At 33.8% G+C, this 72,089-nt stretch overlaps 1 protein-coding gene across 1 annotated transcript; it reads right to left on the bottom strand.

Annotated features, from left to right (window-relative positions):
* Positions 1-38,420: 38,420 nt before the first annotated feature.
* LOC118187952 (meiosis-specific protein MEI4-like) lies at positions 38,421-62,629 on the bottom strand. The gene is made up of 4 exons (XM_035358258.2): positions 62,548-62,629; positions 50,475-50,807; positions 43,639-44,042; positions 38,421-39,836 (listed from the first exon to the last, which is right to left on the bottom strand). The coding sequence occupies exons 2-4, from the start codon at positions 50,797-50,799 to the stop codon at positions 39,441-39,443; spliced, it is 1,125 nt and encodes a 374-aa protein (XP_035214149.1). The 5' UTR covers positions 50,800-50,807; positions 62,548-62,629; the 3' UTR covers positions 38,421-39,440.
* Between the last annotated feature and the right edge of the window lie 9,460 nt (positions 62,630-72,089).

Here is a 72,089-nt window from a genome sequence, read left to right as displayed (position 1 = left end):
TCGAGAAAAGCAACGTAGCAGAAATATACTTTATTGTATAATCTGTATCAACATATAAACATTTTTTCCAATTTTACAACTTAATTTCTTTGCAATGAAGTAAATTTTCATAATCTCTTCTATGAAAATTTTACGAATTATTTAAAATTTCAAAGATTAATTTGTTAAAACTATATTTGTACCAAATGTTTTCTTGCCATCATACAAATCTTCTCAAACAAGGATGATAAGCTTTTAGTAATTTTTTTTTTTTTTTTTTTTTTTTTTTTTTTGCAATAATCAATAGACATACGCGGAAATACGAAAACATCTTGCACAACTGAGCCCATGCAAAACATTGTGGATATGCCATTTATTCTTGGCATTGGCTCAGTTATCAAGACACATACTGAGTGATGAGAGTCTGTGGAAATTTCTAAAGCTATTTACAGTCTCAGAATAGCATTTTGGTTTTAAATTATTTGCGCTATTTTCTATATGATCTTATAGTTACATCTAATGAGATGGGCCGATCAATGCATTTCAGAATTAAGGACGAAATGTGGATTTTCACATACCACGGCTTAGAAATTTAGAAGTTATGACTACAAAATGATACTGCATGCACATGAACAACCATTGACTAATAAAATTATTTCGGGCATTAGGCATAAAATATTGTTGAAAATGAAATCGGAATTCAGTGCAGAGGCCTTAGTAGACATCAACATGAGGAATGTAGATTTTTTCTTCCATTGTGTGGGCTAAAGTTCCGATGTTCAATAGAAGCATTCCTTATGAATTCATGACGCACAGCATTGCAAATCATCTGAGCTCGGCAAATTGGTCACTAGGCTTGGCGACTGAAAACGAGGAGCCTGATCCGACGAGCCGTTTTTCAGTTGCTTTGGACAGGTGGAAAGATTTGTATATAGTAAATACTCCATCATAATATCATAATGCTATGGATCGTAAATCTGAATATGAGACTTCACAGACTTTTGTAAGTTAATAATAATAAAGTCTCTATAATAATCTAGCTGGCATTCAATAAAATTTCCATAACATCCATAGAGCTTCTAATAAGTGAATACTGCTGCGCATCAAAATGAGTTACCTTCATTCATATCTAACTGCTATAGATTTGATATCTTCTATCCGAATCGTGTGCAGGTCGGTGTGTACACAAAATTATGCTTAGTAAAACATTGATCTAAATTAGGAGTCTTGCAATAGCCATAAACCATAATAAATATATGCTGTCGTTGTTGTTACTTATCTCGTTTGTCTGAATCAGAGTAAGCCCAAGAAATCATCGTGGCAAGGATTCAAGATTGCGCCTATCGTTGGCAAGAGCCTTGGACACCACACAGGTGACAGTACGACTTTGGTCAGCCCCCCCCCCATTATATTGAAGGAAAACACCCCTGAAGGACGGGTCCGAGACTATCCAGATAACTTTCGGCTCAGCGCATATTTCGATAGCCCCCATGCCGCGCAGACGCTATATATTTACCAACATTCATGCCTTCTCTGATATTCGAATCGAGGCCCTTCGGTACGGTAATCAGAGTTACTTACCACTATCTCGGTCAAACGGCTTATAATTATGTAATATTTATGAATCATAATACAGAAATTATATCTTAAAAATATCACCTGTATCAGCAATACTATCCAATTTATTATGTCTGTAGGAATTATATTTATTTTAACTAACATTTATTTTAAGTTTAAACTACCTTTACTGTCAAGCCTTACTTTCCCCTGGAACTGCCAATGCCAGAGTATGTAAATTTTAGTAGAACGCGCAAGGATTCAAATCATCAGCGGAATTATTCTTAGTTAAATAGAAAGGAAACGAGTTCGAGGTGCGCTGTTCTTACTTCACGAGCGCGGAGGTAGTTAGCCAGAAATTGAAGAACCCCGCGTTTCGGCCTGTGTGCTTCCCTTGGAGAATTGTTAATCGTTCAACGAGAGCTTCAAAGTTTGCTGAATTAGCAGCGGTATTGTAAAACGCGGTGAGGTTAGTTACTTTTAGAGAGCCTCGTAGTTAGAGTCTTGTTATTAGTTTCTTTTTCAGGTTCTTATTTTTATTTTACCGCCGAGTTGGCGTAGTTTGTGAGCGTCAAGAGCACGCACTTGTAATTTATTACGTTGAATAAAAAGGGACTTAAACCCTTAACAAGACTCTGTCTTTTATCCAGTTTCAACAGTCACCTCTTGGTTGCGTGAAAGTTGGAGGCGAGCAACGCTACATTGGCGCCCGAACACTTATCGAACTGAAATGGCCGAAAATTGGATCGAAGCCGCTGGACAACACCAAGAAATGACAAGCCAATTGGAAGGATTTGGATACCTGGTCCAGACTTTGAGAGCGTCAATCAAGCCAAACGTCAATTTCGACGGAAAAAATTCGGTGGCGATATTTCTAGAAGGCCTAGAAAATCACTTTCAGCTCTACCCTGTGCCTGAAAGACAAAAAGTTGCCATCGCCACATCCGCACTAAGAGGACAGGCCGCGCTATGGTGGAAAAATATAGGCAAATTTTTATTAGGGGAATTTGGAAGCCAGACATATACATTTGAAAATTTCAAAAAATCGTTAGTAAAGGCCTTCCCCATAGTGAAAGATCGACCAAGGCTGGAAGCCGAACTATATAGTTTCTATCAAAGAGATATAGAAGAGTTGACGGACTTTATTCTACGAAAAATTAAGCTGACGGATATGCTGTATGGGAAGAAACCCGATGCGGAGATTATTGAAATAATCTTACCAAGATTGTTACCCGCTGTTCAAGACTACTTCGAAATTAGAAACCCAAGCACATTGCAGGAGCTCTTCGAATTGGAGGTGAAGTTTCAAAATCGCAGAATAGCGGAAAAAGCTAGAGGGGCAACGTATTTTCAAAGTATCCGAAGGAAATCTTCAAATGAGGAAACCAGAAATGGAAATCGCTCTTATGGGGGAAAGAGCTATCAAGCTAACTCATCGAAACTCGAAGGTCAAGGCCCAAAAAGAAAATTAGAAAATAAACATCCGCGTACCCAGAAGGCACAGATTGAAAGGAAAGCTTTAAACGAGTAGAGGGGCCTGTGAAAGGGAGGGTCCAGACCCCGGAAGTTTTAAAAAAACCCTCAAAAAGACATTTAAATACGGTCATCGTAAAAAACTCACATCTACCAAATATACAAGTCCTGGTTGGCGATGTACCAGTAGAAGCCCTCATCGATACAGGAGCAGAAGGGAATTTTATGAGCGAAAATTTCTTCAAAAAGAATTTTTATAGGGTACGATTATTTAAAACCAAAAATACGGAAATTATAGCTGCGCAAGGAAAAACATGTCACTGCATCGGGAAATTATCATTAAACATTAAAGTATTATTTTGATACTTTGAACGTTTGAGGCCTCAAAGTATTAATTTTTGTAGTGAAGAATCTGCAAAATCCTCTTATTTTAGGTATGGAGTTTTTAAGGGCCGCGAGGGCCAAATTGAATTTTCAAGACAGTTCCGTGGTGCTGGAGATGGACCAGAGGGTGGTGGAAACTGTGGAGAAACCGCAAGTGGACCTTAGCCATCTGAATGACCATGAAAGACAAGCAATACAGCAAGTGGTGAGTAATTTTTCTAACTTGTTTTCAGAAAAGCCGGGAAAATGTCAAATAGTTACGCATAAGATACAATTAAGTGCCGAAAAACCTTGTAGGACTAAACCTTATCGGTACGACAAACAAAAAGATTTAATCATCGAAGAACATATTCAGGAGATGTTAAAGAATAAAATAATAACGCCCATAAATAGTGAGTACGCGAGTCCAGTCGTACTATGTAGGAAAAAGAACGAGTTTCCTCCTTCGGATAAAAGGGCTTGGAGGTTTGCTATCGATTACAGAAAACTAAATAGTATTACTAAATTTCCAGTTTACCCTTTGCCGGTTATAGAGGAAATTGTTAGACAGATCAAATCGACAAGATACATGTCTACTTTGGACTTAACGTCTGGCTACTATCAAATAGCTATGAGACCCGAAGACATACATAAAACCGCGTTTATAACAAAATCGGGCACTTATGCATTTTTACGCATGCCTTTTGGGTTGTGTGGGGCCCCATCAACATTCCAGAGAGCAATGGACATTGTTCTAAAGCCTGTCCTAGGAAAATCAACTTTAATTTATCTAGATAATATAATTATAACGAGTAGTACGTTGGAGCAACACATTAATGATCTAGAACAAGTTTTTAAATTATTAAAAGAGGCCGGTCTTACAATTAACGCCTCAAAATGCAAGTTCGCAACTAAAGAATTTAAATATCTCGGTTATAAAATTTCGCAAAAGGGTATAGAAACGCAAGATTCAAAAATAAAAGCTATCAAGAATTTCCCACCGCCCAACACCGCCAAGAAACTTTCTTCTTTCCTTGGGTTATGTTCTTACTATCGGTCTTTCATAAAAGATTTCGCTAATATTGTTGAACCACTCTTAGTAATCAAAAGAAAGAGAGGTAAATTTACGTGGACAGCGGAAGCAAATACAGCTTTTGAAAGATTAAAAGAAGCGCTCATCAATGCCCCTGTTTTAAAATTCCCGGAGGGGGACGAAAACCTGGAAATTGCAGCAGATGCGTCAGACTATGCGGTGGGTGCGGTTCTTATGCAAAATAGCCATCCTCTGGCATTTTTTAGTAAAACATTGAATCAGACACAAAGGAATTATACAGCTACAGAAAGAGAAACATTAGCCGTATTAATGGCTGTACACAAATTTCGAGTTTATTTCGGCAAAGCGCCAGTAACAGTCTTTTCGGATCATGCGGCTGTTGGTAGACTTTACTCGGGGAAAAACCTAACGCCCAGGTTAATAAGATGGGCTTCTATATGATCTTATAGTTACATCTAATGAGATGGGCCGATCAATGCATTTGAGAATTAAGGACGAAATGTGGATTTTCACATACCACGGCTTAGAAATTTAGAAGTTATGACTACAAAATGATACTGCATGCACATGAACAACCATTGACTAATAAAATTATTTCGGGCATTAGGCATAAAATATTGTTGAAAATGAAATCGGAATTCAGTGCAGAGGCCTTAGTAGACATCAACATGAGGAATGTAGATTTTTTCTTCCATTGTGTGGGCTAAAGTTCCGATGTTCAATAGAAGCATTCCTTATGAATTCATGACGCACAGCATTGCAAATCATCTGAGCTCGGCAAATTGGTCACTAGGCTTGGCGACTGAAAACGAGGAGCCTGATCCGACGAGCCGTTTTTCAGTTGCTTTGGACAGGTGGAAAGATTTGTATATAGTAAATACTCCATCATAATATCATAATGCTATGGATCGTAAATCTGAATATGAGACTTCACAGACTTTTGTAAGTTAATAATAATAAAGTCTCTATAATAATCTAGCTGGCATTCAATAAAATTTCCATAACATCCATAGAGCTTCTAATAAGTGAATACTGCTGCGCATCAAAATGAGTTACCTTCATTCATATCTAACTGCTATAGGTTTGATATCTTCTATCAGAATCGTGTGCAGGTCGGTGTGTACACAAAATTATGCTTGGTAAAACATTGATCTAAATTAGGAGTTTTGCAATAGCCATAAACCATAATAAATATATGCTGTCGTTGTTGTTACTTATCTCGTTTGTCTGAATCAGAGTAAGCCCAAGAAATCATCGTGGCAAGGACCCAAGATTGCGCCTATCGTTGGCAAGAGCCTTGGACACCACACAGGTGACAGTACGACTTTCGTCAGCCCCCCCCCATTATATTGAAGGAAAACACCCCTGAAGGACGGGTCCGAGACTATCCAGATAACTTTCGGCTCAGCGCATATTTCGATAGCCCCCATGCCGCGCAGACGCTATATATTTACCAACATTCATGCCTTCTCTGATATTCGAATCGAGGCCCTTCGGTACGGTAATCAGAGTTACTTACCACTATCTCGGTCAAACGGCTTATAATTATGTAATATTTATGAATCATAATACAGAAATTATATCTTAAAAATATCACCTGTATCAGCAATACTATCCAATTTATTATGTCTGTAGGAATTATATTTATTTTAACTAACATTTATTTTAAGTTTAAACTACCTTTACTGTCAAGCCTTACTTTCCCCTGGAACTGCCAATGCCAGAGTATGTAAATTTTAGTAGAACGCGCAAGGATTCAAATCATCAGCGGAAGTATTCTGAGTTAAATAGAAAGGAAACGAGTTCGAGGTGTGCTGTTCTTCACGAGCGCGGAGGTAGTTAGCCAGAAATTGAAGAACCCCGCGTTTCGGCCTGTGTGCTTGCGTGGAAGTATTGTTAATCGTTCAACGTGATCTTCAAGTTTGCTGAATTAGCAGCGGTATTGTAAAATGCGGTGAGGGTAGTTACTTTTAGAGAGCCTCGTAGTTAGAGTCTTGTCTTTAGTTTCTTTTCAGGTTATTATTTTTATTTGACCGCCGAGTTGGCGTAGTTTGTGAGCGTCAAGAGCACGCACTTGTAATTTATTACGTTGAATAAAAAGGGACTTAAACCCTTAACAAGACTCTGTCTTTTATCCAGTTTCAACAGTCACCTCTTGGTTGCGTGCAAGTTGGAGGCGCGCAACGCTACATGTTAAATAAGTAAACATCTTGTTATGCAACAAAATTTTGGTTTGTTGTTTATACTGCTTACGAAACATTCCAGCACAGTTGCAATTTACATATTTCTGCATTTTCGCTTCTCATGAAATACCTATTAAGTATTTTATAGCTGTATCAGTTTGTATGAGCACTTCAGGTACTTGGATATTTTTCATAAATAGATGTCAAGGAGTGTCATTTCCCAATTGCTCATTCGACTGGATCCCAAACAGTGTGTCATTGCCGCTCACGCCACCGCGTGTAACGTGAGATTCGAAATATTTCTACAGTTTCACAGAAATAATAATTAATGCATTATTTCAGAATCGGTCCTTCGATGTATTGGCTCTGTGATAGGAAGAATATCTAAGAGATACTATATAAACGGGTATTTTTCAAAAACATGACTTAGCTAATCAATTGATTGCATATCGATTTGAAGGAGGTAAATGTCGACAAATTTCCATGAGTTCAAGACCATTTGAGAGCCAAAGTTTAATCTGTAGTTATGATTATATTTATAGACGGAAGATTACTCATATCTTGAGACAATGGTTATAGGCGAAAACATCGCGACAGAACATTGTGGAGAAAACAATGCAAGGCGAAAATGTCATGGAACAGCGTGGGAGAAGAGAAACCAAGGAGACAACAACGCAGTCCTAAAAACATCGTAGTCTAAAATAAAATCGTTAAAAGACATCGTTGTTTTAAAACATCGTAGAAAAAATATCGTAGTAAAAAATAAAGCAACTACAAATTATTGCATGAGCATAATATCGCAGACATGAGTTTTCAGACTTTAAATGTTGCAAAAGTATATTCATATAATGATCTATAAGAGCAAGAAGAATGAGGAATATTTTTTAATAAACTGTTACATTTTTGCTGAAGAATTAAGGAAAAAAACTTAAGCATTCAGAAACTGAACATGAGTAGAAAATTAATTTTACTTAGTTCACAGAGTTTTGTAATTTAATAATTAATTAAACACTTTTAATAGAGGTAACCACATACAATTACATTTTCATTCTTCTAATCATTCTAGACTATATTTTTCATAAAACACTTACTAATAAAACTTTGTAAAGGAGATTAAGTAATAACATTTATTAGTTAACTATATAATTTAAACTTCTATTAACTTCTATACCTAGGAATTCTACTCATTTTCAATTTTTAAATGATTAAATTTCCTTTTAAATTTTTCAGCAAAAATTTATTAGTTAATTTACGAATATGACATATAAAAGTAAAAATATCCCTTCCTCCTTCTCTATTCACAGATCATTATTTGAATATGCGAATTTTTAAAGCCTGAAAGCGTGTGTCTCTGATGCGTAACTTAATGCAATGATTTGTAGTTGCTTTATTTCTTACCAAGATGATTTCGACGACAATGATTTTAATCTGCGGAAACTTTCGAACTGCTTTATTTTCGATCACGATGTTTTATGCCATGACGTTTTAGAATACGATGTTTTCTCCTTGCTTTCTTTTTTTCCCACGATGTTTTGTACAACGACGTTTTCGCCTTGCGTTATTTTCTTGGCCACGTTTTCGTGCGCGTTGTATTTGCCCCCGTGTTTTCAGAGGACACCGCGACGATATTCAGAAGCCAAAGCTTGGTAGCTGGGAACTAATTACATTTAGGCTGATATAAGAAATTGAATAGCCTATGTGCCTTTGTATAAAGCTAAGTATTCGGCTCGCTGTGATAAAAACCAAATGCCATCAGAAAAATTAATATGAAGTCAGAAATGAAATGGTTATGCCGAATTGATTCGTCACTTTCAGAAATATGTAATGAGTGGGAAGAGACGTTACCTAATTGTAATTAATTTGTTTAAAGAGAGATTGTGTAAATTATGTACTTTTCACTTACATTTTGCATAAAAATGTTCTCAATTTGTCTTATTGTTTTCATTTTAACAATAAATGAAAACATAACTGAAGGCGCTTCATTTATTTTTTAATTTATCCTACCTAACTGAATCAACTAGCACTACGACTAGTGGTAACTATACAGTCTGACTTTGAACAGCGGGAAAGGTTTCTGATGCACCATGGTTGTCGAGAAATGAAAAGGTTTGGAATGAACGTCGAAAATAAACGCTATATTTTGTATTTAGCCTTATCTGATTTTCATTACACAGTGACTAGTGTAAAATTCTCTCTTAAATAAGATATAAATTCAAACCTTTCTTACTTGTCTTCATCAAGGTGCTCTCTACGTAGGGAGGTCAGTGAGGTACTACATTTTCCTTATAATATCATGCTAATTGTGTGGTTTGTAGAAATAGAACTGAAAAGCGAGGGGCAGCAGATTGCTCTTAAATACTTATTGTAATGAGCAGGTATTTAATCTAGTTTAATAGTCATGTCATTTAAATCTAAACACAGAAAAATTTATAATTTACTGAAACGTAGCATCCTAAATTATTGAATTTTTATTTAAGAAACCTATTTAACGAAGATGCATTGATAATCAGAATAAAAACAAATAAAAATCGACGTAAGGAACTCAGTTTTAACATCAGTTTGATGAAAAATATAGACTGTTTTCGGAAAGGCATTGTACAGCATATTATATATTGCAGTCTTCAGTGGCTTTAAGTGCCTTTTCAGGCAGATAACATTCTGAAACCCATAATCTCTTCGAATGGATAATGATATCGATAGAAACATTTTGTGGATATATATATATATATATATATATATATAAGATGGAAACCATGATATAAACTTGACTGAACGTACTATGGGTGCACAGCATGTGATATCTTCATAGATTCTAATTCAGAAGTCAAACAACAAAAATCAGCGCTATATTTTCAAAGTTTTCAAAGTTCGAACCACCATCCTCAGCTGCAAAACTGCATCCTCAGCTGCAAAACCATGGTTCGGTAAAACCATCGAAACTAGTCCTGTGAAAATTTTGAAAATATAGCGCTGATTTTTGTTGTTTGACTTCTGAATTAGTATTTGTTCGGCGTGTTATTGTGCCTTAATCTTCATAGATTCTTTTCAGACTGGAAACTGACTTAAGACATTTCGGTGAGAAAATATAAACTATTCAAAAAACTTTTTGTCAATGTATCAGTGGTTTCCACATTGATGCACAATGATATCAGGAATTCGAAGAGCATTCTGTTCTACTTCAGATAACTTGCCAACGTCAAGAGATCCATTTTCAAGTATAAAAATGTATATTACTTTATAACATATTTTATAAAATTGTCTAATAGTTTTTATCTGATTACTTCATTACATAACCACTGATTGCTGTAAAAACAATATTAACATTATTAAATAACATTTACTTTTCCTTACAGCACTTATTGCTGCTTTAATACTTTTAGCTGTAAACAGAAGAAAATTATTCCAAGCGATGTACCTTAATTTAGTATATTTAGCGCAGCAAAATGAATGCCCTTAATCAAAGTCAATCGAAGGCTGAACTTGCTTAAATTGGATCTTAATTATTGTAAGGAAATTGGGAAGCCTTGTAACGTTCTAGAATGAAACATATAGAAAAATTACATCATTTAGACCTTTTCCACCCTTTTAATTTTAAGAATAATTAATTATACTTGAAATACATCAGTATTATTTCAACTATTTAGATTACCTCTGAGACGAAATCTTAAAGTAATACGGATTTTCAAACGGAGTAGATTTTTAAAAATTCGTAATTATAATATTTAGCGAGTTAAAATCTGAAATAGTCTATATTTGCTTTTTGGAAAATAATGATACAATGCTCACTCGCTGAGCGATTGATTTGAAAATCCTTTTTCTAATAAAGGACGAAACTGTAATCTGTTGCGAAGAAAAATTTATAATAAAGATCAGACAGTGGATTAAACAACCTCGTAAGGTACTTTCTCCCTCTTTCCAGGAGAATTTAGCAAATAGCTACTTCCTCCTCACGTCCTCATTTAAGACTGGCCATTCTTAAGACCATAATGGGGTCCACAAGGTCTTTCCACAGATCATGATTAAAATAGATTTGCGCCCGAGACACAAAGCCTCATCCGAAAATGTTTCGCTTGGTGACTCCATTAACGGAGATTGAACGGTATACCCCGCAGAGCCTATGAAAGTCAAATACCTGCCGTATGCGACTTCATTTTTGATTCAGCGGAGTATAAGATATAACGTGAATTGTTTTCTTTAATTAAATAACATAGCTGTGCATTATCATCAGAAAAATATTAAGGCTGATATTTATATAGCGGCGGACTGAAACGATAAGAATGTTGATTACTATAAAAGCAGAATGCTTGAGCGGTGTTTTGAAATCGTGATTTTCCTAAATTAAACTATCGTTTAATTGCTATGCTTTATTTGCTATGCTTCTAGAGTGTGGGGAACAGCTTTAGAAAAGAAGATTAATTCCCGTATACTTCGCAGAATTCAAAGAAGAATTTTACTAAGAGTTGTGCGTGGCTACAGAACAATTAGCTATGAAGCCTGTTTCGCAATTTCAGGATTTCCTCCGATTGACCTTCATGTTTTGAATGACAAAAAGTTTAAAGATACCATCAGCAAATTTATGTTCGATGCCAAGGTGTTGTTTGAAGATCTTCCTCATCCTGCCAATCGTTTGCCAATTCAAACTATCATTTATGACAATTCTGTTGGTGATAATTTCCCTGTTGTGTGTTATACAGATGGCAGTAAAATTAATAATCGAGTTGGATTAGCTTATGTCGTTTTCCGTAATGGTTCTGAACTGGAATACAAACTCTTTAGAATTCCCAATGAATGCAGTGTTTTCCAAGCCGAATTACTGTGCATTAGTGAGTCAATTAAGTGGATATCTAACAACTGTTCGCTAAGTGCTAAATTTCTTATTCGCACTGATTCTCTTTCATCCTTATTTTCTCTTAGGAATATCTTCTCATATAATAAATTAATTGTGACTTCCCATGCTCTTCTTAAAGACCTTAATAATAAGGGTGTTGATGTTATCTTTTCTCATGTACGTGGCCACACTGGCAATCTAGGAAATGAACGGGCTGATTGGTTGGCAAAACAAGCTACACATCTTCAAGTAATTACTCCAATGATACTTCCTAAGTCATTTTACAAGAAAAAAAGTACGGATGATACAATACTCGAGTGGAATGAACTATACAGGAATTCTACTACTGCCTCTTTGACTAAACTATATTTTCCTTCCATTCCTCACAGACTGAATAATAAACACTTTTTCTGCAATTTTGAAGTTACTCAATTTCTAACTGGACATGGTAAATTCAATTCATATCTGAAGAGATTTAGATTATCTAGTACAGACTTGTGTTCATGCAGTTTCGGGGGAGTGCAAAATGTCGAACATTTGTTGTTCTATTGTTCAAAGCTCAAGGAAGGACGAAAGAAACTCATTTCTAAGTTAAACTCTGTGAATATTTCATTTCCTCCCCCTCTTCATGTTTTTTTTCAACATAAAATGGCTTTCTCTTTTTTCTGTAAATTTATCTCTTACGTATCATCTGTGAATTTGTAAGTTTATTTTATTTTGTGTTGTGTTGTTGTATTTGTTTGTTTTTTTTTACTTACCTCTGTAAGCCTTGTGTAATACTATGTGGTGCACAAGGATTTAAAATTTTCAATAAAAAAAAAAAAAAAAAAAAAAAAAAAACTATCGTTTTCAAGCCTTTCATTTTTCAGCAGTTTTTAAAATTTCCTTGCGTTAACAATCCAAGTCAGAAGCAAATGAATTTCAAAATAAATGGAATGTTAATTTCAATGTTATTACAGATTCAGTGAAATAAGTTTTTAGTTTGGTATAAAATTATTAATTTTATTTACAATATGCTATCGATGTTGCTTATACCTTTCTTAAATTGGAAATTTTTCTTGTATTTTTTAAATGTATCTTCGAAACAATGTTGCAAATCTCCGAGAATATTTTGGAGCTTCATAAATTAAATATTTCCTTCGCTTTATGAAACTAAAGCGTTCTTATCGAGTCTTTCGTAAGCCAAATAGGGTTAAGCGAAGAATAGCTGTTTTAATTCATACGGGAAAATCTTTTAAGGTTTCCAAACTTTCAAATGTTTACGAAATTATGCCAAATGCAATACCTTGCCGCTAAAAAGGTGAAATGTAATCAATATTACACAAATTTTAATTAGAAATAACCTACGTACACTGAGTTTCAGATTCCAAAATTCGAATAATAGCAAGTACTTTGTACAATTTAGAGGTTGTTATTGTGACAATAGAGTGTTAAAACGATCAATCGTACATCTAGTAGAAGGATGTATGTTTACAAGATAGACGAAGATCATTTATTATCTTTGACGCTGAACAATATTTTCAATTTTCGGCGAGAGGAAAAAATACGATTTATTTTATTGGTTGTAACACATACTGTTATAGGTAGGCTTGCCATAATACGTTTTGCTAAAATCACAACAATATTGAGACAATGGTGGTGTGGTGTATTTAATTATGGCAAAGCACACGAGGGCTATCTGCCTAAGGGGAGGGATGCCTTTCGTGGAGGACTTTCTAAGGGAAACTGGCTCGTATACACGTTACACATGGGGAAAACCACGAAAACGCCCATGCAGCCAGCCCGTTCGCGGGATTCGAACCTCGGACCGAACTACCAGTGTTCAGCGACTTTACCGCTCGGCCGCTGGTGGGCCATATTGAGACAATGCAACAGCAAATAAAGCCTACTAGAATACGTGCATGCGATTAAAATGTTAAATAAAGAAGTAGTTAACAAAAGGCAAATATGAATTTTTAATAACTCAGTTCAACATACCTTAGTGTCAAGAGGTTATTATTCTTTACTACTAGTGTTATTTCTCTTTAATATTCTTTGCTATTTTATTAACGACATAAAAAATGCGCTGTAATTATTCACTTTAAATTTTGGAGCTTAGTAAATTTTTACAACTGACTCAGCTATTCTACCTCTTACTTCAGAACATATGATATTCGTTACTGAAAATACTTTTTCGGCTGGTGTCGATGTGCCTGGCATTCCGAAAATGTATTCCGTCATTTGAAAAAAACTGGGAAATTGAATGTTCTGTTTCTTTGAAGTGACTGAAAAATTGTAATTATTTTTTTTCACAATTTCTATTTTTCAAATTTCACAATTAGTTGCGGAAACTAGTTTTGCAATCAATACTTCATCCAAAATTTGATCGATATTTATTGCTTTATTTGCGGCAGTTTGTTTAATTTTTTTCATCTGAAGCTTCAATCTCAGGCCATGTTATTTCACTATTGCTTATCGAAGTCAAAGCATTTGTTTCACCAAAATTCTGTTCCCATAATTCAGTGTAAGAAACTTATTTCTCAAGAATGTTCTGTAGTATAGTACAGCCATTAATATTTCAATTACTTTTTAGTATTCTACAACTCTTTTTTTTTACTTTTTGAAATATAAATTCATTATCACATCTTTCGTCAAGATTTGTTTTAAATTTTCCTATTTTTACTAATAATATCAGTCGCAATCGCTTTTTTACTTTTCGTAATCAAGAGAGCTTTGCTAAAGAATTTGTGCTGTACTTGCACAAATTACAGATACATTTCACCGCAAACATTACCAAAAAACCATTTACCATTACTGCACAGTATTCTAGTAAAATAAAGTAAGATTTCAGCCCTACATAGCTTTCAAATATGCTGTCACTAGCTAGAAATAGGAAAAGAAAATGAGCGTTGTCAGGGAAAAAAAATTAGTGTTGTCATGCTGAAGAACCTTTTATATTCTACATCTATAAATTCACAGAAATCCTGTAGTTTAATTACTTGAACCATATAAATGGGAAAAATTGAACCCTAAAAGCTTTTTCTCAATAGGTAAAGTATCAGTTGCAGTTAGAGGGAAATTATATATAACAACTAATGCCAAACAATACATACAATATTTCTTTCTAGTCCAAACTTCAACATATTGTAAATATTGCTTTCCCCTCTCCATTTAACATCCCCAAATTAAGCATTGCCATTATCTCCACAAAGTCCAATAATTTCTTCTGTTGTTTCTATAATTGAGTTTCTATAATTGACATAAAACGCTAATTCAAAAGTCAAACAACAAAAATCAGAGTTATATTTTCAAATTTTCACAGGACTAGTTTCGATAGTTTTAAAGAACCACCATCCTCAGCTGCAAAAGCGCAGCCATTTGCGCTTTTGCATCTAAGGATTGTGGTTCGGTAAAACGATCGAAATTAGTTCCTGTGAAAATTTGAAAATATAACGCTGATTTTACTTGTTTGAGTTCTGAATTAGTATTTGTTCGGCGTGTTATTGTGTCTTAATGACATAAAACGGTTTGTCAGCATTTCTGTAGTTTCACCAGAAAATGCTTAAAAACCTAAAAGTTGAACATTTGTGACACAATCTGGCATAAAACAGGGCACAACAGGTGGCTGAGGTTTTGATTTCTTTTCTGTTAGAAGAATCTATTAATACCCTCAGAAAATTTATTTTGTTTAAATCTTCACAATGGCACTGAAAAAGCACTGATTCAATCAAATTAACAGTGATATCTTAGACTATGTTTCAAAAAGCTTCGAAATCAGTTTAGAAAAACAATCGGCGGACATAAAAATGAGAGTGCGTAACGACATGAAATGTAAAAAACGGCTTCTGTAGCTTCTATTAAAAATTCTTTCTCACTGAAATCTGTATCTTTAAAACATGATAATAGATTTATAGAAATTCCATCCGCTACTCCTATGCTTGCCTTATGTTTCGCAAATTTAAAATGAACTGCAGTGGCCGAAACAATAAAATATAATCGGAAATACCTACTCGCAGTTTCAACACAACTAAGGTAGGACATGGGGAACAATGACGGGGTCAGTGTAATGTCTAGTGTTACCAATTGTAATTGAAACAAAATAGCTGAAAAATGAAACAAAAAATGTTTATGGAAAAGAATCGTTTTAAATTAGATCAAATTTAAACTTCATAAAATTCGCAAGCTAAAGCGTACTGTGTTGTAATAAAACAAAAAAAAATATATTCTTCGCTAAAACGATTTCCCATCATTCCTAAATGTTAAAAAATCTATGCATCGCTTTTTTGCGAATAAAATTGTGTATTAAATAGCAGGGAAGTAAACAATATTTCGATTTAAATGCACAGAAAAATCACTGTTTTTATATAAGGCATCGAGTCACGAAGGTTCCTTCAAGGACACATAAACTTGTGTAAGTTAAATAAACTGAACTTAAACCTCCGCTTCTTGCAGATGATCGAAGCTTAAAAATTGAAACGATTTTTAGTATTTTACTTCCTGTCTCTTAGAAATTCATGCACTGAGACAGGACTTTCTTTTTATACAGTGGAACGATGTCCTGATTCAAAGACAATCGCAGTACGGAACTAACTAAAAGAAAAACTCAATGTAAATTTTTTTATGCTGTATAAACACTTTCCAAAAAGTCGCTTCACAGAGAGTAAGAAAACGAAATACAAAAAGAAAATTCGCATCGCTCCAAGGCAAGAGGAAAAGGAATGACAATGCAATTACTGTAAACTGGGGAATTGAAAAATAAATGGACAAATTCGAATCGAATAAGAATTCGAGCATAAAGTGAGAGTATAAAGAATAAAGAAAATCGGAATAAGAAAAGGGGCAAAAAATGTCTAAGTAAGTAAGAAAGAAATTGCCGCTACCACTAGAATAGAGAAATTCGATTTTAAAAGACTAAGCAGACAGCTAGTAGTAGAAAGACAGAAGTTATCGCATGGGTAAAGCTATTTGTGATTCACAGCATGAGCTGGATTTTATTTCCTGAGAAGTTAAAGGCAATTAAAAGAATCAGAGAGAACAGAAAAAATTTCTTTAGAAAATTAGAAAAGAATTAAAAAACATGCTTTCCTTGAAAAGTTTGTATGGTATGCTTTACGATCAGAAAAGTCCCGTATTATTGTATGGGTAATTAATGTTACATTGTTACATGCTCTGTAAGTGCTCTAGAATTATCTTTACTTTAAAAAGGCAAATGAAGCAACTGTTTTGTATTCCGCTGCTTTAATTACCAGTTTTCAAGCATACCGTCAATCTCTCAAGCATACCAGTTCCGAAAACGGAGGTTTAAAAGAGTATGGAATTTAATTTGCATTTGATAAGATTTACAGCTTTGCTAATACTGAAGTTTAAAATGTGGATATATAAAATGCTAATAGATATGAGATTTTAATTGACATTGTAAAACTTTTGAAAATGACTGATTTAATAAATACGTTAAAATTATGCAAATAACAACATTTGCTATCTCAGAAAGAAAGATAACAAAGCAAACATCTTTCTTGACGTCACAAATACACCATAAAACGCAGAAATCATCCAGAAATGTGTGAAGTTTCATGTATTCTCATGAATATATAGAAATTTTGCTTGCTAATAAAAGTATTATTAGTTTAAAGTATCTTAGCCATCTGATACTATAAGGTATTTTACCCTTCTTTCAGCATGCCTTCGTGACGTAACGGTTACCACAATTGGCGCATTTTCGAGAAGTCTGGGGCTCGAGTCTCGTAACGCGTAAAAAATTTGATCCCGTACACATCTCCCGTAAACAAAAAATCCCAATGAGTGCACAGTGGCGCTCGAGCTAAAAGGTGGTGGATGATGATTCTTCACCACCAGGATTTGGCGATTGGGTCACCGAATCTCCAGTCGCCCTTTAAAAGAGAAAGTGTATAAGGCATTTTCTCTCTATTTCCAGCATGCTTTCGTGGTGTAACTGTTAGCCCATTCGGCGCTTCGAGCGTACAGGGTTCGAGCCTCGGCGAAAGCATTGCTCATTTATCCGGTATCTCGCAATCAGAAATACTTATGACTCTACAATATATATAATCTATTAATCATTCATTCTTAGTATAGTGTTTCCGAATCTCACTGCGTTGACAAAGTGCGGTGCTATGTCAGTGCCTGAAATAAGGTTTAGTTGATTGCATCCGCGATTTGTTCTAGACATTTAGCCTCAAAATGAGAAGGAAAAAAGTATTTTATCTTAGCAAAAATAGCTATCACTGTTACCATCGGTTTGCATAAACTTTTCTGACCTGCTAGGAATTAAGATTTAAATTTATAGACAATAAAATTCTGGTTTTTCATTTTATGCAAGATGCAATAATCTTTCTATTTCATTTTCAGTATCATAATAAAAGAACTAGAATTTGTCGTAATGGAAATATACAAATCTAAATTGTGAAGTAAGTGGATCTAGTTTGAACTTGATTTATAAGTTAGTCAATCAATCATGGAATCACATCTGTAGGTTTGGAAATATGAGAAATATAGCAACTATGGACAGCACCAAGTAATATAATGCATTTATAAGAAGAATGTCGACAAAAATGGAAAGCACTATAAATTTCAAACCTTTGCTGAGCGAATATTGCTTTTAGAGTCTCATCAATAAGTAAAGGCAGAGAATCCCAAAATGGGCCTCTTTCAAAAATGGTAAGAACTCTTACACTGATCGGCATTGTCATTTGACGAAAGAAATATCATATTTTGCGGATAGAACTTCGTGATTTATATAGACAATATCGTAACGCATTGTAACTCTGTTTAATATAGTATTCGAACTTACGTTTTTTCCCTACCTTTAATGGTAGGGAAATACCTGTATTTCTAATGAGTTCTTTAAGAGCGGGAAAATATATATCGCGTTTCTTAATTTCATTTTTGTTAGTAAAGATATAAATATTTGTTTTATTTTATAAAGCTGGTAGTACTCTTTCTCAAAATCTCTTGCAATTTCTTCTTGTAAGTATTCGATGTTGCTGGAAATATTTTTTATTCTAAGAAGTTGAGTATGTATGGTGTTAAGTATTACTCTTTTAAAGATAGATACTGGAGTGCCAATGGATGAGCTAATGAAAAAGAAGAGATTTTGCTTTTTCTACTATAAAACTCATCCATTGGTATTCCAATATCTCTAAAAGAGTAATACTTAATACCGTACATACTCAACTCCTTAGAATAAAAAAATATTTGCAACAATATTGAATACAATACTTACAAGAAGAAATCACTAACGTTATCAGGACTACTATTTCGTCTAATTGCTTTGGCAAGCATGTTGGTGTTCTAAGTAGAACAGTGAGTTAACTTTAAACTATGGTTCGTTGAAATTGTAGAAGATATGACACAGATGGCAAGGTTTTAATTACCTATTCTTTATAATGTACGGCTGTTCCCGCACTTCGGGATACAAAGACCAGTACTTGTCGTCTGAACGTAAAAAATAAGAACTACAAACTAACTAAATTAAGTAGGAACTAAACTCAAATACATTGATCGTTGCAAATGCATTGATGATTGAACAAAGATTATTAACGCGAAGATTGGCCTTTTAATTTTTACTTAAGTAGTACGCAGAATGCGTGAAAAATACAAGTCTTCAATATCGAGAGGACTAAATTTCTGGTCTTAAAGGAGGATAGCAACTGACTGAAAAGCGCGTGAGATAAAAGTAGCAAGAAGTTTCTCTCTCTAACTCCTTCTTGGCTAAAAGCTGCAACTTAAATACTTAACAGTTTGCAAGCTCAATTTGCATACTAAAACTAACCGTGTTTATTCTGGCCAGAAGTGGAAAATAAGAGGGGACAATAAAGTTTTAAAATAAACGTTAGTAAAACTACTTAAAATCCTTATAACTTTGTCAAAATTCTCTTAGAGAATAAAACACTTCTATTCAAAACTTCTATAACTCTAAAGAAAGCTTTTATTAACTAAATTTTTTAAAAATTTCACGTCTAAAGTGATATGATAATTATTACTCAAACCTTAATCGGAGGTAATAGTGGGATGACTACGATAAAAAATGTAATGTAAATATGTACAAAGATTTGTTTTTCTTCCGTATCAATTATTTATTCTCACTTTCTACTAGTTTTTAAATTTAATAACTGGCAAATCGTCTAGCTTTTATTAATATAAATATGTACAAAGATTTGTTTCTCTTCGCTTTCAATTACTTATACCATTTTTTACTATTTTGTGAATTTAATAACTGGCAAATCTTCTAGCTTTTATTAAGAAAATGGGCCTCCTAGTTTCAAAGACGTATTGTACCCGATTACATGAAGACTTTTATCTTTTTTATAACATACATTTTCCTTTTTCTCAACTTTGAGCCAGTACTGCGTTTAAAGTTTGGCGTTTTAAGATTTTACAAAAGACAGTATCTTTTAGAAGTTTCTTAAGCTGCCATTTTGGAATCGACGATCAACCTCCTCGTAGTAAAAAATTTTTACAGACCACACCTCAACGTTTTGCACCCCCGCACACAAAATTTAACAGCACAGGACATTTTGAACACATATTTAAGTACTTAGTTTTACTCTTGAACACTTTGAACCTGATCACATACTTTTTCAAAGGTGTACAAATTTTTGATTCCGCAGAGCTTCTCCTTTGAATTCTACAAGGAACACAGTTTGGTAGTCTAAAAGTTCAGTCAATTTTCATTTCAAAGATTGTCCTAAGTTTTCAGTAAGTTTCCGTTTTTTATTATTATTATTATTATTATTATTATTATTATTATTATTATTATTTTATTTATTTTTTTTACTTTTATTTTTCAATTTTTAGTTCTAATAGATTTTTAGTTTTTAGCTGATTGAGACTCAGACTTGATTTCATTATCTAAGGAAATTTCTTTGAAAGGTTTTTCGTTTCCTTTGTATCAAAAGTTTAGTTTAGCTTAATTGGGGACCACCCAGTTTTTTAGGATTCTTTAAATGACAATTTGGTTTAAAGTTTATTTGTACTGCTCTTTATTTGTATTTGCGTTTGAATTTTGGATTTGCATATAATAAGTTTTGACCAATTTAGCTTTCATGAATGGACATTTTAAATAATGCAAAGTTTTATGGTTATTTTGAGTAGTCAATTTGACACAATGATATGCTTTATTTCTTTTTTCCAAATGTTTCGAAGGCGTGTAAGGGAAATCCTGGTATATTTGAGATTCGGTTTTACGGTTTCATAGGAATTTTCATGTCTTAAATGAAACTTTAATTGATTATTTTTTCGAGTTTTGATCTCAAATGAATCAGGATCTCAAATCACGTTGACGAGACATATTAATCAACTATTATGAAAGTTTAGTTCATTTTCCTCTGACGTGCTCTGAATTGGAGTTTCCGTAAAAGGAGGTTAATTTTATATTTTATTTTCTTGCATATTTTTCCCATCTGCATTTTTATTTATCAAATTTATACTATTATGAATTCTTATTTTAATTTTGATTTCTTTAGGTTGTAGGGTTTATATTTATTTTAACTAACATTTATTTTAAGTTTAAACTATCTTTCCTGTCAAGCCTTACTTTCCCCTGGAACTGCCAATGCCAGAGTATGTAAATTTTAGTAGAACGCGCAAGGATTCAAATTATCAGCGGAAGTATTCTGAGTTAAATAGAAAGGAAACGAGTTCGAGGTGTGCTGTTCGTACTTCACGAGCGCGGAGGTAGTTAGCCAGAAATTGAAGAACCCCGCGTTTCGGCCTGTGTGCTTGACTCGGAGAATTGTTAATTGTTCAACGTGATATTCAAAGTTTGCTGAATTAGCAGCGGTATTGTAAAACGCGGTGAGATTAGTTACTTTAGAGAGCCTCGTAGTTAGAGTCTTGTTATTATTTTCTTTTCAGGTTCTTAATTTTATTTTTCCGCCGGGTCGGCGTAGTTTGTGAGCGTCAAGAGCACGCAATTGTAATTTCTTAAAGTTGAATAAAAAGGGACTTAAACCCTTAGCAAGACTCTGTATGTTTTCCAGTTTCAACAGTCACCTCTTGGTTGCGTGCAAGTTGGAGGCGTGCAACTCTACAAGGTATTGTGTTAAACGTCTTATTTACGGTTGCAATTATTAATATTGTTGAGGAATTGCCTTGCTTTGACTCGAATTTACTTTAAATGCTTTAAGTTTATAGTGGTATATATATATGTAAGATAAAAAATATGAAAGCAAACTTCTAAATTTAATTCGCTATAACCTCTTATTTTCTGTTTCATTTGGGAACTTCATCTATATGTCCTAAAAATAACGCTGTAAGTCTAACTGCGTCATTCAAATAATTCATACGATCTTACCATCTTACCTCTTAACCATCTGACTGGTCAATTTGTGGACCGAAATCGCTTCAAAAATTGTGTAATTTTTTTTTACAAGTTTTATATCTGTATATATTGGAGAGTTGAAAAATGCATTTTTTCTTTCTAGAAAATATCTTTTATATAGATTTTTATCATGAGAAACTAAGTTGCCAGAAATACCAATTTTTAAATGTTATCACCAAAAAAAATTTTTTTAAATACACTTCAGTCGAATTACAGTTAATTTCTATTTATTGCATAATATAAAAGATAGAATTTTAAAATTTAAGAAAATATAAAGCACTGAGGGGGGAAAATACATTAAAAATGCAGTTTAGTATGATAGAGTTAAAAACGGGGTTCAAGGCAAAGTGCAACTTCACAGTTTTTGCACGAGTTTCAATAAATCTAATTAATAATCAATTTAATTATTAATCTAATCAAAAATCGAATTAATAATTCAATAATTTAATTAAATAATCAAGATAATGTTTTCGAGCGGCCATTTCTGTAAGAAAAAAGCGGCAAAATGTCGTGTTTGAGCGGTAATTCCACGTGCCTTCAAAGGCCCCAATTTAGCGGACAACTAACGATATTTGTTGTCCAAAACGTAAACTAAACGTCTAATACAGTATATAATTTATTTCAGCGGTCAAATGGGGAAAAAACGGGATGCGCTCATCAATAAAGGAAGAAAAACACATACCCGCGGAAATCGCGGGATGAGCATATTTTGCTACATTTGACTTACCCGTGGAAATCTCGGGATAAGCAGTCAGAGGGTTAATGCAGATGCCTCTTGACCACAAATTGCAAACCAAAACGTTTCTCTTCGCGTGCTTCCATTTTTCATAACCACGCACTTCAGCTTTGCTCTCTACTCTGCTAAGGCGTAATTTCGCTGGCTTGCTTTCTATCTCAACAATATCAAAAATGTAAATCTTCTGTGGAAAGGCACGACTAGAGTACCAAGTGATTGTGGCCACAAGTATCAATTGCAAATAAAAATGAATTAAAATCGCCTGGACTGTCAAGTTCTTTAGATATTACCAAGTTAGCATTATTAGCATACTACGCAATCAAAATGCTTCTTCAATATGGATCTAAGCAGGCATAGACATTGTTCCGACGTTTCCTTGTGCTTTTACCATTACACACACACACACACACATATATATATAATTGAAGAAAGGAGAACAAACTAAAAAAGACCTGTGTAGTCAAGAACTTTGCGCACTGAGCTGCAAAATTAGAAAACAAGGTAAAAAGGAAACGCTTCATGCTATTGCTTGAAAGCAAATGTGATACTGTGATTCCCGTATATTATTTTTTAACACTATGTAAAAATAAATTGCAATTACAAAAAGTTTAAGTACAAGAAATATGAAATTCTTAACAAGAAAGCTGACAAATTAAAAGTGAATGTAAAACTCAAATCAAATTTGAATGTTAAAAATGTTGACTAAAGTTTATACAATCCTAAAACATTTTTAAATAAACACAAAAATTATTTAAAACACCAGCAAAATTACTAAGAAGCGGTAAATGGTAAATTAGCCTAATTCGAATCTCATTACGCACTTTTTAAGGGAAATGCACAATGAGCTGCGAATCCAGCTAATTCCATAACGCGTTTCGTCAAAACATAAAAAATTTACACTGAACACGAAATAATATATACCCACTATCTTACCACCTGGCTCGATGAGCTCTGCGCTTGTATTCTTACAATGTTGGTAAATTGTACATTTTTTGCTTTAAGCGTGATTGAATTGCGTTGTTCCGATATTCCGGTTACGGTTTTTATTCCTTTAGAAAATCTGCGTGGAATAGTTATAGAATTACCAACAGTTTAAAAGTTTTAGTGGCTCAAGGCCTTATGTGGTTCCCATTTGCTTACATTGGAAACTTTTATTAGAATAGTAAATTATGTCTGTGTTGGTAAACCAACTTCACAGTACGTTTGCCCAGTGGGTCGAAATTTAAATTTTATTTTTGTTCATCGAAATTTTGTCATTTTGTCCTTTGGCTGAATTCCCTTGTTTGAGCAGAAACCCTAATTTTAATAGTAAAAAAATCTGTTTTTAACTGTATTTGATGTTTTTATCTGTATTTTGCAATTTTTTATGAAGATGTTTTGAATTTTTATATGTTTGGCCTTTCCACTGAGTGAGAACTGAAATGAATGAATGAGAAATGAATTTCTAATGATATTCGAGGAAACAGATTTTAAATGAAATGCACAAAATTGTGTTTAATTTAATAGGGCGTAAAAGGAAGTCATATGGCTTCCTGATCCGATTTTTTGTTTTAAAATAAAATCCGTTATCGAAAATATATTACGGTTATGTAAATCTATTGCAAATAGCCATTGGCGGAATTACCGTCTTGAAAGATTTTGCGTTTCGTAATTTAATGAATCCTGCTAACTGAAGTATTATATTTTCCCAAAAAGTGTTTTATTATTAACTTTAGTACACATTAAACACCCCGTTTAATTTAATTATTATATTGAAACTGGGAACCAAAATCATTGTTCTAATATTAACTATAAGCAGCTAAAATCAGGATGGGTAAAAGGGTTCGGACATTAAATATTGGTGGTAGAGAGACTTCGCTAACCGTGTCATCAATTTCTGCTTCTTTTCGTAAAGTTAAACAACAATTAGTGAAAGGTTCTGAGATATGGATTTTTTTTAAATTTTTCATCTGCGTATTGTTTTTCAAGAGGATACCAAGTTTTGATTGTGTATTTTGATAGTAAGAGCATTTGTACTTGAGTATTATACCATTCCTGATTCTTGATTTTAGGCAGTGCATGTAGTGTATCGTACTGATTCTGATGACCCAAAAAAGATCAAAATTCAAAATTTGAAGTATTGTTTCCATTGAATGCAGCGTTTTTACACAATCATAAAATCGCAAGTCGAATTATCAAAAATTTAGAGTTATCTATAATTCTATTTTAAGTTAAACCACCCGTGCAGTAAAATAATATGACAATTTGCTCATTTATATAGAAATAAATTTTAGTATAATAGTGTGTATTAATTTTCAAAGACAAAAAAAATAAACAATACTGGAATTTACAACAATTCGTGAATTTAAATTTTGTTTCCCAAAATATTTATTGTTAAAGAAATTAAAGAAGATACGTTATTTTGAAACTTGATTTTAATTATGTCCAGTAGTGTCCAATTTGCCTCGATTGTAAGTTCGTGAATTTTTAAACACGTCTTTGTAATGCATTTTCATTTGGACAGAATGAATATATATTTTAATAAACATATAGGTATCATATTTTGTAACTGGAGGGTTAGTTGAAAGTAACATTAATTTCTGAGATTATAAAATGCAACAGCTATATAACCGAGATCTTGGCTTATAAACAACTTTAGAAATTTTCTGTTATGAATAATATTTAGAATTCGCGAGTATATTTCAAAGCACTCGTTAGGTTGTAATTACCCCATATGCTTCTCTGCGTGGAGAGCAACAGTCTGAACCATATATTATTAAGTCAGCTTTCCCAGATATGAAGTAAATTCTTGCTATAAAGCTGATACGTAACACTCTTCTTCACGAAGGAGTGTTGCAGCACTCAAATTTATATCTCTAGCTAAAGTTAACATGCGGTGATTTATAAAACAACATAATAATGGAAGTTATACCAAAGTATACTCAGCGATCGTAAAACTAGCGAGGTGCGTAAATATGCCTTCAAAATACAGCCCTACCATTTGGAGACGAAACCTTTCTTCAAAATGGCTACCACCTAATGGCTAATAAATCGAAGTCTTTATGAGACACGTGGTCATGTCTCTCTCGCTTGTGGAATAAAATTTCTGGGTGGATAGCTAAGAATTTTGAACTTATCGAAATATATAATTTTAAGGAATATTTTCGATTTAGTAGATGTAAAATTTAATGCGCGTCTCTAAATGTCAAGCTAGCTGACGTTCTAATATTTTATAACGTGAATCCGTTGTTTTTCTGCCAGTATTCTAAAAGTACTTATGCACAATTAGGATAAAATATATATTTCAGGAATTTCTAATAAGAAAACTAAAAGTAAACATTTAAAACATTTCCCTAACATACACCAAATGCACTAAAATGCGATCAAACATTAATTATAGTAGAATAAATTATTTTCGCTAATTTTGTATGCTAAATACGCTTATGATTATTAAAATTATTGTTATTTCCACTTCTAAATATTACGGAATTATTGTTATTATATATATATTTTTTTAATTTTCCTTATAATTGTTCCTTAATTTTCCTTATAATGACATAACTTTACTTTGTTAATTCAATTTATTTACTGGTCTGTTTTCGGAGAAATAAGTTTTGAAATGTTAATGAGGTTCAGAGATTTTACTAAGTCGTTAAGACTTAGTTTTACGTGTGTAAATTGATCATCAAGAGTAAAAATTTTGGTAGTTAGCATTTAAATATTATGAATACAAATAACTAATTTGTCAATCTTGTTGCCATTCACATCTTAACAAAGGTAAATGTAAAATCGATAACACAGAAAAGTTATTTGCTATTTAATATTACTTGGACACAGTTTTTTGTGTGTTTTCTTTATTCAGAAACTTTTTTGTTCATTTTGCAACATTTTTCTCATTTTCGTATAATGTATATTATCACCCAGCTCTTCTAAGTTAACATTCCCACATCATCCATTTTTCTAGCAGATATTACAAGTTTTTAGCCACGCTTACTTAGGTAAAAGTATTGTTGCGTGCGTACGGGTTGGTAACAGATTGAATGCACAAGTCCGATAAAAGGGTAATAAAATTTATTCCTATCAAAAGAAATATAATAGAATTCTGGAATTTTTTCTCAGAAATATTTGTACAAGTGTTCAATAAATAATCAGTAGTTATCCCTCAAACTACTAAAATGTTAAATGTAACGCTATCCACAAATCAGAGAAAACTATTCCGATTAACAATAACACAGCAGCTAACTAAACAACTAAGCTGAGACGTTTCTCTCCGTTTTTTTAAAGCTTTCAATCGGTCGCGAGAGAGTTATATTAATTTCCTTGCTTCTCGAGATTTCTGCAAACGAATAAAAGGATGGAATTACAGTTACAGCTAACACAGTAGTCAATTACATTTATGTCAAGTGCGCATGCTTTTATATTTTTACTATTTCTGTGTAGCTTTATGATTTTTATTATTTATTATTTATCTATTTTCGGCGTAGCTTTCCCATGCACGCGCTGCATTGCATGGGGAATAAAACAAATTTAATTATAATTCCACTAAAACTAGCCATCTAAATAGATTATTCCTAACACTATGCCTTCCCAGGCTACTAAACCATTTAAATTTCTAAAGTAAATTTTCTGCTGCTTTAATAACGGCGAGTAGCGGGCGGTGAGTTTCAGTGTATGCACAAGTTGTGCCATCTGTGAAGGTTTAACGTTAAAAATCATTTGTTTAAAAATCTTCATAGTCTAGTCTTGCATCTCTGCATATTTAGCATTAGGAGGTATGGCATATAACATTGTAAGGTATTGTACCTAAGGGATTATGCAAGTTTAATATTATACAATTTACATGATTATAACATTATTTCAGATACTCAAATTGCTTTACAGTATAACATACAATTACAGCAGTACACATTACAAATACTACAATTTACAAAGGCAACATGTACAGACTTTACAGAAATTTACATACGCATATTCCGCGACATCCAAATACCATAATAATGCAGACAGTTAAACTTCTGGAAACAAACTGAGTTAATATTAAATCTTTACTCCGGACACTTTTCCTATTAAGTCCCCGAGAAAAAGGTAAAATTTAATTTGAAAAAAAAAATTATAACGAGACACAGGTCAGCTCTGAGTTTTGCGAGCTCGTCGATAATCTGGGCGACCCTTGCTACCAGATGATGTTGTTTTACCATAAACTTGCAAAAAGCCTGTATATTGTTACTGAGGATTTTAAAGTGGGGCTCTCTGGTAAATGGGCACATGGTGAGATAAAGGTTTTGAGTACCTATTTTTCTACAGACACAGAATTCGATGTTCCTGATGCCGTATCAATTATAATATTCGGGAAAGCTACCATTCCATTGTCCTGTAATAAATCTTGTTAATTACAGGAAATTGATGTTGCGTTGTCGTCCATTTGTGTGATGGAGTAGTATATGCAGCGGCCTTGTTCTGTTAGTCATTTGATTTGCTTTTCAGTTGTTTCTTCAAGTATGAGAGGGATCAAAGTGCTGGTTAGAGATAATGAATATTTCCTGATGTTGCCTCTTTATATAATCTACCAGTAGTTGCATTTCCACTCACCGCAGCTAGTCACTCAAGAGCTTTCACCCAGGAGAGCGTGATGTTATGTTTTCGATTTCTCCGTAAGTCATTTGTGTAACTATATAGGACATGTGCGGTGATGGTTAAGTATGGAGAGAATTATCGACATGCTGTCTGTGTGGATGGTGTCCTGTACATTTCGGTGAGTGATGTTGGATAGCTTTGAAAATAGCTTTTGAATAGCTTCAGCTAGAAATACACCGTTATTATCGCTTAGTCGGTGCTTTCATACATATCTTCCATACGTGTCTAAACTTCGATATGTGTCCATCATTTGTCTTCTATACTCAAACCATCAATGCATATAACAGTGTTTGTTTACGTGGTCTGTCAATTGACACTACACGAACTGGTCCCAGCATTCGATATGAGGCAGGGGCTGGACCCAGTCAATGCCCCCTAGAGATTAAAAGGCACGCCTCGGAGCCCCAATTAATGACAACAGACTTTAAATTTTTGGCAGCGAAGGCAAAATACTGATTGAATTACTGCTTCTTACTCAGCACGAATATGTGCTAGTGTTAGAATTACCAGGACATTAACCGATGCAGCTGCTACTGTGTGAAATGCCATTGTTATGTTTCGCGCAAAAGCGCGGTTGACGCTGAGAAGTTTTTTTATTTTCCTCCTTCGCATTGTCTGCTCCCAGCCAGGAGCAGCATAAGTAAGAATTTTTTCTGTGCAGTTGAGTAGAATGCCTTTTGAATGTGCGAATTTAGCCTCCAATTGTTTCCCCGAAACTGTCGGAGTTTGTGCTCAATGTTGTTAACACATTGCTTGAGATCTTTAATGTGGAGAATCTAAGACTATCTTCGATACCTAATAAACGCTGAGGTATTTTAATTTCTTCACGTTTAAATCTTGCTGCTGTTTATTGTGAATTCTGGACTAATTTTTCTCTTGATTCTCTTCTTCGGAATTATAAGGGCCTTGTATTTATCATCTGAGATGGTCAATTTCAAGGCACTGCAGAGATCATAGAACTGCTGAGAATCTGAGCTCCTTCCACTCTGAGCTCGATTATGGGTTTAGCACGCGCTATGACGGCGACACCATCTGCTTAAGCATTTACTTGCTTCTGCTCAGACCAGGTATTAGTCAGTATGCTGCTGAAAGGTCAGATTCCATAAGAACGGACCGGTACATGCTTCTTCCGTCTGTTTGCGTTGCATAATACCATCGTTCCGCGCAAAGATCTGCTGCTATTCAAAAGGTAACTGTTGAAAGTTTGATGTATGTTATCAGGTTCAATGTTCCTTCTTACCTTCTTCGGGAACATGCAAGGACCTGACTCGGAACAGAGAGCTTACTAAAGCTATGTTCACTAATTGTGGGAAGTAGACAGGATACACAAGAAGGGTATACAAAACCCTTTATTTTTCTCAATTTACAAAAATTTCCGTACTTCGGAATACACCGACCCGCTACTTGGGGTCTAACGTAAAAATATAAAAATAGAACTAAACTCTAATTTAACTTTAAAATAATAAACGTGGAAGATTGGCCTTATATTAACAGGAAGCGTATGTAGTACACTACAATACGTTTAAATTTATCAAGAGGATTCAAACCTCCGGCCTGGAAGGCAACACGCAACTGCGTAACTTCTAAGGTAAGCGGCCTGCTTCGACTCACTGCTTCCTCTCTCTCGCTTGGCAAAAAGCCACAACTTAAATACTTGGCGTTCGCCAGACAAACTTTGCATAAAAACCTTAACGCTTATAATTCTGGCCGGAAGTAGAAAATAAGAAGTGATAGTAAAGATTTCAAATAAAATAAACGTTAGTAAAACTTAAGATCCTTACATACTTCCCGCCAGAGTTAATTAGTTTGAAACTGCGGTCTAAAACGACCTTGTTGAAAACTTTTAGCTCTAGAATCTAACGCGAGGCCAATCTTTTACAAATAATTTTCGCTAGAAACTAGAAATTTAAAAGAAAGAAATTTGTTTTTACAATAGCAGCTCCCAGGATACACAATTTTTTTCATCTGTACTGCATCTAAACAGGAGCTCTTATTCAAACCTGGTTCCTTCAAGAGATCTCGAAGGAAAACTAGTTTAATGAAATGTTACACAATGAAATGGCAAGTAACATGTATAATTATACTTCTCTTAACATTCTTATTTCATTCATGACTATTTTAATTATCTCTCCCCGTGCTCTCTGACATGTGTTGTAAAAGAACACCAAACACGAATGTGTTTCTGTCTACGTGTTCCACACTTCCTCCTACAATCAAAACACTAACGTGTTAAAATTCAACATAACAAGACCTCTTAACACACCCTAATTTCAACTCTAAACCCTGAGGTACTATTTTAAAAGTGGCTAACTCTAAAGTGTAGCGTCAGAGAGCCTAACTACATCATTCAACCTTTAACACATATTCGCCATGATTTAGTCTTTTTACAGTCACACGAATAAAAAAAAATTTTAACATTCACTTTTACCATATCACGGTATTTCTTAACATTTAAAATAACAGTTCACATTGTATATAAGAACATATTAACATGCCGTTAATTTTACACATTTGAAAACATACATTAGTAGTACATTGTTAACTTCTATTCTTTTCAAAGCAAGTGCCAATTCTTTCTACATTGAAATAATACATTTCAAAACGTCTTTCAGACTAAACTTCTTTCCTGCTAGAATGTTTTAAATAAAATTTATACAATAACTTTTTACAATATTTAAGTCTTTACACAACGCTATTATACATCAACTTTAGTTTTACGCGCGAGTAATTGAAAAACATAATACCAAAATCGGTAACAACTCATTTCTCGCCCTTTTGGCGATAAGGTAGACCTCGCATGAGGTAAAACTTCTTGAAATCTGCCACTTGCAGTAAGAATGAAAGATTAACTTAAGTTTGCAAAGTAACATAAAATTTTACTTATCTTTGTGATATTCGGACATCCTTTTCTGGGCCCAGTCCTTAAAGGTATTGCAGATAGTTGTTTGATTTATCCTACTTCTTGTACGAGCTCGCCCTTCAGTGCCTTCCTCTGGAAGCTTCCTTTTTTCACCAGTTCGGTCACCCTTGAATACCTTCTTTTTCTCCTCTGCTTGTGGTCTTGGCCGTTTGATGGCAGCTGGTCTTGGCGGAACCGGGCAACTTCTTTCGTGTTCCTGCTTGGACCTCGTTGCTGGCCGTTCAAACTTTCCTTGTAACTTTTCCTCCGACGCTGATGGCCCTTCCGCAGTTCGGCGACATTTGCTGCGGAGAGTCCTGTCGGAAGAGTAAATCTTCCGTTTTAGAGCCGGGTTATAGTTGCCGTCATTTCTCCTGGTTCTCTTCACATACGTCGTCCTTCTCCCTTCTTCATTCTGGGGGTGTTCGTGAACTCTCTTTTCTGGACGGTGGAACGGCTTCTTTTTCTTGCTCCCCTCAATTTTTCCGCGGGGAAATTTTCTTTTCACTTGCTCCTGCCTCTTAATGGCTTGCCCTTGTACTTGTCGTTTTTCCACCTCTGGAGCTTGTGCCTGCGGTGTCTGCCGTGCCGGATCCTGCAAAAGATCTGAAAATATTTGCATTTTATTACGATCGAAGTAGGGTTTGATTTGATCAATGTTTGCGGAGCAGGTTTCACCATTTCTGGCTTTTAACACTACTACAGCGTGAGTTATTTTTTCTATAACATATGGTCCTTCAAATCGTGGAAAAAATTTGGCAGTCTTATCTTCTGGTGCTGAAGAAAGTGAATGCTTAATTTTTAAAACTTCATCCCCTACTTTATAAGTTACTCCCCGTCGTTTCAAATCATAATAGAGCTTCTGTGTTCTTTGTGCTACTTCCGTATTCTTCTTTGCTTCCTTAATTAGTTTTTCTATATCACCCATTTTAAATTCTGGGGCTCTTTGTTGCACATAAAATAATTTATCTAACGGCGTTATAATCTTTCTGCCTAGAAATAACTCAGCAGGAGTTTTGCCCGTTGTATCATGTTTTGCGGTCCTAAGGGCGAAAGCAAATTCATTGACATAGTTATCCCAGCTTTTATGAAAATTTTCAACATAACTACGGATAATTTTCACTATATTTCTATTGACCCGTTCCGCTATATTTGATTGCGGCCGATACGGGACCATTTTTAAATGACGTATGCCCAGTTTTTGGCACATGTCTTCAAATATATTACTTACAAATTGAGGACCATTATCTGATATAACTTTTAGGGGCACCCCGTATTTTAAAATATATTTATTTAAAATAGAATCAGTAACTAATTTCGCGGAGGCTCGTTTTAAGGGAACAATTTCGGTCCATTTACTAAAATGATCAACCATAACAAGGAGATAGCGACTTTTATTTAACTGACATTTTGGGAAAGGGCCCAATAAATCGATGCCAATTATTTCATTTGGAAATTCGGATTTAATACTATTTAGAAACCTGGCCGGGAAATTAATATAATTAACTGCTTGACATGTTGGGCAGAACTGGACATACGCCCTTGTTAACTTTTGCAGTTCACGAAAGTAGACTGCCTCGCGTACGCGTTGGATAGTTTTTCGAATACCAGCATGAGAAGCTAAAGGGCTGTCATGGAGCTCCTGCAGGATATTTAATCTAAGACTAGCTGGGATAACAGGTCGAAATTCGTTGTTGGAATTCGTAGTTTTTGTATAAAATAATAGACCATCTATTAGTTCGTAATGGGCCGCCCTATTTCTTATCGCCACAATATCTTGGTGGCTAAAATTTTCAGGATCCTTCAAATACTCATAAATGCTTCCAAACTCAGGATCCTTACCCAGTTCGGTTATTACAGTTTCTCGGGAATTTATTGTACATGCTGTAAGCATTGCCACCTTTACGGTATTACCTTGTTCGTCAATTTTAATTCTTGATAGGGCATCTGCTACGATATTTTCGTTTCCGAGGGTATGCTTGATTACCAGATTATATTCTTGCAGCTTGAGTGCCCATCTTATTAACCTTGGGGATAAATTTTTCCCTGAGTACAATCTAGTTACCGCCGCATGATCAGAGTACACTGTTATCGGCGCCTTTCCAAAATAGACTCGGAACTTTTGCACTGCTAACAGAACTGCAAGTGCCTCTCTCTCGGTCGCGGAATAGTTTCTTTGTGTTTGATTTAAAGTTCGGCTAAAAAATGCCACGGGCTGCTGATTTTGCGAAAGTACCGCTCCTACCGCATAATCCGAAGCATCCGCTGAAATTTCTAAATTCTCATCCTTTTCAGGAAATTTCAACACAGGGGCTTGCGTTAATGCTTGTTTTAATTTTTCGAAAGCACTATTGGCTTCGGCCGTCCACGAGAATCTTGCCTTTTTCCTTTTTAATTTTAACAATGGCTCAGCGATAGCCCTAAAATCTTTTATAAAGGACCTATAATATGAACAAAATCCTAGAAAAGAAGAGAGCTTCTTTGCCGTGTTTGGAGTCGGATACTTTTGTACAGCGATTATTTTTGATTCGTCTGTCTCGATTCCTTTTTGAGATATTTTGTAACCTAAATATTTTAATTCAGGGGCTGCAAATTTGCACTTTTCGACATTAACTTTTAGACCGGCCTCATTTAATAAAGAAAACACCTGTCTTAAATCCTGTACATGTTGGTCGAGATTATCACTAGTAATAATGATATCGTCTAAATAGATAAATGTGGACTTTCCAAGAACAGGTCTTAACACAATGTCCATGCATCACTGAAATGTTGCCGGGGCCCCTGAAAGGCCAAACGGCATACGCAAAAATGCATAAGTGCCAGACTTGGTTATAAAAGCAGTCTTAGGCACGTCCTCAGGCCTAACCCCTATTTGAAAATAACCAGTCGTTAAGTTTAAAGTCGTCATAAATTTGGTTGATTTTATGTTCCTTAGAATTTCTTCAATGATCGGTAACGGATATACCGGATATTTAGTTATGGAGTTTAATTTACGGTAATCAATAGCGAATCTCCACCTTTTTGGATGCGTCAAAGGATAGTCATTATTTTTCTTACATAAAACCACCGGGCTAGCATAACTACTTGAGATGGGCGTTATGATCTTTTTACGTAGCATATCGGTAATATGCCATTCTATAATTTTTTCCTTATTCTTATCATACCGGTATGGTTTTTGGCGAACTGGCATTGCATCTCCGGTGTCAATACTATGGTTAGTAACCTGAGTAAATCCTGGAATATCACTAAATAACGAAGCAAATTCACTTACCACTTGTCGGATTCTTCCTTGCTCGTCATTAGGGAGGTGGTCAAGTTTTAACATCGGCGGTTCAGCCTTTTCTGCAAGAACTGGTTTCATTGTCAGCTTAAGGGACGCTTCATTAAAATCCAGTGTTGCTTGTGCGTCTGAAAGAAAATCTATTCCTAAGATTAAATGTGCTTGCAGATTCTTTACTATAAAAAACATCACCTTTACTTGTTCGTCCTTGATACGGATATACAAAGGTACTTTACCTATGCACTTACATTTTTGTCCTTGCGCAGCTAACACTGTCGTATTATCCGAATTATATATGCGATATTTACGAAAATACTTCCTAAAAAAATCTTCTGCCACACAGGAACACTGCGCGCCGGTATCCAGGAGTGCGGTGGCTGGGATATTATTCACCAACACTTCAATCTTCGGAAGAGTCAAATTTTTCACCATTACTGTATTTAACTTGTAGGAAGAGGGGTTTTCGTGGCCTTCGGATTTCCGCACCCTCCCGTCAGCAGAAATCCGTTTTAGTTTAAATTATTTTTCATTTCCGTGCTTTCCTTCTTTTTCCCCTGGCCTTGAGACTTTTTTCCTGGATTGCTATTGAACTGTCGACGTTCGCCGGCTGTTTTTGAATGCTCGGGTTTCCTTGCCCACTGATTCGCTTTGCTTCCGTAGCCGTGTGCTTGAGTTTGCTGTAGTCTTGGCGCGCCAAATTGGTTTCGCTGTTGATATTGGCGTCTTCTTTCAATGTCCGCCGTTCTTCTACTTTCAAACTGGATTGCTAGCTCAAATAACTTTTCCAGTGTAGTCGGATTTCTTAATTCAATAAAGTCTTGCACTTGGGGCAGTAACCTCGGCAAAATCACTTGAATTATTTCAGGATCCGGACGGTTTCCATACAAGAGTTTGAAGAATTTTTCTTAAAATAAAGCTTGAGAGGTTTTCGATTCTTTGTTGATATATACTAAAAAGTTCCGTTTCTAATTTCGCACGATCCCTTACAACAGGGAAGGCTTTTAGTAGGGCAGTCTTGAAATTTTCGTAAGTATAGGTGGGACTTCCTGCTTGACCCAAGAGACTTCTGCCTATACATTTGAACCAGTTAAGCTGTTGGCCCCTCAAAGCGCTGGTAGCTAAGGTAACTATTTAAAACTCGTGCACGGGGTAGAGCATGAAGTGGTCATCCAATTTTTCCAAAAAACTGGTTACCGGTGAGTTTCCATTAAATGTTTCTTCTGGTTTCATCGAAGCGCGCATGGTCTGGACGATGTAACCAAATCCTTCCAGGGCGGCAGCTGGCATTTCTGGATTCTGAGCCGTTTCTGCAGGCAGCACAGGTTCTTCTTGAAACTCGGCCATGGTTATTCTTCTTCGTTGGGCGCCACTATCAGGTTCAATGTTCCTTCTTACTTTCTTCGGGAACATGCAAGGACCTGACTCGGAACAGAGAGCTTACTAAAGCTATGTTCACTAATTGTGGGAAGTAGACAGGATACACAAGAAGGGTATACAAAACCCTTTATTTTTCTCAATTTACAAAAACTTCCGTACTTCGGAATACACCGACCCGCTACTTGAGGTCTAACGTAAAAATATAAAAATAGAACTAAACTCTAATTTAACTTTAAAATAATAAACGTGGAAGATTGGCCTTATATTAACAGGAAGCGTATGTAGTACAGAGAACTGTGAACACTACAATACGTTTAAATTTATCAAGAGGATTCAAACCTCCGGCCTGGAAGGCAACAAGCAATTGCGTAACTTCTAAGGTAAGCGGCCTGCTTCGACTCACTGCTTCCTCTCTCTCGCTTGGCAAAAAGCCACAACTTAAATACTTGGCGTTCGCCAGACAAACTTTGCATAAAAACCTTAACGCTTATAATTCTGGCTGGAAGTAGAAAATAAGAAGTGATAGTAAAGATTTAAAATAAAATAAACGTTAGTAAAACTTAAGATCCTTACAATGTTTCTTGGACATCTTGCTCATTCCATTGCATATTTAAGAGCTGGCATGCATTAAATCGAGTATAATTGTGTGATTACATAACTGTGATAGACATTGTGTGTGTTTTCCAAAGCGTTGTTTTTCAGTCATGAGCGCATGTGTGGTAGATTTCTAAAGCCGTATTGGATTTCGCCGATTATGTTGCTCTCTTTTTCAGGCTGTTGACCAGAAGGTTTTCAATTCATATTTATTAGCCCTGAAAGCAGGCATATTGGACAGTAAGAATACGAGCTACTAGGGTTTTTGTTATGTTTAAGAAAGCATACGATTTGCCCGACTTCGAAATCAGTGGGGTAAAGGCAGCAGTGCAGTAGCTTGTTGAAGAAAATTGAGAACAAATCTGGAACATTTTTTGAATAATGTTGAATGTTGGATAATTTATACCATCTGGTCCAGGTGCTTTTTTTAAAGAAAGATTCCTGAAGATCTGTAGCATTTCTTCTTTTGGGAATTCTTTATCATCTGCAGTGCTGAATGCTAGATGCGCTATTGCTCTGTTGTGTCTTCTGAAGGAGAGCCTGCTGAGGAGAGTGCATACAGGATACTGCTAAGTGTTTCTGTCATATTATTTATTATTGAGTTATTTATCCGCGTGAAGGCCTGTAGAATTTGGTTTTCCGCAAAATACCATATGTGTGTCTCCTTATAGTGCAAAATTTAGTGAACCCGCAAGGGGTCAAGCCCCCATTATTTTCTTTTTTATTTCTTCTTCTTCAAAAATCAGAATCCGAATGAACTCTAACCTGGTGCAAGCACCGAAGTAAACTCTCCTCTTCGCCCCGAAAATTTCATTGGCCTACAAAATATCATCAAATGAAATCTTACCAATCCTAGAATTTTACTTTATCTAGATTGAGAAAAATTCCTCCCCCACGACGAATCAAACACCAAAAAATCTGGCAATGCAGTCCAAAAAACATCTGTACACACAACGTAAGCACTAAAGTGGACCCCCCAACTAACAATCGGAAACTAAGCTTTACGAGAATCCAATTACCTAAGCTTACAACAACCCCCCACTGTCTTGAAGTAAACAAAATTGCAACTATAACTAAGCGAATTGAAGACGGTTTTCGTTTCAAACGCCATTAGTAAAAGGCGGCAACACAACACCCTACTGCCTCCACTGTTAGTAAAAAGGCCATAAACCAGATGTGTTTCCTCGCAACCGTCTTTCGCCTTTGCTACACTTTCTGCTCAAGAATAACGAGTTAAATAAAACCTTAACAACTTAAAATACTCTTTTTCCGGATTAAAATATACATGAACACAAATAAAAATACCAGAATAACGATAACTTAAAACACATATTAATAATTAAAATTCGCGACATGACAATTTTAAGGTTCACTGTGAACATTTTATTGCACACAGTAGGTGTAAATTCTCTTATTTAAGATAACATTCTTTCAGCAGTTCATAACTTGTATTAATAATTTCCTGAGATGTCATGCGTAACAGTTTAATTTAACCAAATGCCATCTTTTAATGTCTTATAGGTAAACGGCAAAATTTGCAATATTTATCTTGAACATACTGTATTTAAATCTGTCTGTACCACGATTAAAATGTTCATAATGTTGTAAGTTTTTTTGTTAAAATGTCATTATTATTTAGTTGTTTTTAGGAGTCGAAATACTTAGACATTACATTAAAAAAGAAAAAAGAAAACTTTGGATTCTTCTCGGGGAAAAGAGCCACGGCGCCAGTAACTTGTCAAAAAGATATATATGTGTAATAAGATTAATGACATTAGAAAATACTATGACCTCATTTTTAACCTTACTTTTTCCTTTTCTTCGGGCTAGGACAAAAGGTAAAAATAACCATATCATACCAACTGTTTCAGCACTACAGCTTTGCTGTTTCAGTTTTTCATATGCTTGCTTTTTATTTATATCGGTTAGCTTTGCCCTTGAACGTTTTCTCTCTTACTAGTTTTATTCTCTTTTAAGACGTTTTCCATTTTCTAACCGAATTTTAAGTGTTAGCTTTTCTTAGCTTACTCTTTTTAGCAGCTGCTTGAAAGCTGGGACCATTCTAAGAAATTTCTCTTTAATCTGATGTCACACACTTAATATCTGTGCTCTGTAAAGAAAATATTAGATCTGCCTTTATTTATAATACAATTATGTATAGTTTTGATCAAAAGAGGAAAATATTTACAGACATCTTAAAAGTTAGACAAGTAAACTTAAGAAAAAAAAAAAAAAAAACGCATACGTATAAGATAAAGAAAAACATTTATATGAGTTTTTCCTAGGTTTAAATTACTTTCACTATGAATAGTTTACAAACAAACACTTTTATACTTATAAGCATACGTGGATAGTATATATTTATCAAAAAAGGCACCAAGCCAAAAGTATGAATCCACATTTTCCCCTATTCATACATCAGTGCCAAAATTCGAATTAATAAGGACAGAAAGTTCATTCGGGTTCCCAAAATGTCTACGTAAATGAGGTGTTTTTTTTCCATATTTATTGTGAAAAAGAAGAAATGCAGCCTTTGGTTTAAATACATTTTTGAGCAATCTTTATGCAGTTAAAAAATTAACATTGTGTTTTCTTGAAGTAAAATACAATATCATTTTTCAGCGACATTAAACAATGAAATCACATTTTACTTGCGTAAGTCTGCTGAATATCGCACAATCTTTTTTTTTTTTTTAATTAATAAAATATGCAGAAAATGATGAAAAAGATATTTTCTTTTGATAAAGTTTAACAAGAAATATAGCATCTTTCATTTTTTAATTACTGAAATTAAGCAATTTACTTTTTTGCTTAAATACAGCATGTACATTTAAAAGGAAAAAAAGAAATAAAGAAAATTTCAATTTTATTTCACCTAAGAAAAAAGAATATGCGGCTTTGGATTTATTAAACTTTGGTTATGTGGAGTTAGAATAAAAGGAACCTCTTCATTAGTTTTCGAACTTGTTTTCTGATTTTTTGTCCGAAATAAAAGCAAAAAACGCCCGTTTCCTGAATTGCATGTAGAAGACTTATTATGTGTGTGTGGGGGGGGGTTAACTCGATATTTTCAAAAGAAAGCAGATATCAGAATTAATCACGTTTTCTCGAAATAACAGTTTTGTAGATTCGTGGTTTTGGCTTGGTGACGATGGCATATTGAGCTTATTTTCAATAATCCGTTCATTATACGCCGTCTGTATTTAAAATATTTCTTAGAAGAGATTTGATATGCCAAATATAAATGCAAAACATTGAACAATGTGTACCAAGAGTTGTTAAAGATTTATCTGTTGTCCTATTCCATTCGGTTAGCAATTCCTTAGGGATTTTGATCACGTTCAAAGGGCTGTTTTGACCTTTCATGATATTCAGTACTCCTTCTGTAGACTGAAGGACATAATACATATTTTCTAAACGCAGAAGTGGAGTGAAATCCTCATTATCTTCCCTATACATACTCTCCAAAAAGTCACACATAATTGTTATCTCCCGAAGAAGGCGGCTCAAGATGAGAGGTGTCAAAGAAATATGTTCTGCTAGCATTTGAATTAGGAAGCTTCTTCTGTGAAGGAAGTTATGCTGAAAAGAAACAGGTCATTTTTTGGAAAGAAAGTAATCGCTTTTATAGGTATATGTATCATCAGATATATATAGCAGAAAATAATCAATGCATTCACTATAGCGTATTTCAATCTTAAATACCGAGGGTACATATCTTTCAGTCTATCCTTCGAAATGTCAAAAACTGCTGCATAATAGGAATATGAAATGTCTTCTAAAAGTACAAATAGAAACAATTTTATATAATTTTTATTTCTGATCACATTAAACTTTCATATAAAAGATAAATTTTCTTTCCATTTTTTCCTATTTAACGAATCATAATATTTTTCCACTTTCTATCTAGCATGAAATTAAAATGTGTAAGGTTAAGAGGGATCATGAATTAAACATTTTCCTTAAGGACCTTACTTCCCGATAGATTCATTTCAATAAAATAAATCACTTGCGATAAGAATCTATTATGAAGAGCGTGTAATATCCCATTTTGGTGCGCTACAGTGACCGACGTACTAAAAATGCTCAGTATAGACCACTGAAAATATTTATGAGTATTTAGAAATTGATTAGCTTTGCCCGTAGAAAACAACAACCGTGCGGGTAACCATAGCCCAAATACCCATAAAACAGAGCCGTAGCTAGGGGTTCCAGTGCACGAGGACAACTGAAGATTTCGCGCCTTCCCTCTCCCATTTGCCAAGAATGAAAAAAATGTCATTCTAAAATTTCTTAACGTCAATTTGGTGGCCCCTGAATGATATACCCCTGTTACAAATATTGCAACTTGCTATACGCCTGGTATGAAAATCAATACACTAAACCCCGTAGGCCAAATTACAGTAAAAATCTATAGACAAGGCCAGTAGAACTGTATGGCTACTCAAAGGCCAAATCCTGATAAAAACAGCGCATGGAATCGATAGAACTGTACTGATACTAATAACCCCAAACCTGCATAAAAACAATATTGTAAGAAGCAACACAAGTATACCCCAATTTCAAGTAATATCTTCTTGTTGATGCCGTTATCTTACTTTTAATATAGAACATCTGGCATGTCAAATATTCTTAATTTAATTACCCCAGCAAAGCTGCTTTTATTTGTCAGGGAAGGTTGTGTTAAGGAAACAGCCAACAAAAGAGGTTCCAATTCATGCAATTATTCATTATTTTTAAAAATTAGTTATTCTCGTTACTATCTTATGAGATTAACACACTCGATATTAGATAAGTGGTATTACATATTCAGAGTGCCATTTAAAATACATTTAGAAAATTTCTAAGAAGTGTTACGCTTCAGACTTTATAAATGTTTAAATTAAATAATTAATTAAATTAATTAAAGTGTGAATAGATTTGCTTCCTAACATATGTCATAATGAAAATATTCCAAATGTTTATAGAAACCATGCAAATCTATTGCCAGAATTATAGAGAGGCTAGGTAAAGACTTTTAAGGAAATGGTGTGTATTTCTGATATCTTAATCATCAGAATATTAATTACGTTAATAACAAAAATTTTATTGAAACAATATTCCTATCTAGGTAACTGAATTATCGAAATATACTTTTCCGATCAGATTTTAATTTTTTTTTACCTTTTCGATATTAACAGGAAACAACGAATGTAAGAATATTATTCTCATGTTCAAAATATATATCTTCCCAATAACAAAAGAGTCCAATATAACAACTGAGTTAGTAATATTGTCAGACCTATGGAGACTTAGATTGTATGAAAAATATATATAATTAAATTATTTCACTGATGCAGTAATTTCTTCAGGGTAATATTTCACCAACAAAAATAGTTTTTAAACATTGAAAGCATACAAAAAGGAAATACACTTTTTAATTAACAATAAATATTATCTGAAATTTTAAATGCAATTAATACAAAAATACTCCTAAGTTACTAATATTTTACTGCTTGAAAATTTTGTCGCAACATAATATAGGGTAATTCATTTTCATGCAGTTGCAGATTCTGGTTTCATTAAGAAATAAGCATCAGAATTTTCTTGTAACAATTGGCATTAGTGATTCGTTTAGGTACTAATTTTTCCAGTGTGCCAGTAGTTTATATTAGATCTAAACTTATTTTTTTGGTTTAAAATACTGAAAAGTTTCTTCCACGGGCAATTGTCAAGACTTCCAACATTGTTTTAGAGAGTTTATTATATTTAATATTCTATCAGCACTTTTCCGATTAAACTTCACTAAGTGTTAAGTCTTATTGATCTTACAACTTAACAACATTTTCTCTTTCTAAGTCTCAAAATCGTAAAAATCGATTACACCCGCTTCCATTTTATGATCGTAAAAATTTATCTCTTGCAACATTAATATTTACGTTTTTAAAAACAAAGTCGAAATCGGTTCAAAATGTAGTTATCATCATAAAAATATGCAGCAGTAATATTTGCAACTTTAACATGTAAAATTCCTTCTCTGTTAAATAGGCTTTTATATGATACTATATAAACATATGCTCAGTAGAAAAGACTTCTAGGAATTCTTTTTTATTTTCTTCTGAAAGCTCTTTTATTACATTGTTAGTTGCAATACCTATCATCAAATATTCGCAATTTCTTATTTTCCATTTTAATATAATTCACCTGATATACAGTATGAAGACAAACCAAAGGTATGTGTAACGAACTTTGATTATCCAATTCAAAGCATGAATCAATATGTCTTAGCTGCAGAACTGCTTTAAAAACATCGAACGATGTCAAAATATAATCATGCTGAGAGATTTTTTTTGTGGGTTTTAGGCTTAATTTTTATTGTATTCTTCTGAAAACAGTAAATTGTATTGCTCGTTATTGAAGCAATTTCTGTATGTTTGTCACACTTATTTTTAATAATAGAAGTATTAACTTATTTTTAATAATAGAAGTATTAACTGCATCTTCATTTATTTCAAGCATTTTATATCTTTCAACAGGGCTTTTTATGTTAATTCTATAAACATTTACTTATATCTTCAATTATAATAAAAACTTAATATTATATCTAGGTTTTGTACGCGTTCTTTGTCCGCCTCAAAATTTTATACATCATTTTAAATTTTATACACCATTAAAATACTCTATACTGAAAACACGGTTTTCTCAATAAGATTTAAAACTAATATTGTAACAGTTATGATCCAAGTTTTACAAAGTTAGCTTTATATTAATTTCTTTCCTTTATGCCTTTTTTCGCTATGTACTTGTTCATTCCAGAGTCTGTAAGATGTACAGCTAGCGGCGTAGGTTTAACACTTAATGATTTCTCTACTTTGCTAACTAGAATTGTTATTGTTGTGCTACTGCTTCCGCTAAAGAACCGACCACCAGAGGAGAAAATTACCCCGATATTAGTTACGTTCGGTATGAATGAAAAATGAACTGCGTGTATTTTTATAATCTAATAAGCTTCGCAAAAAAATTTGTTGCACTTGTAAGCAACCCTACATAATCAAGACAAGCAACAAGTTGCTGTTGAAAGTCGAGATATTCCTTTTATATTAATTTTAGTTTTAATGCCACAAGCCGCTGTAAATAAATGTTATGTTTACTTTTACTTTTTGAGGTTACGTCTGGTGTTTATAGTAAATCTTAGGAGGCGGTAAGATGCAAACCAGTAGAATTAACTTCTAAAGATTAGATATTAGATGGATAGCGAGTAGTGTAAGCAGTCACCTTTAAATGTTATAATGTGACTATATATTTTTCATCTAAGTTTTATAATTTTAAAACCACTTAGAAATAATATTGTATATTAATATATTTAAATACTTATCGATTTAATGTAATGGTACTGGATTATTACCTGGTTGATTTCCATTGTTTTATGAATGTCGATTAGTAAATTTTCTACTAATGACATGCATATTCTAACCAGTTCTACTTCTAAAGACATATTCTTTGTATCAAACAGTCGAAGAATTTCGTTCATGGCTTGGTTGACGATATTAAAAGGGAGGTTTAGGCCTGCTTCACTTTTCAGATGTCCAAATAAAGTCAATATAGATTTCAAAATTAGCTCTTTGCGTTTACTTTCTGTTTTACTGTCATCAAAGTTTAAATTGCAAGTAACTGAAAATGAACTTAATAGTATGAAACTTCTCACGAATTCCACAGTTTCGCATACTTTCTTCTCGAATTCATCAATTCGGGAATTAGTTGTTAAATTTTGTTCTTCTTTTCTTGAAACAAGGACATCGTCATTTTCAACTGAAAAAAAGGAATATTTATGGTTTATCTGCATTAATAATATATATAAAGAATAATATGTGTTTAACGTTTCATTTCGTACTTAAGTTCACTCTAGTAGTAATGGATAAATATTTTATGAACTAAGGCTTATTAGAAAGAAATATTTTTCTTTCTCTAAGGTGAAAATCATATTTTTCTTAAAGTAACAAATTTTTAGTAGTTAATGTAACGTATTCCGTAATAAAAATATCATTCTTTTTTCTTTTCAACCATTTGAAATAGATTTCACTACTTTACATTAATCTTAAACTTAATTGGGGAATTTGTTAGCAATAGAAGGAAACTTCTGTAGGAATAGAGAATTTTGCCGCAAAATCTCCGGAATAATGAGAAGATGCGTATGGCCCATATAAGCCAATATTGCCGAGGTCTCTGTTTCTCTGCAATTCTCGCTTCAAGCGAAAACCAATTGATGTGTACATAGGAAGAAAATAGTGCAAAAAATAAGTACAGAAAGATTTGGAGATGAATGGAAGTTTTTCATTTTTTAAATGTTTCACGTAATCTTTATTTAACAATTAAAGTTTGTATTTCAAATTGTTGAATTATGTTATCTTTTTTTATGTTGATAATGCTTTCCAACTCACGAAAAATATACATAGTTCGGGAATCTTTTTAAAAACATTCGCGAGAATACAAACTTGCACTTTTACCATTTCTTCTGCATTAAACTACCAAACTGCGCCAAGGAGGTATTTCGAATTACTGAATTATGTTATCTTTTTTTATGTTGATAATGTTTTCAAACTCACGAAAAATATACATAATTCGGGAATCTTTTTAAGAACATTCGCGAGAATACCAATTTGCACTTTTACCATTTCTTCTGCATTAAACTACCAAACTGCGCCAAGTAGGTTGTGTTAATACATAAGTGTCATAATATTTTTGTTTCCTGGAATTATGTGGGGAACGGGACATGGCCTGTTAGATACCAGCTTAGATGGCGCTTAACGTAAGTTTTTTTGTACTCGTATTAATTTGAGGGAGAAACGGAAAAAAACTTCTTCCCGCAGCTGTTTTTGTAAGCATTTAAGTTTTCAATTGAGATGAGACTTCAGCGAAGGTAAAATTAAAATTTTTGCTTCATCACAAGTTATTACCGGTTTTGCTGCTTCGTCTGCATCTTCATTTCCTGATTTCTATACACGTGTTGTCATGCCTCGCGCTCGTTCAAACACGAGGTGTGTTCTTCTGGTGAACTTACCATAATGGGAAAATAGCACTTGTCCGCTTTGACATCTTTTTCACTAATTTATTACACATACTGCACTATTGATACACCATACAACGAATACACTGTAAAATAAACTATATAAAATATATATATTCAAGGAGCGCAAAAGAAATTAAAACATGTTTCAGTTCTCTATACTCTCACACGGCATGCTTGCCGGTCCAACGCCAAGTGCCCACCAGTCCAGTCTTTTTCCCCTCACCAGCCTGCCTCAACCGGTTTTTCCGGGGTAGGTCACTTCCGTTCGTCGCCTTTCATCAGGGGAAGGAACTTCAGACGTGTTTTTACCCAAGATATTTTTGGGCGAATATCGAGGTGAGATGCTGTAATATTAGAAATCAGTTATATTTAAATGATGACTTATGCTTTGTATTTTTCGATGCTAGTATTGCAGATTGACAGTAAGTTTAATATTTTTGATACTATTTTAAGTGCAGTATATAAAAACTACATTGATCGCAGAGAGTTCAGCTTCCAAAATACTACTTTCATTTTGTAAGCGACCTCTTAGCATCGATTATTTCTAGAAGCTGGCAGCACACAAGAACCTCCTACACCTGCTTCCATTTTGGATGTGTGTGTGCGTGTGTGATTATGGCAAAGCTTCGAGGGCTATCTGCCTAAGGGAAGGGCTGCCTTCGTGGAGGACTTTCTAAGGAAAACTAGCTCGCATACACGTTACACATGGGGAAAACCACCACAAAGCCCATGCAGCCAGCCCGTTCGCGGGATTCGAACCTCGGACCGAACTACCAGTGTTCAGCGACTTTACCGCTCGGCCGCTGGTGGACCCGCTTCCATTTTGGAACCATTCATACGTATGTCACTCTTTGTGCTTTGGACTGTACAGTAATTCCTTATGCTGCTATCACATAAACTATTTGTTGTCGGAACATAATGTTAGAAGGAACAATTCTCGGACTGCGCTTCCGCGGAATCGGGTTACCATATTCACTTGGTAAACAGGCTGAAAGCCAAACAAGAATCAGTTATCGCTCAGATTGACGAAAGTAACGTTTCCTCTGACAACTGCTTTTCAGTGTTGTATTTTGTATCGCTCACACTCTTTTCGTTTTAAACTTTATTGTTAGTTATGACAGAAAGAGAATGGCTTTTAAGTTAATCACTTTTATCTCGACTCTGGCGATTCTAAAAGCTAAAAAGAAAAAAACGTCTAAAGAGAAGTCCGATTCTTTGTACTGATCTGTTGTATATATTTGATTTTATTATTGTAAATAGTTATTTTTAAATCCATAATAACTTTTATGTACATGATATAACGTCATTTACTGATATTTGTTTTGTGATGAGTCGAAAATTTTTATTTCATCCTCAAAATGTTAAATATTTCATAAAGGCTACTTGCTCAATTTTTTTTTTTTTTTTTTTTGTTTAAATTCCCAAGTATAGTTACAAATGCAAAGGTTGTGTGTAAGTGGGTGAATTTTAATCAACAGCCTATTGCAAAAAATGCACTGTAATTATTTTTCAACTGTGTATTCCATATCCATGATAATGTGGAAAGAACTTAACTAATGGGCAAAGAAAGGTATTTATCCCGCTTTCCTTGCGTTCCTTCGTGGTGTAGTGGTTCTGCACGCTGGGCTGGTATTCCAGAGGTCCGTGGTTCGATTCCCGGCGAAAGCGTTTGCTCATTTTTCATCTTGCCTGCTTCCAAAAATATACCTAATGTCTCTACAAACTGATGACTACAGTTGCTGCCAATTACAAAATCGGTATATGAATTAGAAGTAACTTCAAATAAAATTTTTGTCAGTGTTCATTTTTGTATTTATATATATATATATATATATGTGTGTGTGTGTGTGTGTGTGTGTGTGTGTGTCTGTGCGTGTGTGTGTGTGTGGAGATCATCGACGACCGATGCTGACTTAGCGAATTACCAGCGTGGTGACGTTATCGCAGCTTAGCTCAGTGTGGAACAGACGAGACCAACAGGAGATAGCGTCCAGACGGGGACGAGAGAGGAGCATAGCAGATCCGAGCGGATGGCTTGCTTGTCTTCAAGAGTTGAAGAAGACAGGCGGTCTTCTTTGGTGTTTAAGTGCCTTTGTTGCTTAAAATAAGCTGATCATACTATTTAAAGCTATCTGTGGATTTTAACAGAATAACGTATTCTATCAACGCCGGAAGAACTAATATTGTCTGTGATTGTTCATCATTACATGAATCCTGCAACATTAATTTTTACTTACATTTTATTACTTTTATCTATTTCTTATTAGTAAAATAAAAGCATTTAAAAATGCAATATTCGTGCTCTTTGAAAGTAAAACCTACATATATATACATCTAATAATTCATATATTTACATACACATAGAGAGAGAGAGAGATGCGATGGTTTAGAATTTGTTGATGTATGTGTATCAATTAGTATTATTGTAATGAATAAGATTTATATTAATGAATGTATATACAAGTGTTTTTCATCATTCAAAATAATAAATCCATAAATTTCCAATGTTTCAATATGTAGCATTTATAATAAAAATATAGTTCTTAATGTGTTTATAATCTAAAAAGCACATGAAGATAATAGCATACAAATTTAATATGTATCCTCATTATTACATAATATATGTTTTAATAAATATACATAATCCCTGATTATGCAATTTAAATTTAAAAGTAATAAAAGTAATTAACAGAAATGTGAAGTCGTGCATATACAAACATATTTAAAAAATTATTCCTCTTAATAAAAAAAAAAATTCTATTGTATAAAAATAACATTCTTTTTGCAGTTTCAGCACGAAATACGTTCAGCGAACTTTTGGCGACGAATAATTTGTAAATAAATCATCAGAAATAGCACGCCATATAATATTGTCTACTCTGAAATTTCCATGGTTATACATTTAATAAATATATAAACATTTATAAATGACTTAGACAGTTATACTACAACAAAACAGCGATATATATACGGCTTTTTCCGTATTTCTTCAATTAAATCGGCTTCTATTTTCACCGTCCATGATTTCACCACGAGAGCAATCGCCATATTGAAAATTACCCGTGATCCTTCAGAAGCAGAAGTTTCATCTGATTTGCTCTTCTGTACTTGGAACACGGCTCTAGACGGAACATTTTCGGGAAGGTTTCAAAATGTTGCTCATAGCCGGGGCATGTTGTGCCTAGCTAGACGAAAAATTTCTCGGAAACCTCCCGTTTAAACCAGTGCTATTTTTAGAATCTCGTTTCTCGGAACTGTCCCGCCTAGCCGCGCGCGTTCCTAGAAGTGATAACCGCTTTAGGGACGGATAGTTATTCGAACCCGGGCCCATCGCTACAGCAGTCAAGGTCACTCACCACTATACCAGAGCCGATATCCCTCGCATAATCTGTGAATTACACAAAATGATCTGAGAGGACTCCGTGAATATTATTTTTTTAGATTGATATAGTAAAACAATCAGTAGTTTTAGAAATTACAAACTTATATACAAGTATCTGCGAGTGTACATGTGAGTAAGAGAGAGATAATAAACAAGTACGTATTGAGATTATTTTCTATGAACCGTATCACGCAACTCCGTAAAATATTGAAAAATATTCTTTGATAATTGTTTGACCAAAATGGCAGAAATTAACTATTCGCAGCACTACGACAATTAAAGGAAAATGCCAGTTTTTTTTAGTTTCTGACTCACTTTGAGAGGGTTGTTTTTAGTCTTCTTCAGTTTTCGAAATCAATTCTCTTTATTGTTGATCTAATTTTGTGTCAAAACATTTTGCTAAATTTGATTAGTGCTATAATGCGTCTTAAAAATGACTTCGTTTGTGAAACCATCTTATGGTTACTAGGATACATTGCTCTGTTTTGAAAAAAATTCAACCAATTCTGGAGAATTTTGTGAAGCGAGGTACCGCAAGCTAACATGACTTTTCAGAATTACTTGACATTATGATTTGATATAGAAACCTTATTAATAGTGCACTTCATTGTTAAATGGTTATCGCTAGGGATCAAAGTTCTTACTTGATCCATGTGTTGGATATTAATTGAAGAAGACTGTCAACTTGAACATGTTTTACATATTGTCTACTTCAGACATCGTATATTACCCAAACATGTTGTTCTAGATAAACATATAGTCCTTAAAGGTCTTTTGTAGAGATTTTAACATTTCTGTAACAGATATTCCAATGCCAAAACAAAGTATTTAATGCATTTTCTGTACTCAATTACTTTTACCACTCGGAAAATTTTGCTTATTAAAAACGAATTTATTTGCAAATGCTAAACAAAAATAAAATACGGATCTTTTCAAGATGTTGATGAAAGACGTCAAACGCTAGGGGGAAAAACCTTTTAAAGCAATGCATATTTTAAATCTGCGATTTATAGATTTTGATCACAGTAATTTGGGAATATATTTTCTTAAAAATTTTAAATGTGTAAAAGAGAAAGTAATATTTTAATAATCATGTATAATAGCTATTATGTGGCTGTTCACTGACGCAGCATTATTGCAAGGATTCTGCTAATGCTAAAAGTTTGAAAACAGACATAGAATATTCACCCTGCAAATGCGCATGCATTAACTTAGCCAATTATTTTTTTAAAAAGGTGAATTAATATGGTAATTTAAATGGTATATTTCATCATTTTTGGTTAATTCCTTAGAGATAGAAGTGTGAGTTATTCAAAAACAGGTAAGATAATTCCTCCTTATAATGTAATCCTATAATGTATAATTCCTCCCTATAATGTACACCTGATGAATTATCGAAAGCATTTCATTTCCTCTGAAACACATTTCTACCTGAGACCTCTGAAGAGATTGTATAAATGTTTGGGTAGCATGCATGACAACAAGAACTGTAATAGCTGAATAGCTGTGGTGTGAACAGTAATCATGAGCGGCGTGTGAGAATTTTAAAATAAGATGCTGCAGTTTTTTATTATAATTTTAAAACTCAAAATGTTTGCAGTTAAGTAATCATAAAACAGCTGTAGTTTACCCAGCATGTACACTAAATTATATATTAAAACTATTGCTGTAAAACTGCAAAGACGCAAAATTTTAGAAACAGCATAAAAGAGACACTAATGGCATTTGAGAAATGCTTTTGTAATGAGAAACTATCAAAGACATCCGCTATATGTTAGAAACATGATCTTACGTATATCTGCACAGATAAAAGATAGGTTGGTCTTCTCCTTCAGCTCTACTACGTGAAGTCTTTGTTCCAGGGACAAAATTTCTTGTTCGAGCTCTTGACACTTTGACTTCCATGCCGCAACATCTGTGGTGAACATCTGAACAAGATTCCGCGCATAATTTTCTGGTGTAGTATCAGGTGGAGTAGATCTTATCACAGATATAGCAACTGCTAGTTTAATTCGTTGAACATATATTTTTAAACAGTTGTCGATTGTATTCAAACAATATCTCTCTTCCTTTTCTTTTTCTTCGTTGAAAGAGATCCCTTCTAAATCACTCTCCATGGAAAAATCTGCAAACAAAATCCAGGTACTGATAATATTTATTATCTAGCATGGGATTAAGAACAAAATTCTAATTAAATATTCACATCACAATCATTTACTCTGTATTTAGTACTGTTAAATATGTGAACAAATGTTCAATATTAAGATGACTAAAACCATACAACTATACCTAATGTCACGCACAGTTTTTGGTCTAAATTTTAAATTTTGTTTAAGAATGACATAATTTGATTAGAAACATACTGAAATAATACTGGAACTGGAATTGGAAAATAGAGAACTCTGTCAGAAATCGGTTTATGTTTCAAGAAAAAAAAAAAAAAAAAACAGAAGGCAACTTGTTACCTTAATTTTGAGGATCACTCGCTAGACAATGTTTTATCAATTTCTTCTTCATAAAAATAATTATCATTATAAATTTCTGAAGAAATAATTGCAGGGTTATTGCAAAACATCTGCATTCTTCCGTCAATTAGTCAATTATAACACTGATATAATTAATAAATACATTAATATAACAGTATAACATTAATAAATGCATCGCTAAAGAAGAAGAAATTACTTCTATCTTTAAAGCCTTTTTTTATCACAATGCATTAATATTTATGTAATACATTTCTTCAGTTGATATGGTACTGAATTCTGTCCGTTTGAAGATAAAAGTTTGTTGCAATTTTTTCTTTCAAGTTTCGCCTTATAAATTGTGGCACGATTAATGATGCAAATTCACCTTAAAACTACATTGGTTTGGAGATAAGCGTAGTCATGATTCTGACATGGGTATTCATTCTGTTTAAATTTGTTTTAATATAAACTGCTATAGATGGACCTCTCGCATTGTGATGTGTTGCTACCTATCATATTTAATGTTTTTCAGAGAAGATAATCATACCTGTTCTATTGCACTTACACAAGTAAAGTATGGATGATAATTTGTATAGCAGACAAGCTAGAATCTATACCTTGCAGTGTATGTGAACTGCCAATATATTAGCTCTTCTTGCTGATGACTCAAGCATATACACTCTTAGACAAAAAAAAAGCGACGCACCAAGAAGGAGTTATCCGAATGGGACGAAAATCGGTAGAAGTGATGTACATTTACAGAAAAACAAATGATTACAGTTTGAGAAAATTGGATAATGTATTAAAGTGACAAAGCTTCACAAATTAAAAAAGTCAGTAACTCGTTTGTCCACCTCTGGCCCTTATGGAAGCAGTTATTCTACTTGGCATCGATTGATAGACGTTGCGGATGTCCTCCTCAGGGATATTCTGCCAAAGCCTGCCCAACTGGCGCGTTAGATCGTTAACGTCCCGAGCTGGTTGGAGGGACCTGCCCATAATGCTTCAAACGTGCTTAATAGGACAAAGATCCGGTGACCTTGCTGGCCAAAGTAATGTTCGGAAAGCACTAAGGCAAGCAGTAGAAACATGTGCAGTGTCGGGGCAGGCATTATCTTGCTGAAATGAAAGCCCAGGGTGGCGTGACATGAAGGGCAACAATGGGCCTTAGAACTTAGTCGACGTTCCGCTGCGCTGTAAGGTTGCGACGGATAACAACCAAAGGTGTCCTATTATGAAATGAAATGGCACCCCAGACCATCACTGCTGGTTGTCGGCCTGCGTGCCGGAAGGCAGTTAGGTTGGTATCACACCGCTGTCCGGGGCGTCTCCAGACTCGCCTCCGCTGGTCACCGGGGCTCAGATCAATGCCGGACTCATCACTGAAGACTATTCTACTCCAGTCAGTGACATTCCAGTGCGATTGAGCCCGACAGCACTGCAAACGGGCTTGAGGTTGTACAGAGGTCAATTGTAGGGCGCCGTGACCTCAGCCCCCTTTCTGTGAGCCGTCTATGAATGGTCGTTGCGGTCACTGAAACACCAGTTGCACGTACAATCGATGATAATGATGCATCTGGGGCTGTGACTGCCGCTCTGTCGATTGCTCGGTCTTCCCGTTCTGTCAATTCTCTATGCCTACCGCTTCCTTCTTGACGTTGTGTGCGGCCATGTTTCACCTATTCCTGCCAACATCGTCTAATAGTGGCATCGCTCCTGCTAAATACTACTTTTAAATTGCTTAGTCAACCCATTTTCAGTTATTGTAATGAAGCGTTCGACTGTGCTGCAACAAATGTCATTTAGAAACTAGAAACCCCATAATACAGATATTTACGGATCATTACAAGTCCTGTTAAAGCCCATTGCAAGTCCTGCTATACAAGCTATCGCTCATACCTTACCTGTTTCAGTATTATAGAAACATACAATATTAGCTTCTGTAAAAATCTTAGTAGATGCTTAACAATCAAATTTAGTGAGACTATGAAATAAATGCCACACAAACACTCAGTAAGCAGAAAGCGTTTATCCAATATAGGAATTTGGTATTCTCCTCAAGACGTTGAAGTTAAATTTCCAGTACATGTAGCTGTTTATTATATCTATGTACGCCAAGTCTCGGCAACTTCGAACCCTGGGAATCCCCGAGGACCTATTTCATAATTTTGTAGAAATATTAGGTACTTTTTTGGAAGCAGAGGAGATGAAAAATTAGCAATCGCCTTCGCCGGGAATCGAACCACGGACCTCTGGAATACCAGCCTAGCGTGCAGAACCACTACACCACGAAGGCACGCTAGGAAAGTGAGAGAAATGCCTTATATACTCCCCTTTTTAAAGGGCGACTGGGGTTTTCAGGGAACCCAGTCGCCAAATCCTGAGTGTGAAGAGTCATCATCCACAACCCTTTTAGTTCGGGCGCCACTGTAGAGACATTCGGATTTTTTTGAAAGCAAGAGAATTAAAATATTTGCAACGCCTTCGCCGGGAATCGAACCACGTACCTCTGAAATACCGGCTCAGTGTGCGACCACGAAGGCACGCTAGGAAAGTGGGAGAAATACCTTATAATTTCAAGTTACCCGTTTGAGTTCCAAAAATAAAGTATAATATATAAAAATAAATTGTAAAATATAAATATGAAACGAACATTTGAAAGGTGCATAAAAATGTTCTTTGAAAATAATTAAGAGCAATAATATTTTTGTTTGATTAAAAAAAAAAAAAAACTTCTGTGACGAACCTGCATTTTCAAAGCATAATTTCAAGAAAAATCGATAAGCTTTGCAACGTCGATCCATAATTCCTTGATAGACATCTGACATCACTAATATCGTGATCACAGTTCTCTTAATTCATTCTCATTTGTAGCATTTGTTCAGTAGCTTAAAATAGTTTCAATAGCAAAAACAAATGGCTTTTCGGTTCAATCTATAAATGCGAGCGAATATTTTCCTGCATGAAATTTATTTTAAGTAAGAACAGGAGGAGCTAAGTACCGTAAATTCAGATGCGTGTGTTTGTTTTTAGACTACTAACTACAAGCCAATTATGCTTGACTAAATTGACGTCACAAGTTCAGCATCAGGAAAGACATCGATATCGAAGAGAAAAGTAAATTTCATTCGGTTATGTTTGTTTTTATGATAATTAGAATTCTAATTTTAATTTTTATGTTTAATTTAAAGGGTATTGTAATTACTCTTTCTAAAACATTTAACTTATTATGCACTAAAAATAGACTGTTTTAAAATAAAAATACCACTGACCCGAAACGTCTTAAAACATAATTTGATCTGCAGAAAAAAAAAAAAAAAAGTTAGCGGCACCCGATGTACGTCTTTATCCAGAAAATCTTAATCTTGTAGTGCCGTTGGGGTTTGCGTGCATTTGATATCCATTTAGATTCGAAATTGATCGTGTGGGTGAAAAGCGAATGAGTGACGCTCACATTTTTGCTGTTGCTCTATTAACTACTAATAGTAAATATCAAAGAGATACGTGGCTTCATACTTACACCTATAGCCTCATGTTTAGTAATGAAGTTATACAGCTATTTTCCGAAATACATCTTTATGCAATATTTTGTCTGATCAGGGCTTTTCCAAATCGGATATATCCGAAAAAGTCTGGATTAGGAAAGCAGAAACATGTTGAAAGCATTTCCTACATCTCTTAAACGGATTTCCGCACACTATGGAATTTTTGGCAAGGAAACAACTGAATCCGTGACAAAGCACATGTTACAGAAGCCACCAACAAAATTTTCGCTTCATTTCTTGAACTAAATAATAGCTACATCACGAGTGTAATGAGAAGAATCATCATACGATTAATGGAAAAAAATGATTAAAATTTCAGGCAATTTTGAGGTACAGCGTATACAGATATCTGTACTACAGGCATTCAGGTCTGGCAACAATACTGGCTGTTATGGCTAAACATGGAACGAACAGACATTAAAGCCATTTTAGGAGGTTAAAACCTCATGCAGCTACTGTTCTGTGCCAGGCATTACGTATTCAATTCTTTCTAGGGTTTTGTATCAGTCTCTCTGCAATATTAGTCAGAAGTTTTCAGTTGATGAGAGTATGGGAGAAAGCGTAGGCCAAGTCAGGAGTCAAATATCCTGTGTAATGAGGAAACATAGAGCAGCGTGCACAAGATGCGGTCTCGCATTTTCCTGATGAAAAATGAGATGACGAAAATCCAGAATATGTGGAAAAACTATGGGCATGAAACCTTGAGTAATGCAATAATGGCTGTAGGAAGTACTGGACATGCGACTTACATCGGAATTCGTACTCAATGACACCATAAACCATCATTCTATCTGTTAGACAGATATAACGCATAAGAACGCCAAGTTTCCAACGAAAGTTCACGTCGGTGAAGCCACACTTGCATGGTACTCTAAACAAAAGCAGGCTTATCGAGGGGATTTCACTTTAGTTATGTATTTATATGCGTTTTTGAAAGCACTAATGCAGATTCTGATTCCTATGCATTATTGACGCGGAACCATCAAGCCCAAGCAATGGTTGCCTTTCTGGCAATTGGTAACATTGCAAGCATCGTCGAAACATGTATGCGAATAATTGGTGTCATGTAGTACATCCAGTTACTTTACTTAGTGTATGTGGTGTGGTTTTCATTACTAATACGAACAATAATTTTATTGTCTCGGGCATTAGTAAAAGGGTACCGTTTCGATCGTGCACGTGACCTTCTGTGAACCTGCTGAATCCGTCAACGGAAAATGCTCAACAATTGCATTGAAACTCCACAAATAAGAAGGGCTAGAATAATGTACTTTAGTCTCGGTAAACTACAATTCCCCGTGATTGGATTCGGACATAAATTGGTCTGAATCGCAATCGACAGCCTCAAAAGCGTGTGAATAAATATGATTTCCGAATGAAAACTCCAAATTTCAGTGCGCCTTTTTATACTGCTTTAAGGTGTTATTACTCTCGCGTACAACTACGAAATGCTGATCATCCACACATCCGAGCATGTTCCCTCTTTCAAGCAACTTTCAGGCTTTACTGCGAGCTTCCTTTGTGGTACAGCAATTTTAATGATCAGCAGTGTACTAACCGAATAGAAATGTATTTCTAGCTTTAGAAAGAAACCCAGTTAAGCAACAGATAAAAAAGAAGAACCGATATGAATGAAAAAAGAGTTTTTTGGAAGTACGGCAAGTAGGTTTTTTTCGTTTGTGAACTGAACGTTCTGAAAGTGTCTCTTGAACTCTCATACTTGTCTAATCACATGGCCTCTAATTGTTTTTGTAAGTTATCGATCTTATGTTTTATAGATATATTTCGAGCCTAGAGAATTAAATTCTTTATTGCCAGGTAATTTAAAGCCACTGTAATAAAAAGAAAACGCTCTCATGCACGTCTCAAATAAATAAGCCTTTTAGAAATTTGGTAATAAATAAACACTTTTTTTCACGCAGAAAACGCTTTTGTATTTATGAGGCTTTATAGCATTGTAATCGGATGTTAATTAGCCATGAGTATCTCCTCTCCTGCTACAAAGCGTTTTATATTATACATTCAATAATCACTGAAAACGATGGGAGCTGTAAATAATTCTCAAGAGATTTTTTTAAGGAAATGTTCCAAAAGCTCACTTAATATCTCTCTTTCCTATGCTGATTATTATATTTTGAACGATCACAATTAAATAAAACAAAAGTAGTTAATTGTAATCTTTCAGTCTGAATCAAGTTGGGACATGTTAATTACAAGTTAATTACATGTTAATCTCACGACTTATATATTTTTCATGCACTAGAAATGAAAATGCATGTATAAAAGGCTAAAGGCTTTATATTATTGTATCTTAAAATTGCTGCATCTTCATTATATCAAAGAAAGAATTTGAAATGTTAGTTTCCCACTAAAAAGTATTATCATATCGATATAGTAGAAGTTCATGAATTAAATGTAAAATTCAGTATAAAACAAAACATATCAATTTGCCAAAATGGCTTTTTATTCCTATTACGAAAAAATATTTCATCTAATAAATATAATTAGGCTTTACACAGTCAAAAAATATTTTAAATACATTTTCATCCACATCGATCATATACTGTAATATATCACACCATTTATTAAATTGCAAATTTCAACCTCTACACACAAACACTGGTATGTGTTCAAGATATTGTTTTATCGATTATTCCAGATCCTCTTACATAAGATTTCAGAATATGATATATACAATTTTATAGATGTATTTTCGGGATTATGCTATTTAGAAAGTAACAGTTCTAGTACGATCAAGTGCTTTAAATAGAAAAATACCAGGCAATGTTATTGGGAAATTCCCCGAAGCAGTAGAACATTTCCAACCAATGCAATCAACATTAGTGTCAGGAAAATCCAATTTTAGAAGACAAAGCACAAGCATAGGCATCATTAAGAGTCTAAGCCCAGAGCTATTCTAATAGTGATGGTATTCTTTATCTTTACACTAGTATACGTCGTGATTACGCCAACAATATTCTGGCATATCTGCAACACTAAAGTCGTTTATAAAAAAGCACCGCTTGTTCATATAGCTTTTTCTTAGGGTCTTCCTTTCGAAGAACGACTTAAATAACTTTGAATATACATGAGCAATATTGAAAATTACATCTATTATGATAAAAATTCTGTGATATTTTATTTAAAAATCAGACAAAACACAACTGAAGGAATTAACCATTTACAACATGAGAAAGCAAATTGCAGTGCTCATTAGTAAACGTAAATTCTTTATTTCTGGAATAGTTCCTATGAGCAATAGTTCTGTGCAAAGATGAACAGATGAGATGGCTAAAAACATCGAACAATCATTGCGTAATCATCTGCAGAATTGTAGGGTTTTCAATTCACCTGGATGAGTCCAATGAAACATAGTTATTGTCGTACGCGAGGTTTATCAAAGACGCAAAAATATGTCAAGAACTATTGTTTGCTACCGATATGGAAACAGATGCAAAAGGAAAAGCTATAATCAATACACTGGAAATGTTTTTGTGACGAAATCGAAATTATTTTTTTATAATATTTTGCCAGTTGCTACGGATGGCGCGCCGGCTATGACAGGGCGTCGCAAAGGCCTTCATAGCGTGCTTAAGAAGTAAAGTTCTTGACGTGCTTTCTGTGCATTGCGTAATTCATCGCCAGCATTTGGTTGCGAAAAATCTGAGTGAACGCCTCCATACATCACTGCAATATGTTATCAGTTAAATCAGAAATAACTCGTTGAATGACAGATTATTTAGTCAGCTTTGCATTGCCAATGATGAAAATTTCAACCGATTGCTGTTTCACACAGAGGTGCACTGGCTGTTAAAAGGTACTTGTTTGACTTGTTTGATTTGATTTTTAGGTGCGTGATAGAGTTTCTAGGAAACAAAGACACGGAACTGCGCGACAACCTCATCTCATCAAAGAACGATATTGCGTACTTGACAGACCTGTATAAATTGTTTAATGATATCAATCTCCAACTTCAAGGAGACGACTTAAACTTGAGTACGACCAAAAATAGCATTGCTGCTTTCGTGTCAAAACTGTTCTTGTACAAAAGAAATACTGGCAGACGCGAGTTCAATAACTTCCCAAATTTATCAGCAGTATCATTCAAGCACGATGACTTGCTTGTTTACTGTCAACATTTGAAAAACCTCCGCAGTGATTTTAAGGAACGAGTCCAAGACATTCTAAACATGGATACACCAGACTAGGTTTTGGATCCTTTTTCAAATGTCAACACAGCAGGATCATCCCAGTTAGAAGAAGCACTAATACAACTGACGACAAATGAAAAATTAAAAATTAAATTCAAGAATGGCTACCAAGAATTTTGGCTGCAGAAACCAATTTTGCCACTATACCCAGGTTTGTGGTCGATTGTTCAACGATTTCTGATGGTTACAGCCGAAAACATCGCGGCAAAAACATCGCAGACGAAAACATCGCGGAGAAAACAACGCAAGGCGAAAATATCGTGCTACAAGACATCGTGGGAGAAAACATCGCAAAGAGAAAACATTGCAGTTCTAAAACATCGTGGCACAAAACATCGTAGTCTAAAATAAAGCTGTTCAAAAGCTTCGCCGTTTAAAAACATCGTCGTCGAAAATATCGTGGTAAAAAATAAAGTATCAACAAATCATCGCATGACGATAACATCGCAGCTGTAAATGGATATTCCCATAATGATTTGTGAGCGCAAGATGGAAAGAAGGATAATTTTTACTTTCATATTTTTTATTAACTATAATAAATTTTTGCTGAGAAAATAAAAAGGAAACTTAAGCATAGAAAATTAATGCAACTTATAGCACTTAATAGAATTTTAAACCGACATAGTTAATTAAGAAAGGCCATTAATAAATCATTTTTTATAAAGTTTGTACTGGTAATTTTTCATGAAAAGTATAATCTATAAGTTGCATTTAATTTTCTATGCTTAAGTTTCCTTCTTACTTTTTCAGCAAACATTTATTAGTTAATAAAAAATGTGAAAGTAAAAATTATCCTTCTGTACACCTTGCGGTCACAAATCATTACGGGAATGTCCATTTACAATTATTAAAACCTGAAAAAAAGCACTTCTGCGATCTTATCGTCATGCGATGATTTGTAGATACTTTATTTTTTACCACGGTATTTTCGACGACGATGTTTTTAAACTGCGAAGCTTTTGAACCGCTTTATTTTCGACGACGATGTTTTGTACCACGATGTTTTAGAACTGCCAGGTTTTCTCTTTGCGAGGTTTTCTCCCACGATGTTTTGTAGCACGACGTTTTCACCTTGCATTGCTTTCTCCACGACGTTTTCATCCGCGATATTTTTGCCGCGATGTTATCGGCGGACACCATTTCTGATAGCATTCCCATCTTCCTATTCAGTTGGACGTGGATTTAGTGGTGTAGCAACGTTGGTAATTGAAAAGAGAAATCGGCTCCACGTTACTGAACGCGGTGTTTTACAGTTGTTTTTAAGTAAAATAGAGCCTGATATTAACAAACTCCTTAACATGTATTAAATTCAACATTCTCATTAGATAAGTAATAAATTCAATGTCTATTGAATGTTAATAAAATACTTTTTAATATTAATTAAGTATGTGTTTTAATTGATCGCATTGAAACAAGGTCTTCTTTAAACTCAGAATAATTATAGGGTCATATCCTATCTTACAGTATATAATATCTTACAGTATATAATATTACATGTTTAAATATAATCGTGGCAATAGCTGTTTAAAATTCGGAAGTAAAAACAATTGGGGGCTTTAGGAAAAAAAAAAAATATTCTCAAAGTGGGCAGTGGGCAAAATAAGGTTCCGACAGACAGGCTCGCTATCTGAAGATAAGAATGTTTTATTCCCTACAATGTTGCCACTACTTGCTCTGAAATTATTGTTTTTAATTAAAAATTCGTTAAAGTTTCACAAAATATAAAATAGACAATAAAACAAATTCAAAAATCCAAATTCGGTCTTCCAGGTGCCCGTGTTCGGGTGGAGGATTATGTTATTCAAAATTTGATCATTCTATGTACCGTCGTTTTGTCATAAGGCGAGAAACATATTTACATTCATGTAGATTCTCCATTATTCAATTTATTTTATACAGGGCTATAATATTCTTATAATAAAGGACGATAATATTTGTTGGCAACAGTTTGAAAACTAATTCGACTCAAAATACCGTTTCGAGAAGAGTAGTTCTTCTGGGCTAAAAAGAGCAACAAAAACAAATACAAAATGATTACTGCATGGAAATGTCAGGTTAGTCTCGGTCAGATCGCACATGCGCATTTGATGACAAATGCTGCTATGCTGCAGACGGGCTAATGCGTGTAAAAATAATTCATTATTACGCTATCACTAGAATCACTAGAATTAAGAATCACTAGAATTAAGAAATCTATCACTAGAATTATCGCTATCACGCTATCACTAGAATTAAGAAAAATCAAGATAGGCTGCAGTAGAATTCGATTTTATTTATAATTTTTACATTATTCAAAAAGAAGATATAAAACTCTTTCACAATTAATAACATAATTTACTCACAAAATGTAAATTAAATCCGTACATATAAACTATGAAGGATGGATTCGACAACAAATTTATTGCTTTGTTATTCCTTTTCATATATTGAGAAATAAAAAAAAAAATAAAATAATGGGTCCTTAAAACGTGCGGGCCCTTACAAATTGCCTAATGTTGCCTATCTATAGCTATGCCACTGTCATCGATATTCAAAATCGTTTATTTTTGTTCATAAATCTTTGAAAATATTTTTTTTACTTTTTTTGACTTTCCCCTTTTTTTAGATAAATCTTTTATTTTGTTCATTGTGTAAAGTCAGCAAGCATATCAGTGCAAATTAGAGAAATGATAAATTAGTCTAAGTGATTAGCTTTTTTTATAACTTGCCTCATATAACATATGTATCATAAACATCTTCTCAAAAAGATGGCTGTCAATAAGTGATATAAATTGGTATTTATCGAAATGTAAATGAAAAAAATATTTAATTTAGTTAATTAATTACAATATATATGAAGCCATAATTTACAATCCTTGCTTCTGCCAAATAGCTACCGAATTTTTAGTTTATAATATATTTTTCAATAAATTACCTTTTATACTTGTATATTAAAATATTAACGAATTGCTAAACATATAAATTTAAAAAAATTCCGAATCTAGTATAAAAAATATAAGGCGATTTTGGACTAACATTCCAAACCATGATTCGCATACATGTACTAATATGCAAAACTAAACATAAACCTTTTATGACAAATTTCGCCATTTTAAAAAGCAGAATAGAAGTCTAAATGTAATTTTTCTAAAACTTAATTCAGTTAATTCTAACCAACTCAAAAGACTATTTTTTAAGAAAATAACGGATTTTTTTTTTAGGAAAATACGAATTTCAGCATAGTTCGTGTTTTTCATCACTCGTTATTATTATCATTCTTCATCATTTATTATTTATGCTATATTGTATTATAAGTATAATTAATTACATGTTAATCTCACGACTCATATTTTTTTCATACACTAGAAATGAAAAAATGTATAAAATTACGTTTCTTGATATTTCAACATTGCAGATTGCTGTTACTTAAATAAAGGAAGACGGTATAATATAATGAAATTTTTCATTACTTCAAGCACACGCAAAAAATACACAAAATTAACAATTACTAATAATTCTTTGCAAATATCTTATGAAAGAATTTAAGCTTGGGTTTAGAGTTAAAACTTTAAATATTAATAATTATGATACAAAATACCATTAACTTATTTATTATATTTTTAAAAAAAAATCAGAATTACTTCATAGTTTTTAAGGATACGCACCTGAACTGCATATTAAACTACTAAGTAAGATGTAAAATGGTAAATGGATTCAATTTTACATTCAGTAATTCTTTCAGACTCATTATGATGGTTTTGTTTTGTTTTTTTTGAGAGCAGACGATGTTAAAATTGTTGAAGACGTCGCTCCACATTATTCTTAAAAGAAAAACCTGTAAGGCTAGTAAAAGTTTAATTTCAACTAAACAAATTAAAAACATTTACCTTAAAGTAATTATTGAAGCGTAGATTAAGAAATAAAATGTATTTATTTAAACAGTATGCAAAAGAAATTTCCTGCCCATTTTGTCACTATAAGACATTCATGTTCTTACACGTGCTGCCATCTAGTTTCCATTCTATACTTTACACGAAAATAAAATATTCCCCAGGAATTATTCATCAATGAACTAATTGTTCCTACTTAACACTTGTATTCAATAATATTTAAAATAAATAGATGAATAAATTGATCTAACATACTGTTCTATAATTGTATTTTTACCATTTATGCGTCAGCAATCTCAGCATCTGTTAATAAAGTTTATTTTCGGGGGGACTAACGGTGAATTAGAAATATATATATATGGATATATATAAAAAAAAGAAAGAAACATTCGTAGGCAATATAACACGGGTTCCTCGTTATTCAGAAGAAATACCTTTTTGAAGAGAGAGCTAAAAGAGCCTTATTTTATTTATTTATTTTTTCTTGTGATGAAATTGCTCCAGGTAGCCGAAATGAAACTTTTTTAATTGCCTGAAAAGCGAGATACATATTCTTTCTATCCATTTCGCATGCATAATTTTGTTCTCAATTTAATTTAGATGTAAAATAATCCTAAATTAGCATATTCGCTTTTGAACACATCATACGTTTCCCATATAAGATGGCACTCCTTGTTTTTAACTAATTAAAGCGTAATAAATATTTGCTGATTATGCTGATTGGGAACAAGATTAAAAAATAAAATCATTTTCCAGAATTCTGTCTGAGGAGAAGGCTCAGATTATTTTTATTAAATTCTGCACATTTTCGATACTAAAAGCGTTTTTAGTTGAAATTTTCTATAATTTTAGTTTATACTTTCACATGTTACAATTTTCTATAATTTTAGTTTATACTTTCACATGTTACAATTATCACTCACACCACCTGGTGGGTGTTGCTACAGCGCAAAACAAAAAAATTTTACCTTCCAAGCGGCCTCAGAAATATCAAGCTCGCAGTGTGTTGCTATTTAACAAAACACAAAGATCTTTGATCTAACTTTTCAAAAAATAATTTTGCAACTGTTTAGCAAACTAGGCTATTTATAAATAATAGACGAATTTCTCAATTATTTGAATATTTACTTTACCTTTTAATAATATTAGCTACTTCAACTAGCAGCTTAATATAAAAAGGAATTCATACATACATACATACATACATGCATACATACATGAACGTATATATAATGATAAGTGCACAGTGTAATTTTAAAAGTTCCTGTTAGCGTTATTTAAAATATATATACATTTATATGTATAATGATTTAAAAAATAAGCCAAAGCCAAAATAATTGCTTTTTTAAATATACTGATTCATTCCAGTCTAGTGGGTCTCGACTTCCGATGCAACAAAAATTATGTAATGTGTGGTACTAATTACCGCAGGTCGCTGTATAAATTACTTTAACTTTACAAATACTCTTGGATTAGGCTTCGGAAAAGTCTGGAATGTTTTAAAACATTTTATGTTTCAATGCAGAGTCATATTATTGTTTAACAATTAACTATGGAATATGAAATATGTATCAGCATATTTTTCCTTCAGTTCTTTTCAACTACCATTTATATTATTTTGGGTATGCTATTCTATTTCTCAAGTATGCACAATGTCCACAAAAGCCATTACTTGGCCTTTATTCTCGCAACCTATGGTTGCATATATTTACTTGAAAAAATATTTTAAATGACATATTTATTCATGTTTTAACATAAAAAACTCCCGGTCCAAATTTTATGCTCGTTATGAAAAATAAATGCTATAACGTTTGTCACGTTTGTCTATCGTACAGCAACAATACACGGAAATGTTTGATTTCAAAATTTGCAATTTTTGACATTGCTTTAATGCTTTAATTTGGATTGATGAATAAATTCGAATAATTAAAGGCTGATTTCTCTTCTTAAATTTCCTTTCCAACGCTTTTCGTAAAATTTTGAAGTTAAATATTTTGGGCGGAGTTAAATCTGTTGCTTAATTTTCTATGACGAGCATAAATTTTTCTGGACAGACATATGGGGAACAGGGCAGCTTATAAAAAGTTAAATTTCATAATTCTGACAAAATTAATATTTTTAAGTATTTCAAAATATTAAAACATGAATAAAGCCTTTCTTTTATCTAGATCTATATGTCTACACACAAAGTCTCAAAACATATATAAAACTGGGTAACATATATTTTCTTGTGGAAATGGTGTATGTAAGCAGTACTGATGAAATATCTGTTTGTTTCAATTTATTTTGATTTTGTTTTTATTCAAGCATTTGATCACCGGAGACACAATTCTCGTTCTGTAGCAATTATCATGTATAATATCTTTGTAGTAAAATTCCTTTTTACCTTCTAACTCTGCAACGAAATCTCATATTTTTCAAAAAAGTCTTCTCAAAAAAAAGAAATCAAAGTCAAGAATCTCAAGGAATTCTTCGAATTACAATATAATATTTTGAAGAAAGATTTACCTATTAAGAAAATGTAAAAGTAAAGAAAAAAATCTGATGTGTACATCACATGACTTCCTTGTACGGAATATTAAATTATACGCATTTTTTCTTGCATTTCATTTAAACTTATTGGATTGAATTAAATCTACTTCGCCGACAGCGCATAAACCACAATAGAATAAATGCATTCTTTAAAATTCACTCTAGTATTTGTTTATCATAGCGACACTCTGGCGCTAGATTTACTTAACAGTATTATATTTCGTTCATATTATAACTCATAATGCACAAAATTTATATCATTTAAAGAATAGAATTATCTAATCGTTGCCACATATTCTATTCAAATGCTATAATAAAGCTAGAACGACGTATAAAAGAAATTAAGCAAACAAAACAAAAAAGAAACAGTTTTTCACAGACATTGAGTATTTATCATTCAATTAATTCAGTTCTCAGTTCGCGGGAAGCCAAAAGACATAAAAACTCAAAATATCTATATTAAAATTTACGAAGTAAATCTTAAACACTTATTTCCCCGAAAAAATTCCAGAAAGGATTAAGCATGATTTAATTCGCAATAATAAATAAACGCGTTATCTTTGTTGTTGCGAAGCTAAGTTTCTCTAGATTGGCAACAAATCCACTAGTCTGCTGTTTCAAATGTAAACAATCAATGGCCGCCATAAAAAAAAGGCTTAGCGGCACTTAAACAACTTTCAAATTGTTGATAATTCTAAAAATATTGTATACAGATTTACTAAAGGCATAAAATCCTTAACCGGGAGATAAAAACAACATAATTCAATCATTTTTAAGGCAAAAAACTTTTAATTTACAAACATATAAGAGTAATGAAACTGAGATCATTGAGCCGAGTAACAGAGTGGATATATATATAAATATATTGATATACGTTTGGTGCGGCCGATTGCAACCAAAATACGAGGTGCACATCTACACGTTATAGCAGTCCTATATAAAAAATTTCAACGTTCTGAGGCTACTCGTTTTTGAGTTATGCGAGATACGTACGTACATAGGTTCGTACAGACGCCAAGAAAAATTCTCTTCAGAATTAATTTTAAAGCAGTTTTATAATTTTTTTGGAGGAAACGAGTTTTTATTCTATCCTTACGTACAGATATCACGCAAAATCATCGTTAAATTGCATTCGATAGCTGTCAAAATGGATATTTTCGTCGAAATATGCTGCCTGAAACTTTTCGCGATTGCAATACTTCCTTTTTACTTCGTACAAGGAAGTAAAAACTGCTTCAGTTACGTATTTTTAGCATTATAAAAGCCTTTGATAAATGATTAGTTAGACTTAATCATGAATGAAACGCATTTTTGTTTAAATGTATCATTTCAAAAATGGAAAGCAAAAATATTATTAAGAATTGCGATTATTGCTTTTAAATTGTTTAACTTGTTAATCAAAAACAAAAATTTTAAATATGAAAGTTGCGTTTTGCCGAACTACAATACACTTGCCTGTGAAAGATAAAAGTAGTTTATTTAAGGCAATAACAATGCACTGTTTTTAAATGGCCGAGCTTGTTTCTTATATTTGAAGGAAAATATATTATAATTTGACGTTTGGTGACGCAGTGGCGTGTGGAAAATAGAAATGTTTTATTCGAGTAGTGGGGAAATGGTAGTTTTTGATCTCTGAATTTATTAATCAAAAATTAATTAATCTTCTCAAAATATGAGCGAAATAAAATTCAGAACTCAGATTTTAAGCTTCGGGATGCACATAATCGATGAGGGGGGCTTTCTACAAAACGAGGAACAACCATATATACAATAGCACAGAGATGATTAATTGGTATAATTTTAAACCATTTTAGTTTCGTAAACAATTATTCTCAACCTTATTATATATCACAAAAAAAAAAAAAAAATTCTAACTCCATGTTACTTTCCTAGCTACGAAATTGTTCCCTTTCCTCTCCCCACTCCCCCCAAAAAACTTGTAGTGATAATTTTAGGTCTAACGTCATAGCAATTTTAACGAATACTTCGTATTTTCAAAACTTAAAGAGGCATCCCTATTAGAGCTAGAAAATGACTTTTACAATATGCTAAAATACTGGAAACATATTAAGGCTTTTAGACAGTACTTTAATGTTCTATGTTTGGTTGATTAGGATGTCAAAGAAATATCATAAAAAGATACGAATTATACAAATTTTAATACATAAAATATCGTAAAAAAGCTGCCAAACTAATCAGCCAGTGACGATAAAACTTACACTGCAATGCCCGCTGAAGATCTTGGTTTGTTCGTAGACATTCACTTCCGTTAACCATAATGGATAGCATGAAATGAATAATTAACGGATCGCCAGAAGTTCATTTGCATCCATTTTGCAGAATGTTAGTCCATAACTAAAAAAGATACAAATTATTTACATTATGGTTTTTGGGAAATTTCTAACTTAAAATATCTTATTCTACCCTGAAATTTTTGAGCAAAATTTAAAATAGCTTTTTTCAATATATTTCCGGTTTCTTCTCATTACCCGGCCAAATTGGATAATCGCCAAGTTCAGTTTAACCTCTGACGTATATTTTGTAGCTGGCATGTTTCTCTGATATCTTTAATATGCTATTAGTCGGGAGGCAAGGAGCGATCAAAGGTAAAGATTAAATAAACAGTACTGTGTTGATTGAGCATTATCCCACTACTTGGCAGAAATCCAAAATCTTTCAACATTTTGTGTATAAATAATTGTTATTGAATCAACAAAATAAATTTTATGATTCAGAGCAAAATGGCTCTAACCTGCTTTTTCGAGTTCCTAATTTTATACATTTGTCAAAACTCTGAATACGTCCACCAACAACTGAGCGGTAAAAGACGTTAAACACTGGTAGTTCGGGGTCAAATCCGAATTCCTTTCATGAACGTTTTTCCCCATGTGTAGCGCGGCTATGGCATCAGTGTCTAATAACGGACCACGTAATAATAATAAAAAGTAAACACTGACAAAAAAGTCTGAAAGCATGTGTTAATTTTATTTATTAAACATCATATTCTTCGCACTTAAACCACATAAAATTCAATTCCGCAATGCCACAAAATAATTAAAAAGAGCATTTCTTCAGAATTTTCGACAGACAGTCTAGCGCGCTGGATGTAAAAATGTCTTTTTTTATGTGCAGTGTTGCCATTGCTCGCTTTCAGATCGTAGAGTTTGTTAATCAGAAATTTGTTAAAGTGTTATAAAATGTGAAATAGATAATAAAACAGATTCGAAATTCCAAATTCGATCTTTCAGGTGCCCATGTTCGGGTGGAGGATTATGGTATTCAAAAGTTGAAGGGCTCTATGTACCGTCGTTTTTCAAAATGCGAGAGATATAGCATTTTCTTCACTTCTCCATAAATCAACCTTTTTTTTTTTTTTTTTTTTTTAAAAAAGCGGGAATACTTTAACACAGAGAATACTTAGAGCTATTCTTAGGATGATAAAATTATGAGTAATCGACAATTATTAACATTTACAAGTGGGGGAGAGGAAAAGGGAATACGATTAACCACCTGATAAAGATTATTAGATATTTATTTGTTTATTTATTTTACAGCTCAGGAAAAATTACAAATGTTCCTCGTTAGAACTGGCTCAGCCAGTGGCCACTTCCTTAAGACCTATGAATACTGGTAGTTCGACCTAGTTTGGGTTCGATTCTAGGCGAAACAGCTGGCTGAGTGATTGGGTTTCATGGTTTTCCTAAGTATAACGTGAATATGAGCGGTTTTATTCCGAAAGTCTTCAATGAAGGCATCCATTCTCTTAAGCAAATAGCTCGTCGTTTTGACATATTCAAATAACCTAACCTAACCTAATACTCATTAGGACTGCAACACAATCACGCGTTTTCCCAGTTCCCTTCTGATCCGGAATAGAGGGGGGGGGTCCTACCCATGACTGTGTTGGGGGGATTTAGTACTGGAAATGATCTGAATATTCAGATAGGCGATGTTATTAACTGATTTGCATTCAACCGATCATTTGAAGATTATCTGCGCTGGCGATTTATCGATAATCTCTTACGCCGTAATACACAGGATGCTGACACATTTTTAGAACGAATTCGATAAATCAATGCTATCTAAACTTTATAACAGTGCGACGCCGTAAAAATGCAGACTACCCGAAAACATAACTTCACGATACGAATCAGAGAGTCTACCTTTAGTTATACATCATCAATTCAGATTTTTTAGGATTTCTATCCATCTTGCGAAGCCACTGTTAATTTCCGCGAGCCCATTTAGGGATCTTGACCCATAGTTTGAATATTACCTCGATAAAGAATTGAAAAAAAAAAAAAAAAAAAAGAATGGTTTGGAATACAAATTTATCTCTATACCTATAAAATTATTTAAAATGAGAAATATTATTTTTACTGCTACTACTAAGTCTATTTTTCTTTCAAAATATCGAATTCAAACAAACTATGAGTTAGAAGAAATCATTTTGTGTTTTTCGAAGAGAAATAATCATATTCCATAGTTCAAAAACACTGTAAAGTACGTAGTATTAAAATTTCTGAATACAAAATAAGCAACATTATTAATCAGAAAACTGTCAATTTCTACTTCTGTATGGAAAGCAGACTGCAAACAAACACGTGAAAAAAATACGTACTCTTTGGATTTTTTTTTTTTTTTTTTTTTTTTTTTCCCCAATGGCGGGCGCTTGCCTATGTCGGCATTGGTCACTCCTAAGCCCAGATGCTGTGGTCTCTTCATTATGGAGGCACCTAATAGGTGGGCCACCTTTGCCTCCTATAAGTGGACAGACAATTACATCTATGCCTTCTCCGGGATTCAAACCCGGCCCTTCGGTATCGTACTCAATCTTCCCTAACCATTATACCATCTGGGCGGCCTCTTTCGAATGTTTTTAAAGTTAAATTGTTGGTGACAAAAGAAAATTCGCCGACGCAGAAATCACTTGAAGAGTCTTTAAATGCATCTGTAAAAACAATAAGTAAAATAATAAACCAAGATTTAGAACTTAAGAGAAACAAAACAAAAAAAAAATCATAATGTTCACCTGCTTTTGCCGAGATATATAGCTCGCGCAGTACAATTTGTAGCACCTCGAATGAAAACAATATGGCGCAAAATTCTATTTAGAAGAGATAAATTGAAATACATTGTGACCTCTGATGAAACATGGGTTTACCTAAATGACCGTAACATAAAAAAGATGGGTCTAAATATAATCGAAAACGAAGAAGAAAAAATGTACAAACCTGGTTTAGTCAATCCAAAGAAAGTTTCACTAAGAGGTTTATAATTGTCGCAAGATTCTCTTAAAATGGGAAATTAAAAATAAAAAGAATTGAAAGTAATGTTAAAATCAATTCAGCGTACTATCAAGAGAAAGGTTTAACGTGCGATATTTACAGCAGAAATGCCATTTCTTTATCCGAGTGCTTTCAAGGAGTGGAACTTCATCAAGTCCAAAAACCGGTTATAATTTGAAAAATACCGCTGCATCCGTTGAGGAAAAGATGACTGATATAGATATTGCATATGTACGGTTTCAATGTATTAGTCCAAAGTCCTCTGATGTTTCACTTATCTATTATTCTAGCTTTGGTCTCTTGAGTAGAGCCCTAAGCGCAAACCCAACAGAAATTCTGGTCTCTGGAATGTGGAAGAGGAATGGAAGTCAATATACCTGGAATGTTTACGAAATCCGTTCTAGCATGTAAATTAAGATGCACACTTATAGCCGGCAATAAAATGATATCATATCTATCATTAGAAAAGTTCGCTTTACAGTTTAAACAATCATTAAACGGCTCCGAAATTGTCCTTATAAATAAAAATTTTCTGTAATTTCTGTAAAAACTTTCTGTAATGAGGAAATATCAAATATAAATATATATATATATAATTATTATTGAATTTAAAACCAAAAATTAAGTTTTAATTTCTATAAATTTTACTAGCTAGCATCCACGTTACATATGGAGAAATTCAGGGAAACTGTCCAGGTACAGAAACATTCATTTGAGTTCGTTTTTGTATTCTACAAGGGAAAGGGAGACAGCTACTTTCAGTTGAATTAAGTCTGCAGCTGAATTAAATACCCATTTGAGAAAGTTTAAGTAAATGGCTTAAGCATAATCTACGTATTCTGTGGTAATCAAGATAAACAGCCATCTTTTAAAGCAAACAGATGGATACATAATGATCAAAAGGTCGTTCAAATCAAGAAATGGCTTATTCTAAACTGAATTCGAGTTATTATAGTTGTATGGTCTGCTATTAGGTGACACTGTTGGAAGAACAACGAATACAATAAACCATCTATCATCTGCTGATCATATGGTCTCTGCATATTAACTGTTTAACGTGGATAACAGTATTGTTTTTCTAGAAGTGCCAGATTTTTATTGCTCAACAGTATTTATCTAGTTATTCATATGCATGTACTATAGCAGAGTTTTGCCAGAAGTATCCGGATGCGGAAGTCCCTAACAGTTTCAGAATTAAAAGGTTTATGATTCGTTTACTGGAATATGGTTCAGTTGCAGACAGGCAATAATGAATGAAGCTAAAGTGAGGAATTACCCAGAGGTTACTTTCAGAGAGAATGAGGAGACTATATACTAATGTTGCAAATTGGCATGGTAATATTGTTCTTTAGATTCTCCAGTACAGAAGTTTTGCATAATAAACGAAAAATAAAAATTTCCTTTAATATAATAAACTAATAAATAAATTTTCCCGTAATACTCACTGGCCAATGAATTAGAAACCTTTGAGAATTTCCTTTGCATGCGTGCTAGGGA

Source organism: Stegodyphus dumicola, chromosome 1 (genome assembly GCF_044657685.1).
Source record: "Stegodyphus dumicola isolate Sdum_Otavi_A_Nest chromosome 1, ASM4465768v1".
NCBI classification, from domain to species: domain Eukaryota; kingdom Metazoa; phylum Arthropoda; class Arachnida; order Araneae; family Eresidae; genus Stegodyphus; species Stegodyphus dumicola.
The sequence above is the reverse complement of the archived record's forward strand: the minus strand, read 5'-3'. Positions and strand labels throughout refer to the sequence as shown.

Bases quoted from the DNA above. Each gene is read 5' to 3' on its own strand.
- LOC118187952 (XM_035358258.2), bottom strand. From the start codon at position 50,799: ATGGAGAGTGATTTAGAAGGGATCTCTTTCAACGAAGAAAAAGAAAAG. The intron at 44,043-50,474 runs GTAAGATCATGT...CCTTTTTTTCAG, and splicing joins TTTTATCTGTGCAGATATAC to TTGAAAATGACGATGTCCTT. The intron at 39,837-43,638 runs GTAATAATCCAG...GTTTCTTTTCAG, and splicing joins AAACAATGGAAATCAACCAG to CATAACTTCCTTCACAGAAG.